This window comes from Barbatula barbatula (genome assembly GCF_947034865.1).
Source record: "Barbatula barbatula genome assembly, chromosome: 6".
NCBI lineage: Eukaryota > Metazoa > Chordata > Actinopteri > Cypriniformes > Nemacheilidae > Barbatula > Barbatula barbatula.
Window position 1 is genome coordinate 18677200 of NC_136765.1, and position 72089 is coordinate 18749288.

Sequence of the window (72089 nt, forward strand, 5' to 3'; positions counted from 1 at the left end):
ACCTTTAAATATGGTTGGCTTTTGTCATTTGGCTTCTTAACTTAGACAAAATGCATTGTGACCTGACCAACCCATAACTTCAAACCTTTCCACAATCTATATATCAGGGGTTGGCAAGTAAGTTTGGCATCTGGCAAAAAAAAAAAGAATTGCCGCTAGATGGTGGGCCAGAGCATAGTCAAAGGATAATTTAAGAAATTAATAGATTAAAAATGCATGTAGAATATATTATATATATACACTCACCTAAAGGATTATTAGGAACACCTGTTCAATTTCTCATTAATGCAATTATCTAATCAACCAATCACAATGAAGTTGCTTCAATGCATTTAGGGGTGTGATCCTGGTCAAGACAATCTCCTGAACTCCAAACTGAATGTCAGTATGGGAAAGAAAGGTGATTTAAGCTATTTTAAGTGTGGCATGGTTGTTGGTGCTAGACGGGCCGGTCTGGGTATTTCACAATCTGCTCAGTTATTGGGATTTTCACAACCATTTCTAGGGTTTACAAAGAATGGTGTGAAAAGGTTAAAACATCCAGTAGGCAGCAGTCCTGTGGGCGAAAATGCCTGTTGATCAAGCTGATAGAAGAGCAACTTTGACTGAAATATCCACTCATTACAACCGAGGTATGCAGCAAAGCATTTGTGAAGCCACAACACGCACAACCTTGAGGCAGATGGGCTACAACAGTAAAAGACCTCACCGGGTACCACTCATCTCCACTACAAATAGGAAAAAGAGGCTACAATTTGCACGAGCTCAACAAAATTGGACAGTTGAAGACTGGAAAAATATGGCCTGGTCTGATGAGTCTCGATTTCTGTTGAGACATTCAGATGGTAGAGTCAGATTCGATTATTTTGAATCTGCTATTATTTTGAACATAACTCTATTCCTAACTCAGATTCTAGTTATAAACATGGCTTTATAGACTACAGTTACATTAAAATTGACAAATGTTAAATGTGCTCTCATTTTTATGTGGCTTTAAAAAAGAATGTTTGCTAAATTACTATATTTAAATATAAAAATTCAAGGCAATATATATTGACGGTAAAAAATATGGGGTTGTGCACCCTCCACATTATCGAAAAATCCATTATGTTTGTGCATTGTAAATACACAGCGTACAGTACCACTAGAGCACTGGGGAACGGCATGATGCTGGAGGTGTGAAAAGTATATAACAGCAGGTGCTAAATGCGTATGAAAAAGACACAAAATGAGTCAGCACTGTTTCTAACAAGGGAGGAAAAATTAAAAGCAACCTCATGTGACCTGCAGGACTGTTGAACACAGATGACAAAAAAATCTGACAAGAAAAGAACAGAGGACCACTCCTGTAACAACTTGAGAACAATGCGAGTCTTGCCTTCTTTCACTGCTGAGAATTATATCTCTTGATAATTCAAAACATGGTTTATGTTTCTAAAATGATAGGAATAGTTCATTTGTTTATTCAGCATTTATTCATTTGAATATAAATTTTATTCCTACATCTAACACAAGAGGACATTTTTTGGGAAAGTTGCTTTTGTCCAAGCAATTGTGAACACTAAGGCTCTAAAGGAACAGTTCATCTTCAAAATGGAAATTCCGTCGTCATTTACACACCCTATTGTCATTTTAAACCTGTATGATCTTCTTCTGCAAAACACACATATTGTGCTAAATTATATTTTGAAAAATGTCGGTAACCAAAAACCATTGTTCCCCATTGACTTCTATTGTATGGACAAAAAACCAATGCAAGTCAATGGGGACCTACGGCTTTCTATTACCAACATTTTTCAAAATATCTCCTTTTGTGTTAAGAAATGACAAGAGGGTGTGTATTAAAATTTTATTTATTCACTTAAAATCTCCTTTTTCTGTTTTACATAAGTAATAGAGGTCACAAACCATTTTGTTCAGTCTTTTCTGGCTGAATTCCCCCCCCTGGCAACATGGCAAGATAACACTTTATCTGAACAGCACAAATATATTATAGTCACTCAGCAGTGCGGGTACAGATTACGCCATCAACCTGGCACAAACAGGGCAAGATGGTGCATGTGACTACGAAGCATTGATTTTCTAACAGCCTAAGCCAATTGCTCGAATTAAAGCGATCAGATACACAAAATGGAAACCTTCATGTCAAAATCCTTTCAATGATATCACTTGTTTGTTTGAAATTTATTAAAAGCACATCTGATGAGGACAGGCAATTATCCTTGCAGGCTCTCAAGTCTCTTACCGCAGGCGACAGCGCTGGCTAAAATAGAGCTGTTTATCATTACAACTGTTGTAGTAATTTTCTGTGCTAAATTATAGGTGCGGATGCCCTTGGATGAGACCGATGCTCGTATTCCTTCCCATTATTGTGGTGTCAAATGCGAACAAAATATAAGACGACTGGATTTTTGTCACAGTGCATCAATTAAGTGATGCAATCTTGCACCCTCAAAAAAGAGCGAACACCCGACAAAATGTAACACAATCAAAATTCATGATGACACCATGTTTGCATTAACTGGGAAGCACATACACATCAAGTCTTCACTGTACACATAGTAACAATAAGAGCACAGGAAGCAAATAAGCACACGTAAACAAATTACAGTGATTTCAGTTTTCAGACCTTGTTTCTAATGATGGCAGTTATGACGTCACAATAATTCAGCCTGCACACGCACAGCTGGACCTGAACACGCATGTTCATAATTTCGCCTCCTCGCACAGCATGTTTTCCCTCCTCCATTTTGTCTTCACCACATTCTCCCACATTTCTGACACCATGAATCATCGTTGCAAACAGCCACCCCATTCACGTCCTGCCATTCAATACTAACAAACAGTAGACATGCTCCTAGCTCCTTACCCTTCCTTTCTCTCCCTCTGAATGCCATTTTAGATAAAGGGCACGACGCCGCTTTCCGTGATGGAAAAATGTAGGTATTTGTTCAGTAATTCAAACGACTCGAACATGGGGTATTTTTAAGCAACCGCTTCACAGTTTTACTGCAGTCTTAATAGATAGTTTTAATACATGTGAGTGACACATACCAATTTGTGACAGACTGATGTGTACAGAAACAAAAGAACTCCGTGAAATAAGTGAATATAAACAATAAAACCAGAAATTAACCAACAATCTTTTACTCTGTGCTATATTTTGTGTGCGCGTCATATCTTTGATAAGAAAGTGGTTAGGGAGCAAAGAAATCTGTGTTTTACATTTATTTGCAGGGTAGCATAACTACAATGTAAACTACAAACCGTGGATTTACAAATTGTCTGTTCAGAAAGTGCAGTAGTAATTTCTATATTTCCATGTTAAGTCTAGCAGCAAAGTGTGTTTTACGTTGTTTCTACTAATTTTACTTTCACACATAAAAAATTCAGTTAAAAGCCTGTTAAATTAGTGTTCATTACAGTTCAAACATAATATATTATTTGACAAACGGCTTATAGAAAAAGTTAGTAAAAATCAAAAGATACTGTATATATAAAATTTTGAAAAAATGTTTGCTAAGAAAAAGAATAAGAAAAATCATAAGGGAGCAAAAACATTTCCTTCTATTTCCCTCTGTGAGGTCATTTACCAGTCCTGGTACGAAGACGTTTCTTGATAAGATTTTCGCTCTCTTTCTCTTCTAGATTTCGGCCAATGATCTACGAAACAGATTAAAGGTCGGCTGTCAAAGGATGGTTAGATGATAATTCTAAGATGTGGAATGTAAAAATATTTCGATTTCAGACTTTATATAAAAACATGCACATCACTAGACCAATGAATTTTCATTTTGACATTCAATAGTATGCAATATTAGTACGTCTATCATTTTACTACCTGATGGGCAGGTATGTCCATTGGCGATGAGATATCAGGTCTGTCGTGTTTTCGTCTAGAACGTTTGATTTTCAAAGAAGACCCTCCCCCCTCAGGGGACTTTCCGCTCATCAATCCCATGATCCTCTTTGCTGGACACACAGATGAATAGAACATGAGTGTCAGATAAATGGGATTTCAGAGTCAGGAAATTAAAAAGAGAAATCGTCAAAGTAATAGGTGACCTCCTTGGGGCCATCCTAACCTTTACTCCCTAGAAAGGTTGGAGAGCCGTGAAGAAAATCTCCAATCTTTTGCAGCGTTTTGTCTTTTTTCCCTTTGTGGCCCGAGTTTGATTCCTGGGAATTTGATGGCTGAGAGGAAAGAGAACAGAGATCATCACTCAGTAATTACAGAGCGGTCACAATCAGGATTGTTTGTGCCATAGTGCCTCTGACCCACTTTCTCTCTCTCTCTCTCTGTTTCTCTGACCCACTTTCTCTCTCTCTCTCTCTGTTTCTCAACTTCTCTATCTGTTCTTACCTCCTCCCTCACATTTCATTACTTCTTATTTACGATAGTGTTTTAGATCATCGTCTTGGCACGTCCACGGCTGTGGGATCGATAAATTTTTTAATTCACCCACTTGTTTCAATATCCAAAATGGGATCGCTCACCTCCTCCTGATGAGGCGTCAGGCGAGGAGTGTTTCTGTTCCTTGTATTCCTGATGTTCTCACTTTCCACCCCATCCTGAGAAAGTTAAAGAGTAAACAGATTTAGCTTTTTATTTCCGATCGGCTAGTTTTGCACTTCCAACATCTGTGGTGCGAGTGAAGCAACAGGTGCGTGAATGCTGTAACTCGTTAATATGGGTTATGTGTAACAGCACTTTGTTGAAGATGAAACCTTGACTGTTATTGGTCAGATAGGATGAGAGGGATGTGTATTGATGATCGATGAAAATTTAATTTTATGAATTACAGGCAATCATAAAATGTTCCACTTAACATAGACATATATCCAAATCACTGATCTGAAACTTTAATAATCATCGGCAGAACTGCTAACTGGTCAGCTGGAAAAAAATGGCGGTTAAATTCTCGACATCATGAAGCACGAAAGAGCCCGAATCTCAGAGGACTTGTTGTCACATCCAGTGCCAAGCCTGCGCAATGCACTAAAGCATCTTCAATAAGACAAGAGAGCATCTGCAGTGTCGCTCCCAATCTCTCTCTACACACACACACACACACACACACACACATTACATAAAAAAATAATAAAATCTCCTGAATAAATAAATGATTAGTCTGAAAGCCTGCTTAGTCTCTCTCTAGTGACTCATCAGTTTTCAATCTCTCCATCCTGTCTGAATTATCTCGCTCTATCGCTCCCTTCCTGTGGCCATGTTTCTCCAACGCGAGACTTCAACTGTGACATCGCGTATGACAGCAAACACCACGCTCGTAACTCTCGCCAGCCTTAACATGAGGGACGGGCGGCTCAGTCACACCTGTCATCTGACCCACACTGACTTGCAAGCCCACATTAAAGCAGACTAATGCCCTGAACCTACCAAATCTTGAATTGCATAAGAACAGAAGCGTGATGGTTCGCCAGTTCTCCCTGACATGATGTTTAATTATTCAAATTAAGTGGCGTCAAAGCTGAGCGTGTCGGAGAATTACAATGATTTGGACCATTTATATGTGAAAAGTTATGATTTTGTGAGTGACTGATGAATTATGGGTAGAAGATGAAGAGGTCCACGGTTAGACCTATGGAGTATTATTTCCAAAGCCTTTATCATTTTCCTAATTAAAGGGGTAGTTCACCCAAAAATTAAAGTTCTGTCATTATTTACTCACCCTCTTGTCATTTCAAACCTGTATGACTTTTCTTCTTCTGCAGAACACATAATGTATTTTGAAGAACGTTGGTAAATGAAAACCGTTGGTCCCCATTGTCTTGTCAATAAGGCCGACAATTTTTGTTTAGCAACATTCTAAAAAAAAAAAATCACCTTTTGTGACAGGTTTTGCAGAAGAAAGTCAAACAGGTTTAAAATGTCAAGAGGGTGTGTGATGATGACAGAAATGTTGTTTTTGGGTGAACTATTCCTTTAAAGGATCTGTGAAGCTAAACTATAGACACAACATTTACTCCGCCACCCATTTAGAAAGGTTATTACCTGTGATAAAACAAAGGCTTTAGGGATAGTGACTCATAAACTATATGTGGACTGCCAGGAGCTCTAACCAAATGGACCGAATAAAACATTCACTGTTCTCAGTTTTTTGTAATAAGCAGAGAGTACTTGAGGTTGCTGCCAGAATTGCTGTCCTTCTTTAACAGGACACACACAAAAAAAATAGTTGACACTGATTTTTGTGTCTCAATATGTCAAAAAAGTCTCACACAAGTTTAGAAAGTAAACAATGACAAAATTGCATCATTTTTGGCTGAACCATCTTTTTCCTTTTCATCTTTGTGTTGACATATTTAATATAACGGAAGTCTGTTCCAGACCATAAGGTTGTGAGTCCCGACAGTTGAGGAGCTGATGTGGTTGCATTAAAAAGAAGCGGTACCTGAGTTGTGTGCTCACAGAAATTTTTCTTTTTCACCATGGTGCTCCTGCCTCCTTTTCTCTTCAAGCGAACAGAAGAGCCATTAAAAACAGTTTGTGTCATACATTTCAATTAGAAAACTCTCCGACATTCAGCAGCTGCGCGCTGTGTTGAAGGGTGTCCCGGTTGCCAAAGGCAACCGCCGCGAGTGCACCCGGTCCTTTGACAATAAGAGAGCCGATATTGAGAGCGGAGAGCATTTCTTCAGTTCTGGAGAGGATGGCATGACCTACCGTGACTGTAGACAGTCTTAAGTGCATAGCTAACCTTATAAATGTGTGGAAATAAAACGTTTGTGCAGTAAAGTCAGCAATTATGGTTGATTCTCAAGTATTCTTAATCCCTTAGTCTTAACAATTCAATAAAAAATTATTTAAATAATAAACATAAAACTCCTACTGTTTACGCTCAGTTATTACTCCCAGAACAAGTGTCCACATCAGTCTGTGGTTTACATCGCCTAGAGTAGCGCGTGACGTGAAGTCAATGCTTTAACAAGGCAACAAGCTCAACCACACACATAACTGTATTTTCACACACAAATATATGTTTAATGGGACTGGCATTTTGCTGACCATGCACAATGAACATCGATTGTTACGTTGAAGTGAGGAAAATTATAGCCTTGTTAATGACTTATTAAAGCAAGTCAAGAGCTGAGCAGGCTGTGCAAACTGGGTCATCAGTGGACGGTGTGCTGAATTTATAAATAAATAAATAAAAGTAATAACAGCCAGAGAGGAGTGAACATTTGAGAGAGAAGCCTTAACAACCATTCCACTCAATTTCCCATGATTCAAAAGGTTGCAGGAAGGCAGAAAATGAAAAGATCATTGTAGAAAATGCAAGACGATTAAAGGACATTTTGGTCAATTTGAGTCAGCCTTTGTAAAATGAGAAACACTGCTTGATAATCAAAGCATTTCAAAGAATAGTCTGTCATTATTTACTCAATGTCATGTCGTTCCAATCCTGGCATGGGTTTGCTGCATCCTTTCATTCTTTCATATAATCGCAGTGAATGAGGACAGGGCTGTTCTGTTCCAAAATGCAGCATGGATTTGTCATTCCACTTTTCTGAAGCCGTGGAGCAATTTTAATTTTGGTCTTTTCATCACACAAAACACGCATGGCATCATAACACGCAAGTTTTAAATCTGGGTGAAGATGCCGACTAGATGGAAGGAAAGATTAACAGTACAACACGATCCATGTCTGTTCCTCAAAGCTGTATCATTAGGTTAAAAAAAACATGGAAATTAACACAACTTTCACTTGCATGTTTTTGAGAAAGTCCTTATATTGAGCTTCATTATACGAATGTCATGCATTCTTTAAAAATGTACCTTTTGTGTTCCACAGAAAAAAGTCCACTAGATTAGGAATGACATGAATGTGAGCAAATGATAACTGATGAAAACGTTCTTTTTAAAATAAACTATTACTTTAAAGGTCCAGTGCATGAAACGTAGTGCCATCTAGTGGTGAGGTTGCTCACACAGAACTAATGTCACTTTTTTTGCTCCGTAGAGAGATTTGTCCGTAGGGCTACTGTAGAAACATGCCAAAATTCCATGCTAGGGGACCCACTGTGTATATACTATATAGATAGAAATAGCTAATTCTAAGGTAATAACGCTTCAAAGGTCTTTATACACCTCTGAAGATACGCTTATGTGTAATAAATTGCATGTCTGTCAATAGATCCTCCAAAAATGACACACTTGAACTTTAGCTCATGAGAGTAAATTTTCTGAAACGTCTCCCACAATGTCACTCATTTCTCACCTTCTCCATCTCTCCGCTCTTCCTCTTGCGTGTGGTTCGAGGGATTTTAACGGTGACAGCCGAGTCTTCACCCTGACGTTTGAGAGCAAAACGATCCGGCTGCAAAGGGCTGAAGGAAATTTCCATCTCTGGCCGCGGAAACCTGGATCGTCGGCCTGTTTCCGTGGAAATCTCAGATGAATCGAGCACCAATGGACAGCTACCAGTCGAACTCTACGATGTAAAGATTTATCATTAACATCAATTTGATTGTCATAATACCAAATGCAGGCCAGTCAAGCTCTCAACTACAAAGAATTACATTGCATAGTTATGCATTAGGATTTGTTTTACTTGCAATTAACCAGTAAGTCTAAAAAGGAAAGGGGTGTTCAAATATTTTTGAGAAAGTTAAATTAAAAGATGGAAGGGTGTATTTTTGCTGTACCTGGCTGGTGACGGATCCTCTGGTCCTGCCAGCATGTTTGAGCGTACTGCTATTCAGAGGCATTATATCACAGAATTCTGCTTCTATTGTCTAACACAGCACCAAAAAAAAATCAATTACTGCCCATCATGTTACATCCAATTAGCAAATTCAATCTTGTAAACAGCTTCGATAATAAGCAATACGCATTGCCTTAGGTTGCCTGGTACATGTTACAAATTTAAAATGAGAGCAGGATAAGAAAATAACAGACCAGGTTGTGTGACAAAATAATTTCATGGAAGACACGACTGACATTACTAAAAAGAATCAGAGACGCACCCTTTAAGGTCTTACAATTATATATATATATATATAACACTATAAAGACTTTATTAAAAAAATGCCAACGTCTGCCAAACCAAGAAAACGTGACCTTGTTTTTGGACAGATTAAAGGACATATGAAATACCCAAGGATATTCAAAACAATTCAAATGAAAAAGGCCACGCTTTAATCTTTATGAGAGTCTCTTCACATTTTTTTTTGACGATGATGCCATTAGTCGTGTGCAGTGAATCAGAGGGGTTGATGGGTAATTACACGTGTGTTTGACTGACCTGTGTGGAAGAGTGCCTTCGCATGCTGCTCTCTGATACATTCACCCTGGGCTCTTCCTTCAGCCTCTGGATCTCTCTATCTTTTGCATCCAGCTCTGCCTGAAGTGCTTCTACTTTGCTGTCCTCTGTGACCTTCTGAAAATTAAAACAACATTTAGATGAAATGCAAAATTGACTTACAGTAGTGAGCAAAAGTGATGAGCAGAGGTCATATTTGCACAAATTTGTTTTTACGACCCCCTCAGGTTCAATTAAAGCATTGAAATAGGAGGTGAACAGTACAAAATGAAGAAAACACTAAACGTGGATTAAAGGTCCAGTGTATAAAATTGAACTACATCTAGTGGTGAGGTTTCGAATTGCAACCAAGGGTTCACTAAAACTTACTTTTTTACAACTTGTTGAATAATTCCAAGTCAAAATTGTCAAATAAAAAAAAATATTTCCACTGTTTTAAAACATCATTTTGACTTCAGCAGTAACACACTACTTACCTCTAATGTCTGGGAGGTGTTAGTGGACTGTAAGATCTGAATCTGTTTGTCTTTCTCAGCGTTTGACATGATGAGCTTCTTTAGCTGGACCTCCAAGGCAGAGACAAGTGCATCTCTTTCCTTTCTCCAACCTTCCATCTCATTCTCACGAGCAGAAAGTTGTGCAGCCACAGACTCCTGACCAACAAACATCATCCACATTTATTTATTCTTGAAGCAGAAGCACATATACAGTTTTTGAAGATGCCTGAAGCACAAACATAGCATCTGTAAGTACAAACAAACCATTTCGGCTTGTTGGCGGACATGCCGTTCCCGATCATCAGCGTATCGCCTCATGTCCTGGTTCCTTCTCTCTTCAGCTTCTTTAGCCTGACCAATCAGAACCAGTTTCTCTTCCATCCACTTCTTGCGCTCTGCCAGGTGCTTCTCATTGGCCAACTATAAACACAGTTTTGACATATGACATGAGGGTAGGTGAATGATGACAGAATCGTCACCTCTGGGTGAACTTTTAACGATTTTTCTTACCCATACCAACTTAAAACAAACGGAGATGACAGACCTGTAAGCTCTCCGTGGCCTGAGCGAGCTCTCGTCTGGCCTGTAGAATGTCATTAGGGGTGCATCTGGAATCTCTACTGTGGTTCTGTTCAGGGATCACTTCTTTCAACGATGTCAGCTCTGGAAAAAAAGTGTATATACAAAACCTACATTTAAGTCTTTCTGACTTAGATTTTGGAATAGAAAGTGCACATCTATCACTGTCATTTTATAAACATGTAGGAAATGGTCAATGTTGTGTTGGACAAGTAGGTTTGAAACCAAATAAGTGTGAGTAAAGAATGACAGAAATCTCCTTCATGATATAATGTTAACTGATGTTTAATAATGTTTAATGGATGCTCTTTGCTGTCTGTAGTCTCGTACCCTCATTGAGCTCAATTATCTGAGCCTCTCTGTTTTCTAACTCCAGATCCAGTTGTGTCTGTGTTTCTTCCTGTTCAGTCAGAGCCAGTCGCATGTCTTCTATAACACGCTCACGCTCCTGCAAATCTACACGCACCATCAACCAACATTAACATCCAGTATATCATATTACCAACACATTTAATTAAATACTTACAGCACACACGCTAATGAGGAAACAAATATGTCTAATGATACACATACCTTTACATGCCTTCTGATGGAGCAGCAGATATTCATCTGACTTGGAATTAGAAGATTGTTCCTATTTGAGATGAATATAAATCAATAACTGAAATGAATAACTCCATAGTGATCTGATTAGTTTATTTATCCATGGATGATGCTTACGGTTCTCAGTTGATGGATGACACGGTCCCGACTCGAGACATCATGCTGTAGCTGCGTTTTAATCTTTTCTAAATCACTGAGCTTCAGTCTTAAAGATTTCTCAGCATCGCGCATTGAGGAGATCTGAATGAGACAACATAAAGGTCAGCACAGCAAGACTCAATACAATGTGACACGTTTCAAGCCGAGCAACTTCTCACCTCTTTCTGCACTTGCTGTATCTGCTTCTTTGAATCGCAGAGTTTCTCCCTAAGATCCGATGAATCATCGTCTTTCCTGCGCAGGTCGACCGTCAGATGTTTCACCTTTTGCTCATTAGTTTTAATCTCTTCTTTTAACCTGGGTGGAGATAAGTGCATAACAATGAGGCCAATCTCAGTCAAAACCAGGCAATATACACAATCTATATAAAAACGTGTTGAAACATTGTAAGTGTCTTTCAGTAGAGTAAACTGCTAATGGTATCTGCAACAGAAAACAAATTAGGTTTTTAAATTACACGAATAAATCAATGTCTTTTTGTGTGGGAAGATCATTAATCTAACAAAACCAGCAATCGAGTGCAATATCTTTGATAAATCAACCGAGAGAGTGCATTTAAAAACAACAGACTTTCTAAAGATATTTGTTGCTTTTCTTATCTTTTAGTGCTTAGAAAAGTTATAAGTGATAACAGAAAGCCAATGGCAAATATAATTTAGCGTCAATTATGTAAACCCAAATACTGCCTGATTACAAGATTGTTTATGCAAATAAACACTCATCATAGAAAATAAAAGAATTATGTAAAATAAAAAGACGTCCCTCAGTGGGGTAAAACAAAAAAAAAAACTTTCAGTGTGCTTAAAAGCAGAATTTAACAGGCTTTGTTCTTCTAAATAAAACATAAATTAATTTAATGAATACATAAAATGAAATGTATACCGACATGAATGTGAGCAAACGATAACAGAATACTCATGTCATCATACCTGTATATCAAATACTTCTAAAACAACGAAATACAACTTTTAATGTTTTTTAACACAGCTCTTTTGTAAACTGGTAACTAATTAGGGTTGCACAAGATGTAATTCACTAATTCTTAAAAGAATAGTTCACCTAAACAAAATTTAAAATTATGTCATTATTTACATGACCTTTTGTCATTTCAAACCTGTATGACTTCTATCCTCTGCAGAACACAAAATATATTTTGAAAAATGTTGGTAACAGAAAACAGTTGGTCCCCATTGACTTGCATTGGTTTTGTGTCCAATAGGAGTCAATGGTTTTTTGGTTACTAATATATTTAAAATGTTCTTCTTTTGTGTTTTGCTGAAGAAAGTAAATCACACAGGTTTATAATGACAACAGGGTGAGTAAATGATAACAGAATTTTCATTTTGAATCTGAACTATTCCTTTAAAGAAATTATATTTAAATGTATTAAAATATATATAATCTAACTATTTAATAACCAAAATGCATATTTCATATTCTGTCCTACAAAGGAAATCGTCATTAACACTTCTGAAAGCGAACAGCCATGCTTTACTGTTACAGTACAGAAAAACTAACCAAAACCGATCGTTACTAAATTATTTTATTTTATCATGCTATGTGCTCTTAAAAAAGCTTGGCTTGTGCAAAACTTGGAACATTCATTGAAACCCAATGCCATGTGTTTTATGAGGAAGCCAACTGACCGGTTGATCTCATTTTGTCTGTTCTGCAGTTCTGCATCTTTCTGAGCAATGGCCTCCTCTGCCACGGCCAGCAGCTCTCTCCTCCTCTCCACCTCCCTCCTGCGAGCCTCCTGCACCGTTTGCGTCTCCTCCTCTTCCAGACGCTCCTGAGCTTCCTTCAGACTTTTCTGCAGTGCTAAAAGCTGAGCCTCCTTTAATGCTAGAGCCTTCTCTTTCTCTACCAGTCCAGCTTCCTTTTCAGACAGTTTGATGTTTATCTTACTATCAAGCTCCTTGTTTTTAGATCCAAACTCTTTAGGGTTTTTCAGCTGGTTTGTTGACCCCACCTCTTTTTGGGACAGCATCACCTCTTTCTCCACGTCTTGCTTGCCTGTTTGAAGCCATATGGGCTTCTCCTCTAGCTCAGCAATGACCCCATGAAGTGCTGTGACATCAGAGATTACCTTTTTGGAGTCATTATAAACAGCTGATGTTTTTTTTGAGCAACATGTGGACAGAAGCTCATTAACCTGGTTTTCCAGTTCCTTTAGCCTCTGATCTTTTCCATCGCTCTCCTGTTGTTTCTCTGCATACTGCTGACGAGCTGCTGTCAACTCCTCGCGACAAAGCTGCAAGTCCTTAGCGAAGGTTTCTACTTCCTGGTTCAGCGATGTCACTTCCTGTTTGAGTGTTTTAATGAGTTTGTTCGTCTCTCCCATTTCATGATCCTGCTTAGCCATTTGGGATTTAGCAGCAGTCAGTTCTTGATGAACACTTTCTAAAAGTTCTGTAGTGTTGCTATGGTGGATCCCCATGGATACAACCTCTGTCTTCAAATTGCTTTGATCAATCACTCTCATCGCAGGTTTGGTCTCCAAGGATGTTAGCTTTGTTTCCCTTTTACAATCCTTCTCTTGTAGAAAGTGCTCCTGTGAACTTTGTTCTTCCAGCTTAGACTTTAACTCCTGAATGCAGACTTTTAAAGAGTGGCATTCCTGCTCCAGATCTGTGATCCGCTTGTCTTTCTGTTCGGATTCAATATGACAACACTCAAGCTGACCTTTAACCTCCAGCAGGGCGGAGTCTTGGCACCCATTATCTGCAATGTCTTCTTGGACTGTCAAGTCCTCCAAGGGACCTATAAGCATTATTAGTATTATTAAGGATGCTCTTGAGGTATATGGGTGATGTTAATATGAAAGACAAAGAGTAAATTATAGAATATTTCTGTGTGGTTAAAATGAATTGTGTTCATTTGCAAATTAGATTGGTTTATTTAGGCATTCCAAACGTATTGCTATTGGCCCGGTGAAAAAGCCAGTAATTTAGTCTACAACACAACTTAAGTGTTTATTGCACATGGGGCTGTAAAAACATTCATTTTTAATTTGATTTTCATTTAAATATGGAATCAATTAAAGCCTTTTGTTTACACTCATATGTATCATTTCTTTCTGGAGGTATCAAAGTGAAGCCTTATTTCCAAGTGCTTCCCCGTTATTTCTCCTGTTCACTGTGCAATGTTTTTCATGAGTAAAATGAATACACTTCTTTATTCAGTTGATCTGATTAAAAACAGTACACTTCATAGAAGTACTATGAAATACAGTGCTTATCATGCACTGATAACTAAAACATTTTAAAACATTTCCCCATTTAATTCTTTATCCCAGAGAGCCGTTTCCGACCATGGAGGTATCGGCGACTTTTGACTCGATTCTCTCGGCCCGCTCTGGTTGTGACAAAAGCAGGGAGGCACTTTTCAGCAGTTGGGGCGGAGTCTGTACCTTTCTTGAGAGGGGGCTGTCCGTCAAGCCCCTCCCCTTCCTGACAACGCTTCCTGGTTAGGGTCCGGGAGCTGGGCCGCTTTTCTGAACACGTGCAATTACTCTTGAGATGGATGATCTCCTTTTTAATGGAGTCGATTTGAGATCTCTGGCAATCCGTAACAAAACAAAAACACACTAAAGATTTATTCACTGCATCAATTTTGTGACCTGAATACTATTAATTGTTACCATTACTAACACACAACCAAATACTTTTTGTTATTTCAAAACTTTAGGTTTACACTCACGTCCTGAGCGGTAGTTTCTACATGTTGGTCCAGAGCTGTTTGGAGTGTGGAGATCATATCATCCTTCTGGCTGCACATTTCAGTCAGCTGCCATTGCCTTTGCCTGTGGCTCTCTGTAGTCTGAAAGAAACAGAACAAACCAAAACTGTTCATTTTGCGAAGAATGCAAGACTGATAACTGCTCAAGCAAAATGCTAAGGAGTGACAAAATAGACTATTAAAATGCAAGGCACTGTCGCTTTAGATAAAAGCTAGACCCATGAATGCAAATCTGCCAAAAATGTAGCATCTGATTGTTAGTAAAGTTTTTATTACCTTCTTCATATCTTCCAGTTCATCTGACAGTCGACTGTGGGTTTCCAGCTCTGTGAGGTTGTATGGCGTGATGTTAGATTATTAGAAAGCCAGGTAAGGTGAAAACAAACTAAAATGACCCTAGCTTTAAACATTAAATAACCAACACAAGGCCTTTACCAAACTGATAATTTCCAGTCACAACTAAACTGGGTTAGGAAAATAAATTTGGACTAAATAGGAAATTAGTATTGTTTTTGCTAGATGAAAGCATAGCATAATTAGCAAAACATATTTAATAAACAATCACAAAAGCTGTGAGGGTTGTGCAGAACTCTGTGAATGACATTTCAATCGTGTTGAAACCTGCTGAGCGTTCTGCAGGTGTCGTTTTCTCATCAGCAGTCGTTCCTCACCCTGTGTTTTGACTGACAGCTGACTCTGAGCTTCACTGAGCTGTTCCGAAAGTTCCATGACCTTTTTCTCAAGGTCATGTAATGACACAGACACTATGGGGTCAGAGGTCACCAGGCAGGACTGGGCAGCCTGAGCATCGTGTCTGATTTCAACCAGGTCATTACTTAAAGAGTCAAGCATGCTGTCCAGAGATACATGGTTCTCCTCCTACACAAATAAACACAAGCCATATGATCACATTTCAGCAGCAACAACAAAAAAAATCTAGGTATTTGGTATTTATATAGTACTTCTGATTTGATCCCTGCTGACTCCATACAGTCTTCTTCCCCGGCTGTTTTTCCCACCAGGTTTTTGAGAATCTCCAATCTTCGTTCACAACGCTCCTCAATTAACTCCCTCTCCCTGGATATGCGCTCGCTAAAAGAAAGATGGACCAGGTCACAGAGTGAATACACCAAGAACTGTAATATATCATAATTACACATAATTAAGTGTAGGGGGTGCATGTGATCTCTGACCTGTAATCCTCCTGCATCTGCGAGATGAGCTCGGAGAATTCTTTTGTCACTTCTTCTCGAACGCTCGCCTCAAGAGCCAAGAGTTTGGCTCTCTCCTTCCTCAACTGCTGCTGAATCTCCTCTATCAACTGCAGCTGGGCCTTACATGTAAAAACAAACCAGTTATTGTAAAGCAGACACCTCACTGTGAACTACAAAAATCTGAACAATCTGTATCCAGTTTGGCAAAAAATATAAATCAAATAAAGATCTCTTCATACATACAATGGGATTCAAAGCCAAAATGTAGCTATTATTAGCAATATACATTAGCTGCAATTACAACTTATAATACCTGCTTAAATATCAAGTCCAAGTTGCCAAACCTCACCTCATAAACCTGCTTATCAAGTAGGACGGTCTCTTTTCCCTCGTCCTCAGCATCCTGTATGGTGTCCTCCATTTCACTTCCCTCTTCATCTTCCTCCTCAGTGTCAGAATCTTCCTGGACATCCTCAAGGCTGGGGTCCCATCGGACCAACGAGCTGCGGCGCAGTTCCCGGCGATCAACATTATTTATGATGAAAGACACTTCTCTGGCACTCCTCTTCACCACTACCGGAACAACTTTGGTGGTGAGGACCACCACCTGATGCATGACATATAGGATTTATTTATAACAAATTCAAGCTCTGCTGCATTTCTAATGTGAACCTAACTGTGGTATATTAACAAAAACAGCAAAGAAATCTATAGGTTACTTGCGTAACCCCGGTTCTCTGAAAGCATTAAGTGAGGAGTCTCACTATGGGAAACACCCCTTCCGCGTATTCCTCAGAAGCTCTATTACATTACACCAGCCCCTATTGGCTGGCAGACATGACGGTCCTGTCTTAGTGGCTACATACGTAGTATAAATAGCATAACACGGCATCATTTCGCCCTTTTTTCGGGACTAGGAAGTATCTTGAGTAAAAGCCACTGTGGCTTTCCTCAGGTGGAACCACTCTGATCGCTCTCTTTTCCAAAAGAGAAGAAATTTCCTCTTGTAGTACACTCTTTAATTCTCCCCGTACCCGACAATGAATTATTCCCTTGAACTGCAGGGGGCATGTGGCGAACTGCAGTCTGTTGCTCTTTATTGTTTTCAATTCCCAACGGGACTGTGCATTCTCGCCAACAGCCTGTTTTCAGTGTATTGGTGCCCCTCTTGTGACTGAATCGGGAACGAGCCCGTAGTCTGTACTGTACATGCGTGAGTCAGCGCTCTGTGCTTGAACGGAGTTAAATCGCTCACCATCCTTCGGGAAGCGGTGACTCCCCGATGTGGTGTTATCATTTGTTCTGATATGTTTTGCAAAATCTTTTGGGGAATTTTGTTTTGCAAAAGAAAAACAGTGAAAACTTTATTAACACACGAGGAAGTAAAGTGCTTGTGACTCGTTGGGTGTGCAACACAGCCGCAGCTCTCTTTCTCTTCACTGCTCTTCGGCCCCGGCCAGAATACGGGGGGCAGTGAGCTCTCGTCCCTCGAAAATCTCAATCAGACTACCTTTTTCCTACGCGCACCTTTAGAGGGTGGATCAGTCTGGGCTGCAGCAGCAGAATGTGCTTCCTGTACCATCCGGGCATTTGTCAGGGAACACCTCTTTGAGCCGTTGTACTCACAGGCGGTGGTCTCTGTCGTCTAGGAATGCGAAAGCTGGGGGCTCGGGGGGGCGAGCTGTAGCTTGTGCGTAGGTTTGATCGAGGTGGTGGCGCACTCTGTGGCTTCCTTGGCAAAGAGAGCTGCAACGCTTCATTGTACCTCTTCTTCCCCTCGCATCTCTTTTGCATCCGTGTCAGTGCAGCGCCAAAAACGCCCTCCGAGACAACTGGTGCATCCAAAATGGTTTCTTTCTACCTGTCGGAAAGAATAGCCAAGTTAAGCCAACTTGGCTTTAAGAACCCAGACTGATAGAGCAACTGCCTTGTAAGTTGACTGGCTTTTGACGGCAATGTGGCGTTTGCGGCCGCCGAGTGCTTCGGGTCTAATGACTCCATTGGAGACATGCAGAGATGAACCTGCTTCTCCATTCCCTCCAGGTCAAGAACAGATCCCCCTGTATGGGCACCTCTCCCGTGAAGGGTTTATCCTTCCAGGTGACCGCCACTTCTTCCAGAAGCTCTTGGAAAATCTGAAGGAGCTGTCTCACTGCCTGTTTCGCTCTCGGCAGTCTTTCCCCCTCATAATGTGACTTTGCAGTCTCCGCTACCACAGTTGGCCATGGAACATCAAGCTCCTGCGCAAAGCATTTGCACACATCCTGCAGATCAACACCAAGAAGCGGAGAGGATGGGTTGCACCCATTGAGGAGGGGGGAGGAAGAAGGAATCTTCGTACTCCTCCTCGTCAGAGAGAAGAAAGTCTGTTTGTCTCTTGTCCTCAAAGTCAAGGAAATCCTCCTCCTCGTCTGTACTCGGCACGTTAGCATCGAGCTGTTCACCCCAGGATAGAGTCGCCTTGGTGGCCAGCCTCCGGCGGTGGCTCTTTAGAGTAAAGCGTGCACAGTGCTCCCAGGAGCATCGATCCTGCTTGGGCATGTTTCAGCCCAAGACATGCAGAGCAGGCCACTGTGTGTGTCTTTCCCTGAGTTCTTGTTCCCGAATACAGCTGTGGAAGTTGCCCCTCGCTAGCCAGAGCTGTCTGCATTGCTGCAGCCATAGTTGGGTGCTAGCAATTCCGCAATATGCTGGAGAACAAACTGGAGGATTTTAGACAAAGAACGGCTTGGTAACCAGCAGATCGTAGACCCAGGCAGATCGTAGTCAAACCAGCAACAGGCGTGGAGGCCGTTGATGGTTCCCGAAGAAAAAAGGCTTCTTGTGTGAAAACGAAAAGAGGTTTTATTAATGACAAAATGATGCCGTGTTATGCTTTTTATACTACGTAGGTAGCCACTCCTCAGACACAAGAGTCATGTCTGCCTATTGGCTATAGGGGCTGGCGTAATGTAATGAAGCTTCTTAGAAACACAGAAGGGGCGTATCCCATAGTGAGACACCGAGACGTATGCTTGAAAGATAACTATTATAAGTCACAATACAGCCCCGTACAAAATTTATAAATGCAGAAATGTTAGCTTTTACATGGAAAATTCTCCCAAGAATGAAAATTCAGTTTTACTGCTTAGCACGGCTGAATTTTTCTTTTTGGATGAACCATACCTTTAATAAATAAGCTGTTAATAAAAAAGCCAATAACAGGTGCATAAACACATCACACACCTTCTGAGCCACTGCAGAGAACTTGAGTACGTTGAGTGTCTCATCATACATGGATGCACACTGGTTAATATTTACGATCATGCAGGCTTTACCTCGGCCCGTGAAATAACCCTGCAGATAGTGAGTGAGTTTACTCTCTCTGAACGGAACGTGCTGTCTGAAAGTGAATATAAATAATGTGATTATTAAAAAAAATGAAAGAACGGATTGAAAGGAAGGCAAAGGAAAAAATAAAAGTCTGTATACCTGGCCTGCTGGTTATTTCTAAGTGCATTGATGCATTTTCCCAGGCTAAGTAGAGAAGTGTTGATGTTTCCAGCTTCTTTCAGACGATCCCCTTTATTCTGGGTCTTAGCACATCGCTCCGATCCAGCCAGATCACACAGTGCCAGCCTGGAACCACAACACGCTTTTAGAAACTCAACACAAACAGCCTGCAGAGAGGCCAGATCAAGATAGACGGACTTACTCGCTGACTGACTCCACTCTGGGTATTCCCACATCCTCCACTTTTAGGATCCGGACTGAGAAAATACTGTGACTTAAAATAAAAGGGAACAAGGTACATTAAATCGGTTTGATTCAATTTGAGCTGAACTAACACTGAATAACAGAATAATTTGTGCATGTTTACCTCCTGCTGGACAGAAGGTTGAGTTTAGTGCTGGAGATGCTCTGATTCCTCTTGCCTAGTTTCATCACTTTGAATGCTTCGTCAGCACTATTCACCTGCACCCACTTCAGATCTGTACAGTAACACAGCAAAACTCAATCTTTACCCGCTTATATATGTTAATTAAAACCTTTATGTTTCTTACTCACGGGTACCAAATTACCTTCAAATTAAAATCACATTTATATTATAGGACATGTACAGCTATGTTATAGCATAGAGAACCAGTCACTATGTTCTTAATTTTTTTTCCTAAATCAGTTTGGGATTGGAACAACATGAGTGTGATAAGAACTTTTTTTTTTAATGTGTGAATGCTTTAATAGCACAGTGTTTTTTGTTGTTGTAGTAGCACCAACAACTGGCCAGTTTTAGTATTGCACATTAAGACGGTACCTTGATTCCACATCTAAAATCAATCAAACATTGCAAAACCATATAACATAGCAATATCATTATACACCAATAATGCAGTTAAAATTCAAATAATTCATTGGATTGGTTAAATGCAGAAATATTGCAGTTTTGAATTAAAGGCAGGGGTGTCCGATTTACGAATTATGCTTGTTTAGACAAAGTCGGGCCGAGTACCAAAACAACCTTGTAGCCAGTCAGCAGTAAGATGCACAGTGCACATGACGGACAATAGTCGAGCCGAGCACTGACGAAAGCAAAAGATGGGGTAGGGGTGTGTCTGTTTTGGTGATTTAAACATCAACAACGGCTAAGAGAAATCGGACACCCCACCTTTAAGGCATACATTATAGCACCGACAGCTGCATTAAGGATATTGTATTTCAAATAAAAATGTTTAAGTCTCCATATCGCTAAATGATCCTGTTTAATTCACTAATTGTGATAATCATAGCAGTTCCAATAACGTTACGATTGAATAAGCATTTAGAAATACAGCAGCAGGTCCTCAATTACCTTTGATGAATGAGTTGCCTTTCACATCCTGACAAAGGCGGAGGTTTGTTCTCCGTGAAGCGTTGCTTGCATTCTGTTCCAACAAATCGTGAATGTTCTCGTTGTAGATCTCGCAGAACGAGACCCAGACAGAAAACTTGGTCTGAATGTCCATATCCAGAGCCAAACTATTCTCATTCGCTGTACTGTTTATATCACACAAAGAGGAACCATCTGGTGGACAAGCACAAAAATATTTGGCACCCAGACAAGCAATCCAACAGATTACTGCCAGTGATCATATTACAAATTACGCAAATTATCTTTTTTATTGTACCTTCAAGATCAGACTTTGAGCTGTGGCAAGATGTACCCTTGTGAGCATCAGTCTAGAAAGAATGAAAGACAAGTGAGATTAACACCCTTAAAGAGTCTCTGAGAAAATTGATGTCTGAATCTGGTACAGTACCTCTTTGAAGAACTTAAGTAGGTTGCGTTTGCTGGCTGCTTCATCATTTTGCTGCTCTTTGGTGAGTTTGATGAAATCTCGGCACCTTTGGGGTTTCAGGCACATCTGGTTAAAGATGCGACCCTCTAAACTGCCAAAGATCATGTTGAGGGAACGGGGCAGGATGCCTGGGTTACCATCTGGACCTGAGGCATTAACCCATAATAACAACATTATTCATAAATTCATTTTCATGCATACATTTTTGCAAATATATAGAGACACAAAACCAAACAGCAACATCAAACGAGACCAAGAAAATTGCTAAATTCAGAACGGATTAAGATTGATGTGGTGTATGTGCCGTCTACAGTATGTAAATGTATATACGTAAATAAACAAAATACACACACCTAAATAAGTAAAAGTTTTCCCTGCACTGGTGACACCGTACGTAAACACCAAAGAATTCTGTCCCTCCAGAACATCTTTGACAAGACTCCTGACTGTGCCGTCAAACATTTCCTTCTGTGTAGTGTCTGGACCATAAACCTGTAAATACAGTCAAACATTCAAACAAACCTCAAAGACTCAAAACAAAGCACAATATCTGATCTTAAACAGTATTTTTTCTCAAGATTCATTTGAAATGTGTGAGACGAAAATGATTCAAGTTGTTCAGGGTTGTCAAACAGGAAAAACTACTAGCTCACATCATCAATCACTACATGAACCAAGTGTGCTGGTGGATCATCTTGCCTGAGAGAACTGAAAACGTTGAGCTGTAACTGGCACTGATTTATCACTCAATCTGGTAGAGAGGGACGATCGTGGGGCTTTCAGAAGCACCGTCTCTGGAAGCTGAATGGCCACACAGTCCTTCAGAAAAGCAAGAGATAAAGAGGAATATCAGAAATCAACTTGTGTATACACATTGCAGGCATTGGCTCAAGAAGGTTGCCAACATATTACAAGCGCCCCAAATAAATAATTCTCTCATTATTTACCTGTGATTCTCCATTCTCAATTTCAGCTGCTGAAAATGGCCTTATTCTAAGATAAACCTTCAAATGTTCCTTCTCCAGATCAACCGGGTCCTTCAAAAGAAACACCAAAACATAAAACCCTTCCATTGATCATATCACAGATTCATGTTTATAAAACCATGGCTGGCTGTCAGCTAACCTGAAAATCTGAACACTCGCTGAACTCCGAGGATAGATTTCTCCTCAGATCTTCCACAACTATCATCTCAGGTCTTGCCGTGTCATCCTTTAGCCCTGACTCCATCATCCTGCTGTAAACAAAAAGAAAAAAAAATCTAAAGAAGAGTTTGTGATCACAGATTTCGAAACACAGATAAATAGTATGGGCTTTGTCCATTTATCACATTTGATTTAAAAGCATTAGATTGTTTGTTGCTACCATTAATGTTTTTATGATAAAGACTTGTGATGTTTAACTATATATATATATATGATGTCGTGTGATCAAATTTGCACAAACGACAGCATTTTCCGGACTTTAATCTGACGCTTTACAATGCGGACACAACACAAGAATTTACTACATAAAGACTACAATTTGGAACAAGACAACAAAACAGCTCGCTAAAACAAGACAATTTAATCGACTTACAGGGCTGTCAATGGAGATGGTGTGTAATATTACGTTAGATTTCGTTGATGGGTTTTATTTGCGTTGTCCCATCTCGCAAACAGTCGCGCGTACTTATTTTCAAATTCCACCAATCGGATGAGGTGGATCTACAGCAAAGGCTGCTGGGAGCGCGCCCTCGTGAACCTCAATATTGCGTAGCAATATGCGCAACCCACTTCGTTGTTGTATATGGTTGTGGTTTTGGAGTTCAGGGTGTGAATTTCGCATTTTTCGATTGTTGCTGGTTCGTATAATGTTTATTAATGTTTTCTTTTTATATTTTGTTAGCAGTAAAACAGACATAGACCCAGTCAAATTTGTGATGCACAAATAGCAAAACACTTTATTTACATACATCAAATTAAAATGGTTCACATTTAAATGTAAGGGAAAATAACATTTTGTACTAACACATTTCACCAAGGTGCATTTTAAAAGGGATCTCCATTTACCCGTTTCCATTTTCTTTCTAAGTTGACTCCAAAATTACAAAACAATTAATGGACAAAAATAAAATCCATCACAAAAACTTTAAATAACTGAACATTCTCAGACCTGCATTCACATTCTGTTCCATTTCTGTCTCTGTCTACAATTGCAGCAGCCTATGAAGTCTCTCAATAGATCTCTCACTTTTTTTACATTTAGCTAGGCCTAGTCAATGAGATCATAAGGGTAATGCAAAATATAGGTAATAAATAAACAGACTGAATAAAGAAACACCCACTGTCACTTACTTGAAGTTTCCATTCTCTCAAAATATTCTGGTGAGAACATTTACAAATAAACTCATAAGTTAAACTATGTATCGTGATGCTCTATTGCCAGCAATTGAGGCATCGATGCAATTATCTTCCACTATTGCAAAGCACTGCTCAGTTTTACAATTTAACAAGAAAGAAAGAAAAAGAGAAAAAAGAAAGAAAAAAAGAAAGAAAGAGAGGAAAAACAAGTCTAGTTAAAAAGTATGAAGGTAGTTGAATCATTTGACTTTGGTTCTGCTTCCTCATTAAAATTATTCAGGATGTTTTTTACTCCTTTCTGCCATGAAAGCAGCGTCTCCATGGGTGTCTTTCCATCCTGTAAACAACACATTTTTAGGATATATTATTAAAATGAATATAAATGTTCATATTAAACTTCTAAGGAATACAGTACAAGTATTATAATTGTATTAATTTCGCTATAAACAAACATTCAAAAACATTATGTTGCATTAAATATCGTGCTTCTTAAATTAGATATTTTTCCGTAGTAAGTATGTAGTCTTGAGCAGAAACTTGTAATAACTCACTCTCCCTCAAGATGGCGCCAAGTTAGTATTTTGTGTTACATTAGGTTGAATGTATTATAATACTGTTTAAATTGTTATTCATTCATTAAAAAGATTAGGATGAATTGAACTTACATTGTTTTTGGTATTAAGACTGGCTCCATACATCATCAGCAGTCTTATCATTTTGAATCTATTTATCCGCACCGCATCATGCATAGGTGTGTCTCCATCCTACAAAACACAGGACATTCGCATTAAACAAAACAGTATAATAAACCTGCATGTGTCAGTGAGTGTTAAAAAGATGCAAAACAAAAGTTTTTTTATATGAAGTTAAAAAAAACTTACCCTGTCTTTAGCGTTTACATCAGCTCCACAGTGAATGAGATGCTCAGCGCACTCGTGATGTCCCGTCCGAACTGCGACATGGAGGGGAGTGCTACATAGCTGCAGATCCACAATAAGAACACTAGTTAGTGCACTTACAGGTATGTGTTAAATATAAATGATGTCCTTTTAGTATGAAAATACATGATCAGTTGTGGACATTATTATCAGTGTCTAAAGACCATCTGGTATTATGCATGGCCTGTACTTTATATCTACCTTGTCTCTAGAGGTAAATTTGGCTCCTTCATTGAGAAGAAACTCCAAAGCAGGCAGGCTTCCACCTCTACAGGCCCAGTGCACAGCTGTGGCATCAAGCTATAGACATTTAATAATAAAGAACCATAAAGAGAAAAGATTACAAATTGGTGTCTATGAATAATAACATGAAGCAATAAGTGAAAGGATTGTTTTTTTGTATACAGCCACATCTGTTCTACCTTATCTTTTTGTTCCAAGGATGCTCCACTTTCCAGGAGTTTCTTCATGATGTCTATGTGACCTTGTGCACTGGCCTTATGCAGAGCTGAGCGCTTAAACTGAGAAAACAGAGAAAGTGTGAGCGAAAGCTTATCTCAATAGATGCATTGCATTGGAGCACTTTTGTTCTTGTTGCTCAATTGGTAAAATGCGCTTGTGTGCCAAGGTTGTGGGTTCATGAATAACGCACACATTCTAAAAAAATCGATAACGATAAAAGCATTTGCCAATGTGTGTATATGGTTGTGTTATACTTACATGATCACAGGCATTGGGATCTCCACCATCCGAGAGATATTTCTCAACCACAGGCATTTTATTTTCTGTTACAGCCTTTAGAAACATGGTCTGGTCAACTGTCTCGGGCTGAAAAATGCAGGGAGATAATCAACATATAAACTGAGGCTCTGAAATCATTTTAATGCGTTATGTACTTAGTTCCCTTACCAGGATTTCTGGTTCTGGCTGTTTCTTTTGCACTTGAATCTTTCTCTCCTTCCTCCTCTTCCTCAGCTGCAGAATGTTAAAGAGGTCCTCAACAGTTTCTAGTTTTAACTGCCCTGACCTGTCAACCTAGCAAAAAGAAAGAAAATATGTTACTATGCAAGATGTTAATTTTACTGTGTTGAGTCATGTTAATTCTTGTAAACTTGTATGGATTCATACATTGAGTTTGAAACTTTGTTCGCATTGTTTGAATTCATTCTGGTTGGTTTCATTCGGGTCCTTTTGTATTGGAAGACCATCCTGTTTCTCCTGAATGATGGTGGTCTCATATTCTCCTGCAAGAAACACCTCTGCACAGGCAGTTCCTGCCTCCTTTCCCTCGCCCCTCTTCTCTGTGATCTGTAATATGACATGACAGCTGTCACGCTAACCGTACATTTATTATTACACGCACTGTTTCTAGAATTAAACAGTCTCCAGAAAAAGAAGTGCTATGTAGTTTAAAGCAGATGTAGTTTTATTTAGTCTGATTGGGTGGGTGAGGCAGAGGGAGTGTTCAGCTGTTTTGTGTATCTAAATAAATAATTAATACACTTGTTAAAATAGAAGGAAAGGCCTGTGCAGCTGGATCCTCTTTATCACTGACAGATACTTAATAACATCAACACCCCAAATCTTTTTCTTTCTTTCTTTCTTGTAACATAGTAGAATGTATTACCCTTTATATTTTCAAATATGAAATAAATTATTCAGTATTAATATAGGAAATTAATATTAAGAAAATTGTGCACATACTCAGATGGAAATGTATAATAGAATGCAATGGAAGTCGCTTTGGATAAAATCGTCTGCCAAATGCATAAATGTAAATGTACTGTACAGTTCTGGGGCACCATGGACTACCATAGTAGTTTTTCTTCCTATACTATATTAGTTAATAGTGCCCAAAAACTGTTTGGTTACAAACATTCTTCCAAATGTCTTATTTTTTTTGTGTTCATCAGAACAAAGAAATGTATACAGGTTGAGAGAAACTCAAGGGTGAGTAAATGATGACAGAGTTTTCATTTTGAGGTAAACTGTCCTTTAAAGAACACAGTCAGAATCATACCTGCACACACAACGTTGCAAACTTACCAGCTCTTCAACACGCAGCAGTCCCATGTCTGTGGTCTTGTGTTTTCAGCTCTCTGTCTTCAGTGTCTGTGTTTTCCTGTAATGCTGTCAGTGGTGAGGGATGTATAGTCCACTCTCAAGCTAATAAGTCCCACAGTGATCAGTGTGCCTGCTCAGCTCCTGCAGTCACTCTCCATCACTGCTCATATATATAGTTCCAGACTCTGACGCTGACCAAAAAAGTTGGATCGTATTGCTTAAGTGATGTCCCATTTTCTCACCGCCCACAAAATTCCAATGGCACGAGACACCTTAATTCATCCTTCCTGATGCTCTGAGCAAGTGATGACTCAACGAGTCAGGAACTCACAGCTTGAATTCTGGTATAGACGGCGCCTACCAGTAGATAGACTCACTCTGACCTGCAACTACTGAACATGCTCGTGGGCAACAGGTGCATGATCATATACTGCATGACGGCATAGCCTATTCTGCGCGTGAGAAAAGTAATAAAAAAGTGTGACACGTGCATATACATTTTTGGGGCAGTAAATATTTGTCAAAATTCCAGAAAATTGTCGCTTCAAGATGCACTAAAATTGTATTAATTCTAACAAGGCTTCAGTTCATTGAAGACCATATTGGTTATTATTTTCCCCCTGATGTCGGTAAGAATTCACAGTGGCCCTTACAATAAAATCTATATAGATTTTAAGATAAATTTATAATACAACAAGGCAATCAAACAATGACGCAATACAACAAAATTCAATATAAACGTGAATTTCATAATATTTAACCAATAGAAAAGGTTTTATATGTGTTACTTACAATACACATGCGCCCAAACATGATGGATTTTATTTGTTCTTCTTTGTTTCCACATGTCATTGGCTTGTTATTAGTGTTATGTCACCTTTCTCGTCCTTTTACATACGGGAAGACAGTCATGTGCTGTTAACACTCACTATTTTTACTGACCGTTCACACGTTGTCCAAGACTGGAATGAGCATGACAGGTATGGAATGATGTCTAGGAGCTTCCTGCATGACAATACACTGTGATGACATAATTTAGGCTTTTAATAGATCCTTGGTAGTCTCAGATACCTCCTCACCTCTTATGGACAGATGTCCATGGATAGATTTGAGTTGATGTCATCTGTCACCAGACGTGTTTTTGCAGGTGTTTTGCAAGGCACTCATTCCCTTAAACCGCGAGATAAGCAGGTGCACAAGCGTGATCACTTATAAGATCAGTCAATGATACAGCTGAGGTTTATTGTTAAGGGTGTGGAGCAGTCCATCAGCCATCAATCAAAATCAAATGCAAGATGATTCGTAAGAGCTTGGGGTTGAAAGTAAGCCTTACAAGGAGACACTTGGCAACTCTATCGATCTGAGAATTACCAAAGGCCTTGGTTCATGCGACAGTGACCAATAAAGTAATAGTGTATTTTTTAAAGTGACTAGCAGTTTCTTTCTTAGATCACTACTTTTAAAGCTCAAACCTGTAACCTTTTGGATATGATCTTGAAACACTCCACCACACAAATTGGGGATGCTGGTGTGAACTGAATGAATGCCCTTACCATGGGGCTGTAAACTATGCATTCAATCCAAGCAGCAACCTTTCCTTTCTTTCTTGTGAAGCAAACAAGGAAGTCACTTAAACTGCAATTCATCGGCCTATAGAGACTGGCTCCAAAAGAGAGAAAAATCTCATTGAGCCCCATGTTAAAATGAGCAACTTTACAGCCGGAACAAAAGCATGTTTAATTATTAAAATTGTGGTCTATATAGCAAATTTTACCCTTCATGACAACTAAGGGGGGAGTTTGTTTAATAACTTACCTGTTAAACCTAAATTAAGCTTCAGCAAATTAGGTGCGTGGCCACTTGTGTGACAGGTGGTTTCAGCAACCAGGCACCCCATGCTCCAACCACGTCCCGCCTCTTTGCCCATTTTTGAATGTCCGGGAGTAAAGTGCTGCCGGCTCTGCCCACTTTAAGCTTCAAAACAGCTCCTCAGAAACCTACGGGTGACATCACACTGTTTGACCCAACGATGGGTTCGAAAATAACCCAGGAAACAAGTGTGTTTCACAACACTTGTGAAACTAGTGTTAAATGACCAACTAAAACACTGTTTGTCAGTCAACCAAAAATGGAAATTCTCTCATCATTTACTCACCCTCTTGTCATTTCAAAACTGTAAGACTTTCTTTCTTCCGCAGAACAGAAGATATGATAAATGAAGATATTTGGAAAAATGTTGGTAACTGGTACCCAATTGCATTGGTTTTGTGTCCATATACATGGAAGCGAATAGGTATCGGAATTGTTCGGTTTCCAACTTTTTAACAATGGTTAGCTAAAGTAATTAAACAGTAAAGTCATGGGCCACCCTTAAATCTGATTTAGACCGCTATAAGTTGTGATCCTTATTCAGAGAGCGCAGCTGTAACCCTGCAGGACAGTAAGCCAGATAGGTGTTGTGAAGTACTACCATATTACAGGGAGGAAACAGTCCCGGAAAAAAGAGTATGTTAATAGTCATATAAATCACATTGTGGTGTTCAGCTTTTTTTATGGGAGAGAGCTGCTTTTAATAACAGCTAGCGGCGTGGATCAATTGCAGGCTTATGCTTTGTACAGGCAGCAGAATAGAATAAAAGCATGGTCACATTTATGTCTCTGAATCATAATCCAGTTTTGAAGTTAATGTACAGTGTATTGTTTATATATTTATTTACTGTATGTGTTTCTAAAATATGTAGCTAATAATATACCTGCTCATGTTTTATCACCAATGTAAACAATTCCCTGCAATGCAGCATTTTTGTTCTTCTAAATTCTGTACTTGGTACTTTGAAAGATAGCAGGGAGGTTCTCTCTGATACTGAGAATGAATAGGGGAATAGTGTTCTAAATAAACATTTTATTTTGAAGTTGACGTCAGCATTCTAACACTCTCCGTGGTGATAAACTGCCACCTGAATGATATCATTAGCAAACTTGCACATATTTAGATGCAAAAACAATAGCTGTAATTGGTTTTTCGTCTGTTTCTAGTTTTCACATTTCACTTGTTTCCACACACATTGCTTGTTCTGCGTTACAAAAATGGGTGTGTGTGTTTGACAGCTGATGAGGTTTAGTTATATTTAGTTGTTGGTTTTGAAGGATTCTCTAATAAGGGTTATTCATAGCGTATTACTATATGGATATCTGTTAATATCACTGAGGGCTTTCACAGATTAAAAACTCTGACCTACTAACCTTGGCAAATGTCTACTCTAGGAAGTGACTGTGATTTTATTTCTGCAGCACGTGTAACAGCTGTCATGGTTAATATTGATGGTGATAGTTTTATTTTTGTGGAACCAAACAGGCAACAGAACAAAATAACTGTCCAGCTCTATAGGGTTTGAATTAGAATGTACACAAAGAGGCAACTTCTTTCTGTCCACACATGCACGCATATGGGTCATTGATGTATAAGGATTTTCGACATAACAACTTTAAAATACAAATAAATAATAATAGCTGTTGCTGATATTCAAACATAACGAATGTGGTGTGCACACAAATGCAGATTAAAATTTTAAATCAAGTGATTTCAGTGTTTTTCATTTATGAATTTGCCAAAGCCATAAAAATGTCACGTGGTGGGACCCTAATTTATTTTTAAATTAATTCATTTCCTTGACATGCTTTTTTATTTTACAAATATTTAGTATTTAAAGTGTTTAAAAGAAAAGTGTTTACTTTTCCTTGAGATTTGGTAATACATTTTTATTTTTGTTATATAATTCCGTATACTTAAATTAACAAAGTAAACAAAAATTTTTTTCGGGACATTCAAACTGATATAAATGTTTTAGAAATACCATTCACTTACTGTATCTAAGATTCATATTTCAATCACAAAACTTATATAGTTAATTTTTTATTTAATACAATTATTGATATTATTGGTCACAACACATAAGTGGTCGTGATATGTCATTGATCCATATATAGACAAAAGCGTTGAGTATTCTTCAAAATACCTCAAACTTGAGAGGTTTTTGGAATTTCTGACCTTGCATTTGTATTTCGTCAGCTGTGGCCCATATCCCATGTGTTCTTGTAAGATAATATCTTCCCTTCCTCTGCATGACAATTGTGTAAAGCTCACATACTGATCACTTGATCCCATCAATGTGTTCACCACAGACATCTATTTCCTCATCACCTGAACATTCTCAGAGCGCTCGGGAACTTTGTATGGCAGAAGTAAGATTAGTTCATGCTCTTTTACTGCCCTTTAACAATTGCAATGGAATACCTCAATGTCTGGGCTTTAGTTAAATCCAGGCACAATTCGGTCACACTTCAGTATGGGGGCAATTCTCGCTATTAACAAACCATTAATTACGACTTTTTCCTCAATAAACTCTTAATTTCTTGCTTATTAATAGTTAGTAAGGTAGTAGTTAGGTTTAGGTATTGGGTAGAATTAGAGATATAGAATATGGTCATGCAGAATATGTGCATTCTAAGTACTAATAAACAGCCAATATGCCAATATAGTCATGTTAATAACTAATAGTGAGAATTGCTCTAATGGACAACAAGATGAAGAGAATAAAACACAATGTTAAGATTAAACAACAATCAGTGCAAGAACTCAAACAGGTCACTTAATATGAGAGGTTCTAGTATAGAATTTGTTCATTAACATATACATTTTCTTTTTCTCTGTGGTAATTTAACAGCATAGTTAGTTCCGGTAGATCAAATAATATCAAGGTTATGGGATACCAGGGAACATACAATGCATGCAAACTATAAATAGTACACATGGAATACTGAAGTTACCTTTGAAAAAAAACATAATTGTAAATAAATCATGAAATTAACCAGCGCCACTTTAATCTTCCGTTACATCACACACATAAGCCATAGCACAGTGGCTCAGATGTGTGAGGTCTCAGTAGACTTCTAAGGTGGATTTAATGAGCAGAGAACAAGAGTTGTATTTCAGTCTGCTTTTATCTGTTTGTGTCTTTTTCCTTCAATCATCACATTGTACTGTTGATACAAACACACTGAAATACAGTATGAACTTGTGGTCTCTTTTTCTGGAAATGTTGGATTTGGAAAGTGTTTTGGTGGTATAATGAGTGTTTAAGTGAATGGTTCCAGGATGGAACTCAAATCCAACAAAACAGAGCAAATTAAACTCTGTCTATCCTTTATGGGAAATAAGTAAAGGAACAGGGAATGTTACACATCGATTTAATTGAGATGTATGGAAGATGAATGGGTTTTGAGGTATCTTTTCACTTGGCTTTGCTTGGTACTTGGTGTGTTTCCAAACCAGCCACAAAAAAGGAGAGTGTAGAGAATATGTCTGCGCCATTGGTATGAACATTTGGTTTTGAGATTTTATTTTTATGACCTCTCTTGCAGCTGTTGAAGTGTGCACCAATTGCACACAGTGACACGTACATGTGTCTGTATTCTGTGTCCTTCTTCAAAGCCAAAGTTGATCACTCTTTCACAATACAGTGAATGAGGGCAGGAAACTGAAAAGTGTTGTCATTGGAAGAAACGTGGTCCCATACAGGTCCTGAGAATTTCATCACGTCACTGCATATAGCTGTCATGCGATAATAATGACATCACCTCATACTGTGGCTCTTGTACAGGACAGGTTCCACAAAGCAGTTAACTTCAGCTAAATTACTTTCTGAAATGCAACTCTGTCTCATGAGTCTTTGTAAGTGCTTGAGAATGTGTTTTCTGAATGTATTTTTTAACTAATATACCTCTATTTCCATTTCTACCTTTCTATTAATTTATTTTCCATAATCACAGTGGGAGGTAAAGAGTTCATTGTTTCTTTCTTTTTATTCAAATCTGTGCTTGCGCAGTCATTGTGTGCAGGATAAGACAGAGAAAGATGTGAGAGGGCAAGATCAGGAGCATGAATGGGAGCAAAAAGGGCGCAGTACAGAAAATCTTTATTCTACAGTGTTATCACTCAATTTAAAATGTGGAAAATTTATGATTTTTCACTATAATTACTCAAGTATTCTCACTTATCATTGCATAAGTCATTCCAATGCTTTATTGGCATGAAAACATTTGCATTTCCAATTTAGTATCAAGTTTATGAGATTTCTCAGATAAAAGAAAAACGTTTTACGCGTTTACATGATTTACACATTATCAGCTTATTAAGCATAACCGGAGTAAGTCTGTGCATGTAAATGCCCTCAATGTCATGCAGTAAACAGATCTGGGTCAAATATGAACAAAGAATCTAGTGATACTACACAGTAACTTAGTATAAATATTTTATCTATTGAAAATGCATGCAAATACATTTGTGATTATTACGACCACCTCCTTGACAACCCAGCTGTCATTGGACATAGCAACTTGAAGCATTATGCATTGCTTGAAACTTGTCCATCTGATGCTTTGTTGTAATATAAATTAACAAAATGTGCATATTAATGACAGCTATTTTTTTGTCGTAAACATTAAATGTGAAAATGACAGGTGTTCCCTTCCTCTTACAGTTTTTATGTTTTTTTTGTCTTTGTCAAGCTGTTCTATAAATAGTGCAGTGTCATGGCAAGTGAAATCTGAAAGATTTGAAAGACAGTCAACTGCTTAAGAGGAAAATCTCTCTAAAACATATTCATACACTGAGGCTTTTAAAAACAACCATGGCAAAATAGCACAGGAACACAACATATAATTTCATTGTGTGATGCACACATCCCCAGAATCAAATTTAAAACTGCATATTCATCAGTGTTTCTATGGATGTCACAAATCAAATCAGAACACAACACTTACAAATGGCCATTGTTTATGTCATTATGTACCGGGGTGAGCAGATATCTCAGAAGTTCCCTCAGGAGCAGAGTCGTTGAAAAACAGAGTTACGACACTCACATAGACATCCGTTGAAAGAAAGGAATGTGGAAGTAACTTGTGTCATGGTGCGACCAATAGTTCCAAACACTGCACTGGAAAACATTTATTTTAATGTCTCCCAAACGCATTTGCTGTACAGTTAGTGAAATAACGGCATGTTTATACATTTTAACCAGTTGGCGGACATATCTTATCATATGAATTATATTCAGATCTTATATTCATATTACTCCCCAGACGAAATGCTGCTATAAATGTGGTCAACGTAGTATGACACTGTGCTACTAACAAAAATTATGTAACTTGCCGTTATCTGTCCTGCTAAAATCCATTTAAATAGATTGACATCACAGATTTGTTTGGAACTGTTGAGGGCTCCATGAACCATGTGACCACACAGCGGCGAGATTAAGGGTGCAAATATGCCTCCTCATTTCCACAATCCTCCATCCTCATCCTATGACCCGGAAACAGATAAAGCGCAGCCATCTTTAAGGACATCTCAATTCTCTAATGGCACCAGGAGGAGGCATGGATCGAGGAGGATTTCTGAGGAGTCATGAGCAAGGATACACAGGTGTTTCCTTTACGGAAGTGTTTTATCGACTAAACCTGACGCGCGTATAAATTCTCCTCCCCCTGCACATCATCCCATCTATAGATCATATTCAAACACGCATAAATGTGATAATTAAGCAGTATATTATTGTAAATGTAGACCCATTTCAGACAGTATAGTTAATATTAATATAGTTCAGATAGTTCATATTTATGCATGCATATATTTGACATACCTTATATACATTTGGATTATATAAATGAAGATATACCATTTCACCTCTTTTAATTCCTCAGTCCTCGCGTCTTTTCCTTGATCCCTTCCCTCTCATCCTGACGGGTGGAGCTTAGACGTGAGGAAGGGAAACGAGGATGCACAAATAAGAATTGAGAAGCACCCCGAGTGTCGTAACTCTCATATTCAACAGCTCTGCTCATGAGTAGGACATTTAGTTCAAAGGGTGATACCTTTATGCTCTGTTGCCATGGCAACATACACTAATGGAGGGTGTTTACTTTATTCAAAGCTGTAGGGCGCAGATGTGTTGCTTAATAAAAGAAAATGTACATACAATACATCACCATTCACACATCAGAGCTCGTGCTATCACCCACACACGTCGAACTAAAGCAATCACCCACACACTGGGAGTCTGAGGGCTTTAGTTGATTTATACTTACCAGTTCATTTGGAAATGTATGAAATGATGTACAGTCAGGGACAAATTATGACGTTTTAAAGGCCCCCTGGCATCACATATTACAGTGTTGCACCTATGCCTAGTTCTCACAGAACGCATCTTTCCATCTAAAAACGCATCCGTTCAAGAATGGTGTGAAAAAGTGCAGTGAAAACCACTAGGGTCTCGTGGCAATCTTTTGATAACAGAAATTGCCATATGACAAATATTTTAAAAAAACGCTTACGACACTTGTCCCGCCTTCTCGGTCTTCTGATTGGTCAACTGCTGTGGAACTGACATTTATATGCTGCGATGTGTGTAAAAATTAATCAAAATGATTTCAACTTGACAGACAGAAAACCATGGCGCGTTTGTGAGAGACTCTGCAAACGGCGTGAGTCGCAGGTAAAACAGTCCGTCTAGAGCAGGGGTCTTCAACTACTTTTCCTCGAGGGCCAGATTCTAAAAGTATAAATGGGATGCGGCCAGTAGGCCTACCATATCCTAATTTCTTCTGTAATTTTGTATTCCTGTTATTTATTGCATTTTGTTCCTTTTATACTGTTTTTGTTACTGTTACTTTTAGATCCTATATTAAAACATGCAGTCAGATATTGCATGTGCCTTAATTTTATTATGTTTAATTAAAAGAGATATTGTCTTTTTAATCGTATTTTATATACCTTGATGCATTAGTTTACCCAAAGATAAAAAAGCTGTTAATTTACTCACCCCCAGTCCATCCAAGATGTGGGTGGCATATTGTTTTTTCAAGAACATATTTATGAATATATTTGGTTGAAGTAATAAAACTCAAATCAATGAAAGTCAAAAACGCGAATATTTTCAGCACAAAAGTAATCGCTGCCCCTTGTGACGTTGAACCGGTGTCTTAAAAAAATAATCAGTTGATCTGTGCAAAAAACTGAACGCTATTATCGCATCTTCAGGTGCATCCCAATCGCACTCATGTGCCCCACGCACTTAAAAGGGCAGATCCTTTGTAGTGCGAGTCCTGGAGGGAGATGTATATGTAGGTGTTTAAATCACACATAGGTAATGAATGCTGCAATAAAAACAACACAGTCTTCCTTTATCTGAGACAACCGTTCACGTGTTGTAGGCTACCCTTCCTGCAGAAACTTTCAAGGGCACACGACGCGTTTTGGAACGCGACCCATCGCGTGCGCCCACTGACTGTCTGTGGATTGCCGATAACGTTGTAAATAAAATACAGACCGATCAATCGCTTTATAAGACGTCAGTATTGGTATGAATATTACGTTTGTATTGAATGTAGCAGCGTTTTGGAGTTCAAAGATGTGTCGTCTCAGGGCGTGCATTTCTTAAAGCACACCGCTCTTAAAAGTCTCTCCACTTATTTGAAATGTGAAGGTGGTCCAGGTAAAGATGAGTGGCGGGCCGCATTTGGCCTAGTGTGTTTACATAGAAAAACAATATAAAAGTAGTTCAGCAGAATAAAAAAACTTCTTCTGTGTAAAATGCACAAAAAACAACACAAATTGGTGTTTCCCAGTAGGCTACTAGACACCTAAAAAGAGCTTCTGACCTCTCCAACACATACACAGTTTTTTTACTCTAGATGTCCTTTTCAACAACAGGACAGTTAAGATTATTTGTTAGATTTATTTCCTACGGTTAATACTTCACAACTGCAAAAATAATCCCTGTATTCCACAGTAGGCCTATTCAGTGCTATGTTTAAAAATATATAAAAATATACACATAAAATATGCCCAATATGCATCGTTTATCCGTCCCTGTGTACAGTATTTACAAAGTATCGGATTAGATGAGCCAGGGAGTTTTCAGAATGAGATAACCTTCAGTAGAGAAGAACGGGGCTAGTTGTCACAAGAGCTTGTCTGGAGATGTATTTTCACTATAACTTTGTATATACTTTTTACAACTTGTTTAACTGTTTTTTAAGGGTGTTATTTAATTAATGTTGCAATTTTTTATAAATATTTTAATTTAATTATTATATATATATAGAATATAATCAGATTAAAAAACTAGCATGATATTATCTATTTATTATTTTTTTCTTGATAATGTCAAGTGTGTTAAGAAACTCTTCGAAACTGTTCGCTAGCATCTAACTGCATTCAGTGTTACATCACGGCGTAAACAGGCTCGCGCGTCCCCCGCCCCTTCCCTGCGCGAGCTCTCCTCTCTGCGCGTGCTACTGCCAGTTCCGTGTCGGCCGCGAGTTTACCAGCCACGCACTGCCTGCACGCGCGCTATATCCACCGCCGGGCTGCAACGTTGTGACTCTTTTAGCTTATTAATAAACGCGTTTCCAGCCTCCAGTACCAACCCAGCACCGAAGCGACGCCAAGGAATTCATAGCGGTAAGTGTATTTCGGATGGCCATGGGGAATCTGCGCTATGTTATCGCGTCGGGGGGCAGCGGAGTGTGTGTGTGTAAAGTTTGGGGAGGGGAGAAATTGTGTCATGTGGTATCGCAGAGGCTATGTGACCGTTACACAGCTCTAGTGGAGTGGACAGATACGTAAATATAGAATATGAACACGTCGTCGCGAGACGAGCTCAACTTACCATGTGTTGAAATTGTCATGGAGATGACGTCACTCAGTTTTTGACGCCTGTGCGCTCGGCTCACGCTGATGAGATAACGGGACTGTAACCGCGTGTGATACGCAGCGCGATTGTGTAAACCTTTTTGCGAATAGGTCGTCGGTTTATGGTCGCATTTGAAACGGATGTTCTGTATCACCTGACGTTAATCGCCTAGCAGCGTGTGAGCTGATGTTTTCCTGTTGTGTACATATATACATTACGTAAATAGGAGATCATCGCGGAGCTTACGTCACCATGAGAAATGTGCTCCGGTCACACTGTAACGCTGCATGTACGCTCCTAATGAAGTTTAAAGGCAGATGGCAGCACCTGTGATTATCTTTATACCTGCATACAGGATTTAGTGCTGACCCACTAAAATATTATTCAATAATCTGGTGTTCTGAGTTGGTTGAGTAAATAAGCACATTGTTCTGTAAAATAGTCAATACCTTGTTGTGCTCCTAAAATGACCTCAGTATCCTGGCTGTATCTATTGGTTATTCTGTGACCACACAACCTTAAAATCAAGCCAAAGAAAACGGGACTTTCCCAGAAGCTGTCAGACTGAAAAAGAACTCTGACACACTTTCTCTTACGATTCAGGGGTACAGCTCATGTCTGCTTTTAAAACCCAATGTGTGGTGTAATGGTTTGCTTGTATAAAGGGTTACATGAAATAGGATGTAAAAAGGTTGAGTTAGAGTGTCTCCTCAAATAAACACAGATCAATGATGTCTTTTTCTTAACTAGGGTCACTGTCTGAACAAACATGCTTTCAGATTTGAGTTTCATCTGCCTTGAAACGAAGGCAAGAATGAAATCGCAGTGGCAACCTCAGGTAGTGCCGTGACTCCAGCTTGTGACTTCCCGACCTCTGTGACCTTCGAGTCGAGATGGCGACCCAGCGAAAGCACCTGGTCCGTGATTTCAACCGGTACATCACCTGCTCAATTTGCCGTGGATATTTGATCAAGCCCACTGCTGTCACAGAATGCCTGCACACCTGTAAGTCATTCATTTCCCACACCCTTTCTCTTTTCCTCCTTTCCCATTCCTCCTTTGCAACTCCTCCTGCTGTTGGTGAATAATACAGCAGCGAGTGTAATAGGTCAGGGTGGACAGGAGTCAGGGTGTTTTGTGTGGTTCATTTCACATATTTCCAATACAACTTCAGGTTATATTGACATTACATCTTGACATTAAATCTATTTTTTTCTCCTTTTCTTACTCCTTTCTCCTCGTGCAGTTTGTAAGAGTTGTATTGTTCAGCATTTTGAAGAGAGCAATGAGTGCCCGGAGTGTGGAATACAGGTCCATGAAACCAACCCCTTAGAGATGCTGAGGTACCCATACATACTCTTTCTTACGTACCGATTAGGTAAATTCCTGTGTTTTTTATATGGTTTCCTGACTTTTCTTTTTGCAGACTAGATAAGACCTTAGAAGAGATTATCTTCAAGCTGGTGCCTGGACTTAGAGACAGTAAGATATACGTACTATATTAGATTAGCTATATTAGACAGTGCTATTGTTCATATTAAGATATGGATATCTAGTATTTAATGACTGAAAAAAAACACAGATTGTCTTCAGAGATGCATGTACTACAGTTGTGTTTTGGTTGGTAAGAGTTCCTAAATTCATAAAGTGATTCTTAATGTGCGGTGTTTAAATGATTGTGTTTATTTACTAGAGGAAGAACAACAGGAAAGTGAGTTTTGGAGAAAAAATAAACTCAAATTAAATGGAGAAGGTAAATTCAACACAATCCCACACAATGAAACATTTATATACACAAAGGATCTATACTTGCAGACAAAGTCACAAACAACATCTTTTTTTGTGTGTGCTTTCTAGATGGCCCTAGGGCTAAGAAACCTTGCTTGAGTGATGAAGAGGAAGATGATGGAAAGGGAGGAGACTACCACAGAAGTGATCCTCAGATCGCTATTTGTCTGGACTGTCTACGAAACAATGGCCAGTCTGGAGAAAGCATAGTAAAGGTGCATAGAGTCGGTGAAGTTAAAAATATTAGCCCTATAAAAGTGCTTGAACGCTTTTGCCGTGTGCAAAAATGTCTTTTGAATACATAATAAACTATCATTTATGAGGCATTAATTGTAATTCAGTACAATACAAACACATTTAAACATTTTACATTTAGTATTTTGCTAAATTAGTTTAAACACTTTCTGGTTATCCGACTTTGCGGAACATGTCCATAGTTTATACGATAAACTTAATTTGTGGTTAGTTTTGTTTTGACACCTGTCAGAGCACCTATAGACCGTTTCATCGGCCACTTGCGTGCGCGCCTGACCCCCAGTTAACTTCCGGTTTGTGTTTGGCTAGTGTCTAGTCTTGTATTAAATAAACGATTTGTTGAATTTGGATTCAATTTGCATTGGCATTTAGCAGTTTAGTTTGGTATCAGAGTCTAAATTCTTTCCTGTAGCTCGGTGGTAAGAGCATGGCGTTAACAACACCAAGGTTGTGGGTTCGATCCCAGGGGATTGCACATACTTAGAATCAAATGTTTAGGATAATGCAATGTAAGTTGGTTTGGGTAAGAGCATCTACCAAATGCGTGAATTGTAAATGTAAATTCAAAATATTTTGTAAACCAAGTAAAAGTTCTTCTTTTGATTGTTATCAGAAATAATCTACAGGCACTCTTATTGTTTGTGAATGTGTACCGGAAGTTCAGTTGGGGTCACAAACATGCACAGTAACGTTTGTTTATGTTTTTAAACCATCTATAGAATGTAATTAACTAATAATAACATAATTGAAGGAAGGGTTAAAAAAGGTTGCTTCACATGGACTGTATATGTTTGGATGCATGTATGTGTGTTTACAACTTGTCTCTTTGCAACAGGGCTTAATGAAGAAATTCATCCGCTGCTCCACTCGTGTTACAGTGGGGACCATTAAGAAGTTCCTCTGTGTAAAATTGAAGCTGCCAAGCTCTTATGAGGTAAAATACTGTTATATTTTACTTCATAACTTGGTCAGCCAGAGTCAATACAGTCTAACTGCAGTTTTGTGAATGCGTGTTCAAAGTTATTGATAGCCGCAGAAAGATTAAGAGACCATTTAAAAAACAGTTTCTTTGACTTTAAAATGTACTCTCTATAGATATGTGTTTAGATAAAATTTCAAATAATATTATTTCTATTTGCTTGTATTTGCAGAAACTGAAAACTGGAGAAACATGTCAAAATAACAGAAAAGATGCTCTGTATTTTTTCATACCTCAAATTATGGAAAGAAAACACGTTGATATTTACTTTAAGGCAATACAACAGTAATATTTCTACATATATTAAAAAAATATTTGTAATGTTATAACCTCGATTTTTATCACAGTTTTTATGTCTTTCACATTGCTGTTGGAAGACTTTGTCACTCCGGAGGTTACATTTTGTTAAATTCAACTAGAGACTGGACTGGAATGGCCACAATACATCGAGAAATGCTGAATAAATAAAAAATTTGAATGGTCTCTTAATTTTTTCCACAGCTATAAATAGGATTCCATAAACATACGTAAATGAAGTATTCACATGTTAATCTATTATTATCTGTTTTTTAGTTACTTACCTCATTTCAATAAATGTGCACGCATTTAAACTGTATTTGCAGCTCGACGTTCTATGTAATGGCGAGATCATGGGCAAAGACCACACCCTGGAATTCATCTACCGCACTCGATGGAGACTGCAGGGTGAAAGCGTAAGTGTATGTGTGTTTACTTAGTTTACTTTGAAAACGTTTTCCTTAGACTCCAAAGTTAAGCAGTTAATTATTGAAAGTTGGTTTGACCCTGAATATGTGGGTGTGTGTGCTCATGAGAAGTGTGAACAGCTGTTGTCAAGTTGGTGGTGATTGTGGGGGGGACAGAAGTAAAGAAAAAAATGCTCACAGCTACTGACAGATATGTGAGTCATATTTCTCCAGTTACACACACACTAGACGATGACAAAAATCAGAGGACACATCGGTGCCCTTAGGCTTGTGTCCTCGACTTACGCTGACAAAGTAAGAGCGACAGCAAGGCGAGATAGATGAATTTGAAACTGCTCTTAAATGAAAAGAAAATTTGAAGTTTTCTTTTCTTTTTCCAGGCTTATCCAATGGTACTCGAATACCGTCCACGGATCGACTTCGGTTGAATAGCACTTAAAGCTTTTTGGAAGTTCCTCCAATCTGTACAGACTGATGTCATGAGATAGACAGTTAAGCAAAATAACAGAATGATTGTGCCTCTGTTGAAAGACAACAACACAAAGCCCCACGACTGACAGGACCGCTCTCTTCTTCCTATGGACTGCTTCAGCCTTATCCGTGTTTCCTCCTTCCTTCGTATTCCTGACTGACAGGTGTGGCTCCTCCCACTGGCATAGCATCAAGTCTAATGACGTTTCTCCAAAGCTTTCCCCGCATGTTGTCTCTATGACGACGCCTTAGCGTAGGGCAGCCTTTTGGGATTATGTGACAGCAATCTAGCACAGACGGTAAGCTAAAACACATCCCAAAAACTGCAACCTGGATAAGAGAGGAGAAAATAAGGACATTTTAGGATGAGGTTGGAACTATTGATAAAATAAGAGGATTTAATTGATTTTAGATTATGGTTTTATTAGACGTTTTGTCTGAAAGTTTGCACTAGAGACAAATCCAAATGTCTCGCCGTATTGTTAATATACTATCTCTGTTTTATTTTCTCCCCTTATCTATTGTTTGGTCTTTTTCCACCTTAAATGTCTTTTTCTTTATAAATTCAGTAACAGTTTTTCGTGTAACCCCCTCTGTCGCTTTCTTTTTCTCAATCTCACATGCACATTAACTCTGGTTTTCTCTGGCTTGTTTCATCTTCCCTCACACACTCAAATTTTTCTCCAATTGTGTTTTTGGCTCTGGTCTGAAGTATTGATGGATCTCATTCAGTTGGAATTGCATGAGAGGTCTATAGATGTCCCAAAATAACTGCACTGAAAGGCACTCTGGGTAAGCGTTTCTCCCTCACACTAATCTAACGCCAAATCGTACATTTACCCAAACTAGATTTTTATCTCATTTGAAATGGCATTACAATAACTAACGCCAGACATGCTTAAAACAGTAAATTACTGAGCAGTGTCATTTTTTTAAAGCATTTTTTCAATGAACGGGAAATGACTGAGGAGCACCAGCTGTATCTTGAGCAGAACAGCTTTGGCTCACAATCTGTTAGCAGTAAACATTCTGTTGTTTCCTGTTTTATTAGAAACTTGCTTATATTTAAATGCTCATAATAAGATATTCCAATTAAATCCTCGTCACCTCAACAGACTTATTTATTTTGAGCGCTGCACCCAGACTGAATGTCAATAATGTCACTTTTCCAGTGTATTTTGAGTGGTTTGCTCTTCAAAATGAACGCTATAGTTTCATGTGTTGATGCTGAAATATTTGGATCAGATTTATTGAGAAAAAAACATATTTTCATTGATAATCCAGAGGGAATATACAGTTATTTTACATTCTAAAAAAATTTGATTTCTATATTTAAAATGATGTAAAATACATAGATATCAGACTTGTTCCTGATTCAGGATGTGATTCAGGAAACAGCTATGCATAGGCCAGTGATTTGATATAGAAAGGGAATTAAAGGGATAATTCACTCAAAACAATTTTTTTACTCACCCATTTGTCATTTCAAACATGTATGACATGTCATCTGCAGAACACAAAAGAAGATATTTGAAAAAAGGTTAGTTACTGAACAGCGCCGTCACCCATTCAGCCTATTGTATGGGCATTAAACCAATGCAAGTGAACGAGTGTCCGATAGCAACATTCTTCAAAATATCTTCCTTTGTGTTCTGCTGAAGAAAAAGTCAGGTTTAAAATGACAATGATGACAGAATTTCAACTTTTAGGTGAACTATCACTTTAAAATCTGACTTTTTTTAAACTGCTGCTTCAGTAAATTGATCAAGTAATTGTCATGTTATATAGAGAGTTTGTAATTCAATCATTATATTGTTTTAAGTATTTTAGTACTTGGTGTTTCATGTCTTAAGGATAAGTTCGGATAGTTTAAAAGGTTATAGGAGGCAATGGGTTAACTCTGAAAAGTCTGTTTACATCATAATGTCAATGGTTAATGTATGTGCAGTAGCCTTTAGTAGAAATTTTACATTTAAGCCTATATTGATAACACCAGGTTAACACGGAATTTGAAAGTTGCCAAACATATTTAGTAACATTTCCAGAATGTTTTTTTCATGAGTGTTTTACCATTTTAAGACATTGAGCTTGGCTAAACCCGATTATAATCCACAAAAATCATATTTGATGGTACAATAGAAAGAGTACATAAAACAATTCCTTTGCTTTCTGTCATCTCGGGTGAAACCAGGGTTTGTTCAATGTTCTCTGGTAGGAAGGCTGTCGTTAACAAATGAGTTTTCGAAAGTTTACGTAAATACAGCAATCAGACAATATCTCAAAAACATGTATAGTACAATCGTGGAAATATCAGATCTTTCAGATGACTCGTTAAAATAAACACTTAATGTCTGATCAGCATCTGTTTTTCATACATGATCTACTGCAATAGATCTTTAAAAAATTGCATCTGCACTCTGTCTGTTCAGCAGTGGAATTCTTCATGTTGTTGTTTAGGACAAAGGCCACTGGCTGCTCTCCAAAATCCAAGTTCCTCTCCACAAAAAAATGCAAATCAACTATAAAGTGTCTTTGAGCTCTGATTATAAATACAATGTATTTTTGTATGTTAAAGCACTTATGTATATTTGATCCTATAATCATAAAATTTTATGTCAATGCTTGTCTTTTTTCCTAATAGATGATGCTGCTTGGGGTAATTTATTTGTTTTTTATACTTCCCGTTGCCTGCAATGTGTTCCCCTTGTAAATGGTCTCATTGTACACAAAGAAGCTTCCTAATGCTGTTCATGACCTATTATTATTATTTAATTACTAAACATGACATTTTAAAAAACATGGGATTTCTTTTTTGGCGGGTTTCATAGATTCATTATACTCTGTATCATGCCGGTACAAGGACATTTCGATGGCGCAATAAAAAATAAAGCTTTAATGTTATGAAAATTAACTCAATGTTTTAAATATAATCTTGTACTATTGGTGGTCTTGTATGTATTTAAAAAATAGATTAAATTTTAGATTTCTAATGAAAGAATTGAATGTGTTGCTTAGTTATTGCTAAGTTAAGTAAGTGTTATTTACCCTACACTTTGAATGATATAATATATATTTTTTTTATGGCCTTGTGGACTGAATGCAGCAAAACCCAGAATAGCAGACTAACAATTCTAAAGGTGTTGAAAGGCATTGTTCAAAAACTTCATTCCATGAGTATGATATCATCGTGTGATCGATGTGTGTAAGAGCTTACACCACAGACAATGAAAAAACAAAGACAGGAATGTACCTTCTTTTAGCACAGTTTCTATGCCCAGCTCTCTGCCTCTCTCTCTCTCACACTAAACTCACACGCTCACCCTTTCTCACTCACTTGTCTCTCAAACACTTACGCAGTAGGAAGTGGAATGTGACATGCATTTCTCTGTTAGTCTGTGCATCTCTTATTCAGCTGTCTGTTTGCCTTCTGTTCATCTTACAAAAATGAAGGTCATATAAGTATACTTCATGTAGGGTAACAGCAACATTTAATCCATCACAAACTATTAATGGTGGTTTAGATGTTTACATGGAAAGTGTTCCTTGATTTTGTAAATTGCCATACTAATCTCATCCTTCAAAATACTCTGTGATATTCACTAAAATGAAAAGGCATTAAATATAAATTTGCTCTTTACTGACAGCTAAAACCATTTGTGCGCATTCTTGTTCATTTACACATATGTAAATAAACAAGGAAAGCTGGCTGGTGTTTCTCTCTTTTAGTATGGCATGTCACAGCTTCTATTTTAAGTCAGGATGAGTTGAAAATTAACAGCTCATTTGATAAACAGAGAAAGTGAGACTGGACACCAAAATTAACACATTACACACCCATGCACTAATGCCGTTTATCCTAATTTGCAATGGTCTAGAACAAATTACAACCTGTCTTGTTTTGTAAACATGCCACATTTTATTTTCTTAATAGATGGTCATAGTTAGCTTTATCGGTGTGACATATCAGTTATTTAACATAAAATATTCAGAAACAGAATAGCAGAAGAAGGGCAGTGGGACACAAACTGGTCTTTGATCTTGTTTTCTTTCCTTTTATTTCTTCAAGTTGCATCATTCATTCACTGTTTGTATTAGCCTCTTAGTATCCAAATGCTGATTGCATCATTCATGCAAATCAAAGTCATAGCCCGTGCAACAATCTTATAGATCTATTACTGGCCAGGTAGCTGGGCTGATCACTGAGTGCATTCTGGTAGCTTTGTGATTCACTTTGACCATGTCAACATAGAATATCTATCAGGGACCTCCCTTGCCCAAGAGCCTCTTGTCAATAATCTTTTGTCCCCAAGTCTCTCTCCTTATCTTCCAGTAAGGTTAATGTGGTTGGTCAAATGGCGTTCCATATTTAGGCACAGAGCATAGACCAATCTTATCGTATTTAGCAGTGACATCACACAGTTTCCTCCTTGGGAATGACATTCCAACACACCTTTTAAAAAAGACATCATAGGATGGCGAGTTAAGTTTAAAGTTAAGGGCTAAAGGAAATGGATGCCTTTTCTCATGGAGCCATTGTTGTGTGTGTGTGTGTGTGTGTGTGTGTTCTTGTATATCTATCTATATAAAGGGTAAACATGCCCAAGATAATAGTGAACCTGAAAAGTACACATTTTGGGGAATTACCTTTGATCTTGTTAACCCTTCAACAGTCTGCAGCAGTACTGCACATTAAATCTATGAATGTCCTTTCTTCATTCAATTATTTGTGACAGTGAAACTGTCCATGTGATACACAAGCACTACATGACTTTCCACATAAATCATGGCTATTTTTATGGATTTGTAACGATACATTAATCCACTGATATACAACTATGTGCAAGTTACAGGCCTGCCCCTTAAGTTGTCCCAAACCTGTATACATTTTGTTGTTCTGCCGAACACAAAGGAAGATATTTGGAAGAATATCAGTAACCAAACAGATCTCATCCCACATTTACTGTCATGGTAGGGAAATAAATACTATTTATTGATTCTTCATTCCCCGCCGATATCAGATTCTCTGGACCCTGTTCTGCTTCACAGCATTTATAATGGATCACCTCCAATCCAACCTCACACCTCGTCATCCAGGCCACTGCACATGAATGCATCTTGCTGACAGGTGAATAACGTCTTTTACTCACATCCTAAGATCTCTTTGTCCTGCCCACTGGTGATAAAATAAGACCACTGAACTGCCCAGTCACCGTCAAACAGCTGGATTTGTTGAAAACAAATAAATGGATCCTATCTTTCACACACTTCACATTAACTTAACACACCATTACAAACTGTTGCTATATAATAAAAGAAATAGCTTATTTCAATGTCAGAGATTTAAGTATGTGTTAATGTGTAGGGCCCCCTGCTGTTTGGAGTAAGTATTTTGTAAACATTAGAAAACTTTGTTAAAATTGCACTAATTAATAAAGCTGGCTTAAATTTTTAGGTTAAATGAAATTGCCTTGAAAAGTCACCTGGATGATAATTTTTAAAGTGATTTAGAACTAATATACTAAATATTCTTATTTTTAAATATTCTTATACTAAAACACCCTTAGCTAGATTACCAGTACGTGCCCTTGTCCATTTATACATTTCTTACCTAGGGGGAGACAAAGTCCAGGCAATTCAAAAATTATTATAAGAGTTTGGTATGATCGATGAATGTTTTGTCCCAACCAATCTGCATGAACCACTGTGTACCTTGACTTAACTAACAATTTATATAGATTTTTACAAAATTCTATAATAAATAATAAACATCCCTTGACACAGCAGCTAGTGAACTGAATTAACATCTATGTTTTTGCATGGTATTGTAATGTGCTCTTTTGTATTTTTGGTGTTGGAGTTTATGCACCAGACATGTTGCAGGCTTTGTGTTCCGTATTCCTGCCCACACTATTTAAAACAAGAAAACGACTAGACATATGTTTTAATAATACTTACAGCATTACATTTATGCAAAGCTATTTACGTAAAACAAAGACCTGAACTATAATGATTAAAACGGCAAAAACTAAACAATCCCATTGTGCCTTTGAAACACGGCCTTTGGATGCAATTGCCCCCGGGTCTCTCCTGGTAGATGGTCTATGAGCGCAAAGCTGGCACTAACCTGTCAAATTTTTAGTGCATTGCCCGTATTGCTGACAGACTTGTGTCACGGCAATAGTAATATGAAACGGAGCTAGTTCCAAAATCATCCACATGAAAATAAACATACAGATGCCAGCTTGACGCTGCATCGTTTATTTGCTGACACAGCTTAATGTAATAAGCACTAAAATAAATCTTCACCATTTATTCCCAAAAGTCACCCTTAGACATCTGTGGTTGTCATTGAGGCGAGTGCTGCTGTATATCTCTGTCTTCAACCACGTGCTTTGTTAATAGATGTAGAATCACAGCTTTGTTGTGGGGTGTTTTAAGATATCATGTCACGATCTAGGAAGGACAGAACCCAAATGCAGGCAGCAGTGATGGAAAAACAAAGGCTTTATTAAACAAACACAAAACAAGACCCACGAGGGGGTAAAATAACACTGATGACTAGACTAGACTAGACTAGACTAGACTAGACTAGACTAGACTAGACTAGACTAGACTAGACTAGACTAGACTAGACTAGACTGCTTCACGAGGCATAATACACAGCCGAGCAATACAAAACAAACAAGCACAGGACAGAAAATACAAGGGCATTATATAAGGAACTAAATAAGCAGGGAACAGGTGAGAGGCATGAAACCATAAATAGATAATTAACTAGTTAACGAGAGGGCGGGGACGGAGAACTTATGTTGTGACCGACAATAATGTGTTTCTCTCCACACAAAACATGTTTAACCTCAGCAGTATGAGCCGGGTACACACAGACACCAAGCCCGGGCCCTATTGCTGGTTAAGGTGCCGGTGCTCCCAATTCGAGGAGGATTACTGAGCTCGGAGCCCTCGCCCTGGGACAGGATGCCAAACACGCATACTATTTGTCCCAGTTCATTAGCTGCAAGGTGAACTTGTGAAAGGGTTTAAATAAACAGCTTTTATTGATTACTAAAAGCCTCTGGTACATTTTATGAGGTTTTACTCATAAAATAAAATGTGGTGATCGATGATCAGCTTAAATTCAGGGATCATGTCGCCAGCACCACCCGGTCCAGTAGATTCATCCTCTATAATATTAGGAAAATTAGACCAGTCCTATCCGAGCATGCTACCCAAGTCCTAGTCCAGGCTCTTGTTCTGTCCAGACTGGACAATTGCATTGGCTACTTGCTCAAATTTCTTGTTAACAAGCCTGCTTCACCTCAATATTGACCTCGAATATCCAGAGATGAGATATTGAGTAACAGAATTCCAACAGTGGCATGACATATCAAAACATGTCATGAAAGATTATCTATAAGGTTACCACCCTCTAAGTATTCCACTTGGCATTCGAACATGTTTTGCTTAAATTAGGATTTAAACACACACACAACTCGCACGCACGGACACAAATAAACACACATGTCCTCTGTCCATGACTGCTGAAATGCTATTTCCTAATGAATGTGAAGATGACAGAAGATTGCCTGCGTGGACATCAAATACACAGACAGACAGAATTCGGGCCGAATGCAAAGATTGGACTAACATTTTGTGGGTCAGGGCCTTCCACTGACAGTATCTATATGTAACTATATGTAAAGACTTATTAATAACAAAAAAAGTTACTTCCTTTAAGCTAAGGTGAAGTGTATTTCTTAAGGACACAATTCAGGATTCAGGGTGGTCTTTACATTAAAGTGCACTGCCATCCCACAGTAAGAAAAATGCTATGTTAAAGCCACGTGTATCCAAAATGACCTGCACATTGAATGCAGATAAAATATGGGTTAAAATCCCTTTGTATGAGTGTATAGTATTTGGCTTGAATAATACATTTTTGTCAGCACCTCATAATAAGTTGTGTGTGCGTGTGTGTAAGACTAGTCAAGCATGGAACCCAATGAGTCTGGTACTGGTGGAGAATTAATTCATGCTTCAGTGGACTATACCGACCTCACTGTTGATGGCCTGGTCTGTCCATGAGACACTATAAATGATGACCCAACACATTTTGTTGGGGTAATCAAGCAATTAATTGATCAAAATTGGCATGTGATAAAATATATCCTGTAAAAACATCTACTCATGCAGATCTAACTTGCATAAATAATTGCCTGGTACACGAGTAAGGATAATAAGGACCGTGCAAAGATTAAGCTGTTTGGTACCTGAGATTCAAATGTATGACCTTGATATTGCTAGCAGGAATGAAATACCAATGGAGGGATTTTTTCATGGATCCAAATAATAAGAAAAGATATAACAGAATTTTGTAACTAACAATTACAATAGAAAAGACACAAAATTAAGCAAAAGAGGGATATTCCTTTTTAAGAAAATGGTGTGAGCAACATCAAGTTCATGGGTTAAATTCAAGAGGAAACACCAACGTTTAAACAAACAGAGCTGCGGCATTAGAGCTGTTTTGTTATAAGAGCAGAGTCCATGTTCATATAAGATCCTTGTAGATAAATGTGTGTGAGGGCACCTGTTTTGTGATTGACAAATGGACTGTGTGTATGTGGGTCCCTTAGCTGAGGACAGGAGCCAAGCAAGCCTTGTACTCCAAAAACAAACAACGATCTCTTCCCCTACTGCGTACAAAACATAAACAATCTCTCTCTCTCTCTCTCTCTCTCTCTCTCTCTCTCTCTCCCTGTCTCTCTCTGATTCTTTATTTCTGGATTTCAAGTTTTGCACAGCGGAGCATCAAGAGGTTTGTTTGTGTTGAAATTAAATACAGTACTGTAACGTTAAGTTTTAGCACAAGCACTACATTTATTGATGTTAAGAAATGGGGTTCGTACTGAATGTGACACAGCAGGCCTGATGTGTTTTACCCAAGTATGCTTTTCTATGAAATTGTTTTCATACTGGCAAACAAGTTGCACCGTGATCTATAGGTCAATCGCTCCGTTTATGTGGATTTTGAGGTGGTGGAAATCGGAAATGAATACCCAAACCTACTTAAGTCACATGGATACATGGAATAAACACAAAGCATTACGATTTATTTAATATCGAATCAATTTAAAGACAAATAAGCAAAAAATGTGGGACCATTCCAAATTTTCATTTATTCAGGATTTCTAGATGTATTTCAAAATGTGGTTGGATGACTTTGTCACTTCTGATGTTTGATTTGATTGAAATTGCACACAAAATCAAACCTCAGAAGTGACAAAGTCATCCAACCACATTCTGAAAGAGTGACAGCATGACAAGACACATGACAGGGTATAGGAATCATGGAGGTAAATGTAATACTTTTTAAGAACTTTTTTAAGACTCTTTCCATACATTTTAAGACCTCATCGGCACTTTTTTAGTTTTAATCGGATACATTGGCGACACTTAAACTTATATTTACTATATAATGATTGTAAGATAAGTCTTTAATTGTGATAACTCCTTATAAATGAAACATAATTTAGAAGGGTGGGAACGAAGCACAAGAGATCGCCCGCTCCAGTCTGAAGTACACAAGTTACCTACCGGTAAAGAGGCTTTCATTCATGTTTGCGGCATTAATAAAGCAGGCGCCTCTCTCTCTCCCTACTTTGGACAAAAACTTATACATAAGTTAATACCTTGGAAAATGTTATTTAAGACTTTACATTTTCTCTAAATTTATTTATCAATTTTAATATGTTGTAAGACCCTGCAGACAGTCTGCATGAAGACACATTGAAACTTAAAAATATATTTGATTTTGATTATCATAAAAAAATAAATGTTCAACTTTTCTAGTACAAATATTAGGCCTGCTATTGTATTGCTTATAAAATGATCATTTTACCTAAACGCATGCCAGTATGTATATCCTACATAATTGCTATCTGTTAGTTTTAAGCAGCCAAACTGCTCCCAACAAAACAACACTGGTTCAACCAATGAGTTTGGGGGTGGGAACTATGTTTTCATATGTTGAGATATATTAGGCCAATATTTGACCAGTCAAAGTTTATTCTATCAAGCTCTATCAACATCTTATATATGTCAATCTCTTCAAAAGTCCAATGTGTAATTTTTTGGAGGATCTATTGACAGAAATGCAATATAACATACATAACAATGTCTTCAGAGATGTATAAACCTTACATAATTTAAGACTTATGTTTTATCACAGTATGAGTTATTTCTTACCTTATGAGCTATTTCTATCTACATACTGTACGGGTCCCCTTGAAGGGATATTCACCATGTTGTTTCTACATTAGCCCTAAATGGACAAACTAGACACGTTTCATTAATACGTTATCTCATTTGGCAAAGGAGCAAAAACGTGACATCTTTTGACATGCGTATGCTCATCAGGGGCTGTCAACTATAGTAGACATTAAAGCTCTAATTTGCATAACATTGTCTAGTGAGATCTGTTTTGGATTTCTGGGATTTTTTTGGGTTCCTCGTGACTGCGTAGGTATTCGTCTTCCACTGGTGCTTACAGCACTTCCTCTGCTGGTCGGGAACGTAAGGAAATAGAACATTAGTTACTGGCGTAACTGTGGTTCTATGACCAAGTTGAAGACCCCCAGAGTCTCTGTGGTTCTATGACTAAGTGGAAGACCGCCAGTCTCTGTAACATTATCAATTCTCACAAAAATATATCACATTTACATTTACGCATCTGGCAGACGCTTTTATCCTATAAGCGACTTATATTATATTCTACTATACATTTGTTTCTAACTATGTGCAATCCCCTGGGATCGAACCCATGGCCTTGCTCTTACCACTGAGCCACAGGAGAGGTAATATTATGTTTCGACTTTTAATACACAATGAAACACTTTTTCATTGCTTTGGTTGCTTCAATCCAAAGCCATGTAAGCGGATATCTGTGCAATATCAAACGCACGTACACACCTATACACACATCTATGGCACAATGCTATTTCTGTCTACATGTGTTCATTATGCAATATTTGGTCACATGAACGAGGCAGCCAGTGAGTTTTACGTGATCACGTATTTGTGTTGTGAAGATAAAGTGGACAGAGATATGCCCTCTTCACGTGAGTGACACTAGGAGTGAAAGGTCTAAGATTACAATTCAGCTTGGTTCTTTGTTCCCTTTGATTTTAAAACGCATGCTTTCCCCTTAAAATGGATAAGTTCACCAGATACAAAAAGTGTTTTTAGAAAAATGTTTTTAGAAAGCATTTTAGAAATAAAATATAGAATATTTTAAATGTGTTTCTTTATAAACTATATACATGTTTATGATAATTGTCTTTATAAATATTGTCTACAAACAATGCCTTATCCTGTGATTTCATTTTTACTAAAATTTACATTTAGTCACAATGCTTTTCCAAAGCGATTTACAAAGAGTTCGGGGACCAATAAACGATATCTCATACAAAGAGCAATGGTACAATAGGTGCTAATAGGTACTAATTTAAATTGTAAAGCTGTATTAAGTGTAGTAAATGGCAGTCTGCTGTGATATTGCATCATGTGTCATGCAACCTTTGCTTATCTTGCAAGAGTGAGGCTGTGTGTGTCTGTCCATAGAGCAACATGAACCTATAACATTATTTTTAAATCACTTTTGATATACTCATCTATTAAATGAAAATAAATTGTAAAGGAAAAAACATGTATGACTTTGTGTGATAGCTTTAGGGATTAGTCAAACAAACTGCATGACCTGAATGCAGCTGCTCCATATGTATCCATATGTCCACGGTCCAACACACTCTCACCATCCAGCTTGGCAATTCCACTATTTGCCACTCCCTCCGAATCAGCCAGGAACCTTGGAGTCATATTTGAAGAACAGCTGTCCTTCAATGATCACATTGCAAAGACAACGTGATCATGCCGATATGCCTTATTTAACATTCGCAAGGTTAGACCCTACCTCACTGAGCATACGGCACAACTCCTTGTCTAGGCCCTGGTCATCTCAAGGTTGGACTACTGCAATGCTCTCCTTGCTGGTCTTCCTGCAAAGGCTATCAAACCACTTCAGCTGGTTCAAAACGCAGCAGCACGCCTCATCTTTCAACAGCACAAAAGGACTCATGTGACACCCCTTTTCATCTCTCTCCACTGGCTACCGGTTGAAGCCCGGATCAAATTCAAGTCACTGATACATGCATACAGGACTATCACTGGATCTGCGCCGGCATACTTTCACACCCTACTACACTCCTACACCCCATCAAGAACCCTACGTTCAGCAAACGAGCAGCGCCTTGTAATTCCTTCTCATAAGGGCACTAAATCCCTTTCTCGCTCATTCTCCTTCACAACTCCTTCCTGGTGGAACATTCTTCCCAACTCGGTCTGGTCAACCAGATCTCTCACAACCTTCAAAAAACTACTTAAAACACACCTCTTCGGCGAATACTTGACAGACAAATGAGAAAAAAAAGAAAAAAAGGTACACTATGCCTCTTCTCTCAACGGGTGGTCTAACTTTTGTTGAAACTATAACGTTGTATTAGCACCTATTGTACTATTGCTCTTTGTATGACATATCGCGTATTGCTTCCCGAACTCTATGCAAGTCGCTTTGGATAAAAGCATCTGCTAAATGACTAAATCTAAATGTATGTGTATATGCTTTAGCAGACTATCGTCTGTATGCCAGGTTCACTGGGTTCAAATATATGACTACAAAATAGTAAATAGTGGGAGAGATTGTGTAGCTCTAACGGTCTTTTCATTGGAGTGAAATTAAACCAATGAGCTGTATGGTATACTTTGCCACTATTTCTTGCCTCACTACATCACAGAGCAAACGTTAATTCTCTGCTGTTGAATTGATTTCAGGTCTCAAAAGGACATTCAGCCTTAAAAACTTACCGAAATATTGGCATTATTTGTTTCTACTCATCACAAAGTGCTTTTTGTTTTATATTCCACATGCTTTTCCCATGCCTTAAATCAGGACTGGTTTGAGCTGAAAATGTTTATAAAGTGAAAACTAAAAGTCTTCATTCCATTTATGCTGTTTGGTGACTTCATTTCAAACTCACACAAAGACTCATTGAGCATGGACTGGCAAACACAACCTGTAAACAGTTTTTTTTATGCACTGGGGAAATAAAGAAAGCTTTGTTGCACAGTACAAATCTAGAAATATATATTAAATTTGCAGTGTCAGTAGTGGAGGAACCTCATCCAACAACAGGGACTGTGAATAAACTCCAGTGGTTGGTTAACTCCTTTTAGTAAAAAGATGCTTTACAAAAAGTTGAAATCAAATGGCAAACCACTACAGTGTGACATAATGGCAGGAAGTGTGATAATAAAAATGATAAAACAGCTGGTCTCTCTTCAAAAATTCAAACAAGTTTAGCCTGTTATTGTTATTGAAGTGATATTAAAGGGACTGTTTTACAAAGCTTTCTGCTTTTTCATAAAGTTGATGGAGCATGCAAACTTGAATCTACCTGTGGCACACTAAAAGCCTTATATTGCTTATACAGTAAATTGGATAGTATGTACTACATAAACCCATTGACATTGTTATTTAATAAAATAATGTTTTATACCAGTAAATTAGCTTTTTAAGGGCCAGTATATGAAATTTAGCGAGATGAAGTGGTGCGGTTACAAATTGCAACACTCCACCATTTCAAAGCACTACAGCAGCTGACACAGGATTAAGATGTTGTCACGTTTTCACTTCTTTGCCGAAGGAGATAGGTTTGTCCGTTTAGGTCTACAAATTCCATGCAAGAGGACCCGTAATGTATGTGCCATGTGGATAGACATAAGGTATTAAAGATATAACGATTTATTATGTAAGGTTTTTACACACCTCTAATGACATAGTTATGTATATTATATTGCATTTCTGTAAGTAGATTCTCCAAAATATTACACATTGGACCATTAAAGTAGTGAGGACCACTCATTCTAACAAGATATTTTCCTAAATTCAGTCAAACCTGCATAGACAAACCAGCACACATCCATAAAACTTTATCCAATCATCAGAAAACACATGTTTGCAATTCGTGCACAGAAATTAAAAAGGCAAATAAAATCTTTGCTAAAAGACTGCAACCGGAGACAGGAAAAACACACTCTCTGTGCCCTTTATAGATGGAAAGGTCTTTTCAGAGCAGAAAATTAGCTGTGTGGAAACATCCACTCCCTGCTCTGCTTTGGTTTCTTTCTCACTTAGTAAGAGTGTCTCTTGTTCTTTACTGATTTATAATGCTCGACTGTTCTCCTGCCATCTCTGAGGCTGCTTCTTGCTCCCACCCAGAGCAAGTCTCTCTCACACCACTCCTCTAATGTTTGCAAAACCTCTATTTTGGAATCAGGAAAGATGGGCACTAAGGCAAAATCCCTGTACTGTAGACTAAAAAGGATTGCAGGGGCAGGATGAGGTCAATAGTGGTCATGTTCTATTCTAAATTATTATATTCTAAATGCAATGTGTAAATAAACATTCTTGGGAGAAAGTTTTGCATAATGATCCAATAGTCTCGTGAAAACAGTTTGGAGAAACAAATGTCACAGTACAAATATGAAGTTTTATCAATTGTGTCTTCAAAACGTGATTTTTTTAATTCAGCCTGTGATTCTGTAGCATGAGCGTGTTGATACTATGCATTAACAAAAAAACTGTCACTTTTATAGTGCTCATAGATATATTCAGTTAAAATGTATTTTTTGAATGCTTTCCTATTTTTGCATTGTTGCAAAGCAGCTTAAAGTTAACGTATATAATAAAATTCAGGAAATAGAAAACAAAAGAAATTAGATAAAGCAGGAAAATTATGAAACATGTAATATAATGTATGATAGTCTTTTGTGTAAAATGTATAGTTGACAAATAGTTAATTTCTGATACATTATAACATTTGACATATTTCCTATATTCTAAATGGAGTAACAATTTTCCAATGCTGTGTGACAACGCATTGCAAGATTTACGCATGTTTTGTTTCTAACGTAGGGCTTCTTATGTGTTTTAATTTAGACAATACTATTAAGGAACTAAAATATACTATTTAAAACAGGTGATTTACAATTAAAATTACACGCCCTGTACAGTTATCTTGATATTGGAATAACCTGCAATTACCTCTTCTATCAACATGACTTACCACTGGGCAGTAGTTTCATTATTGATCACCAGCTAAAATAGTCTTGGCATGAGAGTAGATTTTTTTTGTACTACGTGTTCCGTACATGCAAGCAGACGGTGTTGATGTCCTAGGTTATCAGAGGTCTTAGCAAGAGTTTGGGTGACAACCTATGTCTCAGTGTAGGGACATAAAGTTTTATAATAGACAAAAATGAGAAACATAGACATATAATAATAATAAAACATTTTATTTAAGGCGCCTTTCAAACCACTCAAGGTCACATTACATCAGAAGTAATAGATGAAACAACAACAACTATAAACATCAATAAAACATAAAGAAGAAAAACATGAACAAATCATGTTGGATAAACTATTCTAAATAAGTGGTTTTTGAGATTAAATTAAGATATCGAGTCTAAATTACGGATGTTAGCTGGGAGAGAAAGCCCATGGTGGTTAAACGAGCCGCTGGTGTATGAAGGAGACCCATTGAAGAAGAACACAGAGTTCGAGTAGGAATGTAGGACTGAATGAGATCTGAGAGATAAAGCAGAGCGAGGCTATGGAGACTTTTATACGTGAGAAGAAGAATTTTAAATTCAATGTGAGATTTGCAAGTAAAATCTAACGCAAGAAAACTATGGATTACCTCTGGGATCGGTTTTAGGACCCTTGCTATTCTCCACATGCTGCCCCTTGGAAACATTATAAGGAAACTTGGAATTAGCTTCCACTGTATGCAAATGATACTCAGCTATACATCTCATCAAGACCAGATAATTCCTTTCAGCTATCCAAATTGGCAGAGTGCATCGACGATATAAAACATTGTATGATTTGTAATTTCCTTCTTTTAAATTAGAATAAAACAGAAGGAAAATTTGGAAAATAATATAACCAAGTGGGAGAAGATAGACATGCTGCCGCTCGGTCCTCAACCACCCGGGGTACTCTCCTTCATAGTGCCTTGCGGTGGCCTTGAGCGCTAGACCCTGGTAGGGAGACAGTAGTGGGCCCCCCGCCCCCTGGTCCTCCCCCTTGGGCAGACGGACGCAGGCTCCAGGCGAGAGGAATACCAGAGATAAAAAATTTCTGTAAAAATTACAGTATTTCTGGCAGCAGTTTGCATTTATGTCATTTACTGGCAAGAGTTTGTTTAAAGATAAATGATAATTAAACATAAAAAATCATTTAAAGTCTTTATCCTTACAGAAAAAAATATTAAATATCAGCCACATGCAAAGCATTCTGGGAGCCAAAATTAGGAGAAAAACAAAAAAGGTTTATATGGATTTCTGGTTCACGTTATTTTATAGTTTTTTTTCTATTAAGATAAAGACTTAATGTTTAATGTTAATTTATCTTTGAACAAACTGTTGCCACTAAATTAGATAAATACAAATCTACAGTAAGTTACTGGCAACAAGCTGCATAACTACAGCAAAAATGTGTACAGTGTAGATAAACAGTTCAGCTAAATAGAGTATCGAATGGTCTCAAAGGCTGCACTCAATTCAAGCAAAACAAGAATATAAACACCCATCATCAGAAGCCATTAACAGATCATTAGTTACTCTCACCAAGGCGGTTTCTGTATTCTTGGACTGAAAACAAGTTTTTATTACTAAGGTGAGCTTGAACTGGTGATGCAACTGCTTTTTCAAGAATTTTAGAAATGAAAGGAGATTTGAAATGGGATGGAAATTATCGAAATTGTTAGGGTCTGCACCAGATTTCTTAAGAATTTGGGTTATAGCAGCTCTTTTAAAAGATTATGGAACAATGCATAGTTAAAACACTATGAATTACAATATGAGTTATCCGAAGAGGCCATTTTTGTCTATCACATATGAGACTATTGAAACAAAATTGTGGGAAGTCGTTACTAATTTTGTCTCAAAGAAATTGATCAAAAATGCTTGACGTGCACAATTTAAGACGTTAGTGACTTTTGAATTTTTAAGTTAGACTATTCTAAATTTGATTATTACTGTTTGGAGAAAAATTTGCAAGTATGTTTCCCCAAAACATTTTAAAGCAATCTCATTTGTCTTCTTTTTAAAATTAGGCAGACCGGATAGATAACCTTTGGTATTACAGTAAACTCTCGTGTACACTCAAACAGGCCTCAACGGAACTGCACTCTTAAAAATATGGGTGTTTTAAAGGTTCTTCACAGTGATGCCGTAGATGCTATTTTTTATTCTGTTTAATTTTTGGTTCCACAAAGAACCATTCAGTCAAGGGTTCTTTAAGGAACCCACTCTTTCTTACAGTTCTATTATCTTCAGATGTTAAAGGTTTTTTATGGAACCAAATGGTTATTTTATGGCATCAAAGAGACTTTTGAAGCACCCTTATTAAGAATTATTAAAAGAATGACAGTGAATTTGACAATGTGATTTATTTATTTTACAAATATCAGACCACTTGTAGCCATACATCCACTCGTTCCTTAATAAGAAACAATAAAGCCATTCAGTCATTCTTATCTTTACAACTGAATCTAGATATCACAAACCAGTCTTCTCAGTCTTTCTGAATTGCACTTAGTTACTTTGTTAAACATTGTACACATCACATATTAATTTGCAACAGAATCCAAAGACACAGGATCCTTTTCATTTCAGAATTGACATCTACATATGCCACACAAACATAAACAAAAAAGGCACATTGAAGCACATATGCATTGATAATCTGATAAGCAAAAACCAATCTAAACTGATTTTGGTACATTTTCACAGAGAAATTAATAATATGTAAAACAATAAATATGTATTTTCTTTCTTTTTCATTTTTTCCCTTCTACAATTTGAAACCAAGTAAAGTTTACCCCTTCAATATGTAGGCCATCTTCCTGGTTGCTCCCAAACTGTTCCTCTCTTCTATAGTGAAAATATTAAGACTTTTCACTTAGATTTCTATTTTTCTTTTTTAAGTGAACAGGCTTTACATGTGGCACACAAGGGCATGTAAGACAAAGGCACATTTTATTCAATGAACCTTTTAATGAAATTCATTTTATTGTGCTATTTATATACTCCCGAGTGGTCTGGTTTACAGTATTGAAGGGATCATCAAGTTTTACATTAGCAAAAAATAAAACATTTATATTGTATTGCAACTAATGTATTTCCTTTTTACTTGTCTTTGAAAATGTGTGTAAAACAGCAAATAAATTATTATAAGAGCTTTAAAGAAACAGGTAATCTGCTTTTGCTGTTATATTCTAATACTGATAAAGTTAGAAAAACAGTGAAAAACATTTGGGATAATCTGGTTTTGGGTTATTTGTGACAGTATAAATTACCAGTAGGGGTTACAAGTGTCAAAGTCCTCCCAACACTGCCATTTCGGAATAATGTTTTTGGGGTGAAGGGTACTATCAAATTTGTTTACCCCTTTGTCTGTTTTCCTTCCTATCTTCCTGGATTCCGAATTCTTCGACTGCGTCAATGAATTCCATTTGTTTTGTTGCAAAGATGTTGAAACCAGTCCGTAATTTCTGCCGTCATTGTTATCCCAGTATGTCTGGTTTCCAGTTCTATAGTTTATGCAAAATTCTACCCTATTCTGAGGGTGCACATAGCTAGGCAATTCAATGGCAAAAGAGAATGTGTCTGTATCCTGGCAACCATAGACATTATTCATATATGTACATTCCACGTCCTGGTAGCTCTTCCACATGTCGAATGTGATTCGCACTTGCACAGACTTTTCGTATGCCACGTTACGTACTTCAATCGTGCCAGTGAGTGCTCGTTCCTGCAGGGTACAGTTCTCCAAGCAAACCAAGTTTTTCAACAGCCTGCTGCGGAAATCCAGATAGTCTGCAGCCGGCTGTGGAAAATCAAGAATTTGGCTCTGAAATGAGTTTATGTGAAGAGTTGCTGTGACATCTTCCAGATCTTCCAGGTCAAACTGCAGGTGTGGTTTAGCGGGTTCTCGGTTGTCAAAGGTGGAAAAGACATGCACCGCTGTTAGTGACATGCCCTTGGTGTCTGCAAACACAACCTTTTTCTTGATCTTGGATTTTGGTGTTTTCCAGCCCAGTAAGGGGGACTCCAGGTGGGCTTTGGAGCTCAGGCAGGGCCTCAGGGGTTTGTAGGAGCTGTTGACCAGGTTGCGTGACCTGAACTCTTCATAGGAGCTCAGAAAGCTGCGGAGGGGTGGAGAATTGGTGATGTAGAGCTGCACAGCAACGTCAACGGACATAACTGGACCCAGCATTGGGGGGCCGAGTATATGAAGAACTCTAAATCAACACAAAAGAAAACAAAGGAATTGAATTGAATGTCCTTAGGATATTTACCTAAATACATTTACTTATAAGGATTTGTAACACATTTGACACGAATTTTAAAGAATTACATGAGCATTGAACTAAATTGTTTTACATTAATACATAGGTTTTGATAAGATATATGCAAGTCTTCTAATCGTTGTCTGATCACCTTTTAATAGTTATCCGTTTGTCACATCTGACATGGATTGATTCTAATTAATCGATACTTTAACATTAGGAAAACGAACCATGGTTTTATCCTAGTAAAAGTGCAGTAAGAATTTTTTTCATAACATTAAGATTAGCATTAGTATCATTTAAGTACAAACATCATAGTTAAGCTGTGCTTACTATAATGAAAACGCAGATGCGTCAGATCAAACGCTTTCCAGAAACTTTCTTACCTTGCCGAACTCATGAAAAGCGCTTTAATTTAACGTGGCTTTAAAAGTCTCGAGAAAAGCACATTGCAGGCGATTGTCAGTCCTGAGGGCTTTAAATGCAGATGTTTCAAGTTGCGATGTTTCAAGCCTACGGTCCGGTTCCGTCGCCTGCTGTGCTCCGCTGACACACCCACTCCGTGCTGCGCAGCGGTTGAGCTCCAACTTCCACCGCGGCTCCTTTAATAAAGCTCGTTCCTGCTCATTTACATATTCATCAGATCACGCAACAGCTAGCCAATAACAGAAGATGTGGCAGCATGGTAATCTTTCATATATTGACAGTGGTTGTTTGCACTCTGTGTGTATGTAGGTTTAGTCAATCTTTATTTTGGAAGTCTTCAAGTTTATCTTAGATAACTATTAAGCTAAACTCAATACATAGCTATGGCATGAAGATCCAACAGTCTGGGCGTGTTTATGGTCCAAAGGTCCAGTGGGCCGCATCTTGTTGTCCAGTCCAATATTTGACCCCGGTGCATGATAGGGATTTAACGGGGTCAGTTGTTAGAGAGTTGGGCTTGTGATCAGAAGGTTGCCGGTTCGAATCTCAGTGCCAGCAGGTCATGACTGAAGTGCCCTTGAGCAAGGCATCTTACCCCTGATTGCTCTACAGTAATGTGCCACTGTAAAAAAACTACTTGTAAGTCGCTTTGGATAAAAGCGTCTGCCAAATGAATAAATGTAAATGTAGCTAGCCACTTTGCTGCAGGTCATTGGGGTGCATGTCAAAGTCCTAATTTTGTTTGTAAACATTGATTAAAACAGCTGTCTGTGTTGATTTCGCGTGATTTCATCAACAACCTCAATGATGATGAGTATCTGATTAATGATTAACTGATGAAACACTTTGATTGATTAATGACCTGATGTCCACCTCAACGATCATTACTAACTTGCAAATGCTGGGCTGTTTAGCCCAGTGACAATGTGTTATGGGTTGTCGTCTCACTGGAGCAACTGGACCTGACGTGGGTTTAGTTTATGTAAGTATAACACCTACAACAATACAATATTTTCTCATTGTCTCCCTCACATAACCAATCGCATACAGACACATTCCTTGAAGAACTTTGACTCAATAATCGAACTCTTAGTCTGCTTATAATTTTCGTATTGCATGTATACTGCTTGTAGAACTAGTGTTGGGGTCTCTTGTGCCCATAGTCCTCTACAAAATGGGGATTTTTATTGCATTTATCTGAAAAATTAAACAGACTTAATTTTACAAATAGTCTAAAAGTCTATATTACATTTTAAACATTACATTTTTATTTTATACATAACAATATTAACTAATGTTTATAGCTAAATATTCAATACTGTGGGAGGGACACTGAAAAACTAGCTAATATATATGTTAATCTAGGGTTAACTTACTGCATTTTTGTTAATAATTGACAATAAATAATTGAAGAATGTCTAATAACAATTGACAGTCCCGCTGCAGTACCATCAGAGACCCCCGGGGATCATAAGACCCCTGTTTGAAAATAACCAAATAATTACTTTATTTGCATCAATCCTTGCAGAGTATCGGCTTGCATCTGATCAGCTTCTGTGGATATGATAACATTACAATTGCCCTGTGTTGTGGTGACAAACCCCACTTGGCACACAAGTCTGGAATGAAATGAGTTACAAAACTGCAATATCACATATTGTTCATGCTGCCAAATCAAATATGCAATTCCCTTGTGGTGAAAAGAGACAGCTGGTGGATAGATACTTCGGTGACACAATCCATTCTTCCATTCTTCCATTTTCCGCAATCAATCAATCATCTGGTTTCACATAATTTATCTTGGTCGACCTGTAGAAACAAAACAACTTGTGTCTTTGTCTTTTAATATGACTTTAAATAGTAATATAGGCCTGTTTCTTTGGAACATGTCAACCCAGCACTTTGTGTGCAGGGTCGATGATGACACAATCAACATTGTAGATTGATTTATATCTATATCATCACCCTAGAACACACTGTCTCGTGACTGAACAATCGGCAGAAACACATGAGCTTGGTCCAGGTCAGTGGTCTATAATGTGTAATTTAAACTAATTCAATGACAAATACAAATTATGTTTAGAACTTAAACAGCAATTAGATGTTAGAGTTACCTATTTGAAAATGCCTATTAAAAAGTCACTAGATATTTTTCAGAAAAGAAACTTGAATGTGACCCATCAATACCCATTACGACAGCAGACCATTCCCCAGGATAATTGTTTTATTTGGTTTATATGATTTTTGTGGTATATCCCATGGCTGTTTTCCATTAAGTCCACTTTATTTTTGTTGATAGCACTGTGAAAAGATGTACATTTGTGTATTTATGGCTGTATAATTATCAATTATAGTAATTTATACGATTTATTCTAATTTACTTTAATTTGAAATAGGATTTTTTTCTTTGAAAAGGCTGGACATTTAAAGCCACTCCTTACTCACAAAAGATAACTTCTTGTATAGTTTGGAAGTACTGCGGTGATTAAGTTGTTCTCAGAAATGTATCTGCAATACCATTTCTCTGCCAGCAGGGAGCACTGTTGTCCCCTGTCAGAGTTGTAAAATCATTGCCATCTCACAAAAACAATTATAATTCTGATGTGGTTCATTATTTATGTTTTCTTTGCTCCTTTTATATGCATATTTATCATATACTTTTGAGTGCTGTGTTTTATCTGCTCTGAAACTGTTTCCATAAATCATCTTCAAAGTTTGCTTCTTTCTTCACTAATGATCTCAAGATTATTAATCAAACTAATAATGGGGTCTTGGCTGACATTTTCATTTGCAGGCTGACTCAAGATGCCTAGCACGCTAAAAATGTAGTTGTTGCTTAAGGCTTTGAAATTGAACTCGCAGAAATTGATGCATGGGAGCAAATGCATGCTTTTCACACAGCCACTGGTGTCTTGTTACTTTCTTATTAGGCAATTTGCCACTGAGACCTGTTTCCACATTATGCATGGGTTTTAACCTTTATATGTTAGAACTAATTTTCAGTGTTCTGTGTTACTCTCTGCAGGCTTCTGCAGTTCGTCTGAACTTGAGTCAATCTGACACCTAAGAGGGTAAATATGGCTCAATGCCCAGTTAGAGTATAAAATGTTGCAAGTGTGTCCGGATGGGTCACTTCTCCACTACATGCAAAACTGCTCCAATGTGGGAAACGTCTTGAGATCTTTTGTGTGATTCTCATGGGGGCCCAATTGGGTATGGGGAGTCTGGTGCTGCTCCCATAGATCGGGATGGGAAAGGGGGCCTTAAAAGGGTTGTCTGGCTAGATGCCTGTTCTACTTGATTTATGTGCACTGATCAAGAGCCAGTCTTGAGAGAAAGTGAAAGAGAGAGAGAGAGAGAGAGAGAGACTGAGAGAGAGACTGAGAGAGAACGAGAAAGTATGCGCATGTGCATTTCCTTTAGAAGATGCGCCTCATTGGGATTCTCTCTCCAAACACAGTATAATAGACAATAAACAAAAGAAGGGTGTTGATTGTTCAATTAAGAGAACATTTCTGTCCTGTAACAGACAATTTTTCAGTTGTTCTGTAAGGGGGCAGAAAGGTTTCTGTTTATAGGAAATGTAAAAATAACAAATACCACAAAAATGATTTTGTAAAACAGTGCAGACAAATACATAGACTACCTAACTTGTTTGCTTGTGTTATTATGATCCACGCTCTTGGTCAATAACAAACTAGTTTAAATTAAAATCCAGTTCTCTTTGGAGAGATCTTAATGGCTATCAACCTGAAGTAATATTATTCTTGGCATACAGAAATTCAACAGAACAAAGTCTAATACAGCGACTAAAGCAAAGAGAGAGCTCTTTGAAGCTAAATTGAGGATTAAAACCTCCCTCTCCTAATGCTCTTTCTGAGCTTATACCTGGGTAATCGGAGCTAATACTTAGAAATGTACATTTATTTACCAAAATGACGTATTTAGCAGATGAAGCAAGACACGTTGGTGTATACTAATGGTCATCTTTCTGATGGTCATTTGAGACATAGATGTACAAATACAAATTGTGTTGATGTATTAACAGAGCCCTTTGCAGAAAGCCTCCATGGTTTGCTTCTTTGGATTATGTTATGTTAATGGTTTATCTTAGTTTGTGTCGGAAACAAAATATTCTAAATATTTCTCCTCTTTGCTTGAGAACAAATGCAAGCCTGCTCAGATATCACCAATATTACTACAATATTCAATGTGTTATATTATTACTTTTGAAATTATGCATGTCCAAAATGTATGTGATTTTTATAGTATAAATACTGTTTTGATAAGCCTCATAATTTAATAATCATATAGTTTTTTTCTCATTGACTCATGGAATATAGAAAATGTTCAATTAGTTCTCATTGAATACATCAAAGATGCTATATTTTTAGATATCTAATATCTTGAGTTTTCCCCTAACACCGAGGTAAAATAAATGAAATCTGAAGGTATTCGGCTGCATTAACCCTGACAGTGAACACATTGAGTCTATTGACAAAATCGATCTGTCTCTGACCATAATATTGTAAAATCCATTATGCTGGACTGGTTTAGATTGTTCCACGTAGAGAGCAAAGCCTTCAATAAATGACTCTAAATGGTTTCACCAACAATTTGACTGCACAGCTTGCTTATTAAATGTGCCGCTGCAGGCAATTCTGAAAGGACAAAAAGATGTTGTCCCCAATAATATTTCCCCCTTTTTCTCAAATTGTCCGTCTCATCAGAAAGAAGGTGAAGGTGGCAGACTTCATCGATTTGAACAGTTGTGTGGGTGCTCCTCCATTTTCTCTGGGTGTCATTTCAGGGCAGCAATACGGCGAGGCAGCAATTGACTTTGAGTTCACAACTGAGAAAGCTATTATTGCAGTCTTATAGAACTGATATGAATAGACCTTATGTACAAACATATATATACACGCAATATAGGTAGAGTATGAGGGCTTATATCAGTCTTGTGTTCACATAAAATAAAAAAGGGTTGAAGGACGTTTTGAGCACTGCAATTTAAGTGATGTGTGATGGAATGCCAAACCCTTTTGAGAATCTGGCAAAATGTATTTGCCTTATGATTTGTACAATGTCCTTTTAGTCTTTCAAGAATATTACAAAAAAATTGACAGCTTAGCCAAGGACACCCTTGAAGATACACTTAAGACTTAGGAGGATATGATTTGACCTGGATAAAACGAATATGAATATTATCGTTTGTTTTAGATGTAAAGGAATGTGTATACTCGATTTAAGGTTAAAAAACGCTCCGTCTCTCTGAAACAAGTCGATTTTTTACAAAGCTCATCTCTCTGAAAATGTGAGGTGAGCAATGATTGGCCAGTTAACCAGTGCGTAGGGATTAGTCGAATTACAACATTCAGAACATCATGTTCCCAAGCAATTGTCTGACAGGTGATAAAATATTATCTGTCCTTTTTTTATATCAATTCAAGCCCGAATCTGATCCGGAAAATGAAGATGATCAAGCCGATACATCAACTTTGCCAGCGCAACTTGAGCAGGATGTCAAGGACTGGTAAGGTTTTATTAAACAAAGAGGCTTTCTTTTTTTCGCAAAGAAACACTCAGATTCTCTACGACATGGCTGCGGCGGTGACGATACAATGAGGTTTACAAGTACGCTCACACTACTTGCGTATACATTTGGGCAGTCTTTTAGTCAAGTCATACTACGAAATGACATACATTCGTGGGGGTGTGGTTACACGAGGCATTTCAGGCAGGTCTGGGTGACCATTTTCTTTTAGATAGAATGCACATTTTGTTCCGACACTTACATTTTTGCAATTGTACGTGTCAAATACATGCATGGGAACACACAAAAGACACAGAAAAACACGTATTCGTGCCATATGACCCCTTTAAAATTCTCACAGCTGAACATACTGTAACAAAAAGTGCATTTTATCATTTTATCAATCAGTTTTATTGTTTGAGTATTTTTGTGTTTGCAAAAATGATATACAACAGTTTTGATAATGATAAAGAAATGTGATATTGTGTAAAATAAAAATGTGTACGTTTATATCTACAAAAACATAAATCATACTTTGTGACAATATAGCCTACAATAAACACATCTTGTAAGTAATTAATATGATTAAGGTGTTTTTTATATTACAAAAGAAACTATATTTAATCCATCTTGTCAACTGGGCTGTTTTATCCATTCTGCTGACAGGCCACAGACTAAACTGAAAAAAGCATTTCTGATGCTTCACATTGTTGACATCCCTCTATTTTATATGCGTCAACATCCTTCTCTTTTATCCACACCTGTGTCCATCCAAACATCTCTGATAATCCCTTTTAATACTTAATACTTTTTTAACCTTCAAAAAACTTGACAAAGAAGCTGCAGATGGAACTCCATCCCTCTGCGCAGTAGCTCACGTCAGGCTCTGTGTTTTGGTATCCATCGTTGACGACTTCTCCAATCCCATCCTGCTCCTTTTTCTCTGCCTTTTCCTTCATTACTACCCCTTTGCTTTTTCTTGCAAGTCCCTCTGTTTTGCGTTTTCTCTCGTCCCTCACCCCCTTGCTCACAGGTGTGGTTGTTTCATCTTCGCTTCTTTCCGTGAGTTTCATGTGGGAAGCGTTCGGGGCTTTCTTACACAAGCGGGTTTTCAATACTTTCTCGCCCTGACAAGCGTCGTTCCTCTTCTTAAATTTGCTCATCACCTGCTTCCAGTACTGGGAGGGCTGGCTGCTGTATGCTGAACATTCCCACGGTTTCCCGGCAAACTGGCATGTGTACGGAGGTCTATGCCCCTCCTCCCCAGGGATGGAGCAGCTTATTGTTAGTAGGAGGTTGGTGCCTCTCTCCAGCGCCTCCCAGGTACAGTGATGCCCATCTTTAGTGCTCAGCTGGCCTGATGGCAGTGAGGCTTTCCCTGTTATGCTATCTGACCCATTCACTGCATCTGACGGCTCCTTGGACTTCTTTTTTGCCTCAGATAAAGACAGGAGGAAAAGGAGGGAAAGGGTGAAGAGCAGACAGCGCCCTTGCATGGCTGTTGGGATGAAGTTTGACAGAGAGAAATCCCTGGTTTAGGTAGTTCACAGCACCCTGAGAATTAAGAGGATACACCTTCCTGCTAAGAAACGAAAAACACATGCATGAGGTGTATTAAAATGAGGAGAGAAATTGTGGATATTCGTTCTCATTTAATGTTGAATAAATTTACAGCAGAAGTAAGAATTCAGTAGAGGAATTACATCAGAGCCCACACGCAACATGTCTACGTTCTTTGACAAGCAAATCGTTAACAGTGTGTGCAAATTCAGTTTATGCATATTTGTGAGGACAGAGGCCTAAAAATACACCACTATCAAATCTCTCCCCTGTCACCTGCCTACACAACGGTTATATAAAAAACTAGCACAGATAGTATGCATGCTCCTCTTCTAATTTACCGCTTCAAGGCATCTGTATTCAACAGAGCTTCATATTCAAATGAATATTGATCATTTCTCTCAGTGTTGTTACTTACCATGCGCAGCGTTCCCACTGGACTGTGAGGGAGAGAGGTTTGTGAAGAAGAATTAGAAAGAAGGGGTAGAACTAACGGATGAAATTGAGGGATGAAGGGTAAGGGGGAGGGGGATACTGGACGCTTTTGGGGGTTATCAAAAGAATCTGGCCCCTCCCACCTTGTGAGAAGACAAATGGGTACCCCTCACCCCATCCCTTCCCTGCACTGCTTTGTCTTCTCACAGAAGGCTGAGACTTTCTTCAGCTTTCTTCCTTTTCCAAAAACGATAAAGCGAAACTGCTTAATATGATCACTTGGGGAAAAAATAACAGATGCAGAAAACAAATAATTGGATGACGTTGAACATAAAAAAAGAGTTTCTGTTATTTACTACAAGTCTGAAGACATCAAACAACATTTAGTCTCTTTGTTCTTGTTTATTTTTGTGATTCCATCTCCCACTTATTTTCTGGGATGAATTAGCATCCAGAGGTTCCAAGAGCGTACGCTTTAGTCTTTCATCGAATTCTGAAAAAAATACACTGCAAATACATTACTGGGAGAAGATTGTGTGCCTGTGATGTTATAATTTGTGTTTAAAAAATATAATTATAACAAAATTATAATATAAAAAATAATAAATTGATGTCTTGGGCAAAAAAAACATAGGACAGAACAACTAGATTGTCGAATATCACGTGCACAACAAAAGCTCCCCATCTTTCCAAGCATTTAAGTTCTCCTGCCCAACTCCTGACCCACCATTGCAATGGTAACCCATACATAGTCGTTGTCTTGCGAAATTATCTCGTCATGGTCACTCCTAAATTATCTCAAACCTTGAATGAACAGAAAACTTGAAAAAGTGCTCAAAATAGGGTTAAGACCAAACTAAAGTATTTCTGCATGAAAAACATTTGATAACCAAAATCTGGTGTTTTTCTTTCTTAGCAAAAAAGACCTAAGGCATGCTCTGTGGAAGAATAATGCTAAAGTGTTAAATTATGTAAAATAAACAATTTATTCACTTTCTCGCCTCTCACTAATTTCTAGAGGGAATTGTCAGTAATCTGAGTAGTAGGAGCAACATCTCCCTCTGGTGGTAGGTGAACTGAGGCAAATAGGGCCACATTTTGACATTGAGATGATGACCCATTTTGTGCTGAATGCACCATGTGTGTGTTTACCCAACTAGCTTTAATCTCAAATGTTACCCAGAAGTAAAATTTCACACGTTTATGTCTTCAAAAATATTTTCGGAGGATCTATTGACAGAAATGCAATAAAATATACATAACTGTCTTCAGAGGTGTATAAAGATCTCACATACTGAAGCGTTATGTTTTTAGTACTTTAGAATGAGCTATTTCTATTTACATAGAACATGGAATTTACCATGTTGTTTCTACAGTAGCCCTAAACTGACAAACTGCTCTACAGAGCATGTTTTGTATAAACATTATTTCCTTCGGCAAAGAAACAAAACTGTGACAACATCTTAGTGCTGTGTCAGCCTCCATGGTGCTTTAAAAGAGAGGGGGGATAGGTGGAATGAGCCATTGGTTGCAATTCGCAACCTCACCGCTAGATGCTGCTACATGTCATGCACTGGACCTCACAATGCAACAAAAATAATTGATCATTATTTCAGGGATGAAGTGTCAGACATTTTGTAAATAAAGTCATTGCAATCATAGTGTTTAATATTCTAAAAGTATTTGCTTTATTAAGAAAAAAAATAATGAAAAGGTAAAATAAACCAACAAAACAAATTAAGTTTCAATTCAGGGGCACTACATGCACGTGTCGATATCCAGCATGTTGTGGGAGGTTAAGGACCACCCTTGATATGTACTTATATCATGTATCACTGCTATTATTGGCAAATAATTGCCAATGCCAGTGACTGAGTGTGTGAAATGAGCAACATAATTACAGTATGTGTTTGATGTGTTAATAATAGAAAAAGCTGAATTCGTGTAATGCATTCGTTGAGAGATCAGCTTGCTGGACATAAGATGAGTGAAGTGTCCCCAGCGCCTGTCAAAAGACGCATGATGAAAAAAGTCGCTTTGTCTTTTCCATATTAATGGCAGTCAGACACTTTTCTCCTCTCTTGTGTAATGCAGAAGTCCTTGCTTCTGATATTTTCCCCTAGTATGTGAGCAAATCTTCTTCAGCGAGCGCTTGATGACACTACATGAGTCCTTGATGAGGAACAGCCCCAGCCCCAGTTTATCTGCTGAAGATTTGTGCAATCAGCGGGCACAGTGGCCATTCAGACCCATTGACGGTGATTACCGAGCAGGCGAGATGCACCCTGTGTCGACCTTGCGGGCCGCTAATGACGGGGGAGAATCTAATTGTGAATCAGACGGAGGCTGAGACACTTTGGTCAGCCGCGTGCCCATCAAACAGAATCTGAATGCATGGAATTCAGATGTCTATGTAAATGAAAAACCCATCGCCCTGTGAATGTGTGGTCACCATGACAACCCCCCACTTACAGCACTTCACTTGGGAGTGAAAGTCGGACATGTGTAGGGTCAGGTAAGGTCTTGAAGGCCATAGCCCAGTCGAGATGCAATGTGAATTTTAGGTTTATTTCTGGAGCAGGCTGCGTTCACCTTTTTCATCCCAGAGAGAGGTTCAGCAACTCGGCTGGTGCTGTCACGCGCCTCCTTTTGACCACTGGTGGATCTGAAATTTATTTCGTTGTTGACCGACTGTGTGGGATTCTTGGAGTATATGTTAGATGCTTGAAATAGCTTACTTCAGTTAAAGGTCAGGTTATGTGCATATTAAAATTAGGTTTTCATTTTAGTTGTTTTGGGTGACCTTATTTTAGATTTTCATTTGATTATTTTATGGCTTAAATCGTATTTACAATTTAAATTCAAATGCCACATTTTCTTTGTCATTTCTTGTCAAATCTGAACTTCACATTACTGTTGTCTCGTTCTGTTGACCATCTTTTTTTGTCATTTCAGCCAAAC

General features: G+C 38.1%; 5 protein-coding genes across 12 annotated transcripts; 1 reads left to right on the top strand and 4 right to left on the bottom strand.

Annotated features, from left to right (window-relative positions):
* Positions 1-2976: 2976 nt before the first annotated feature.
* On the bottom strand, positions 2977-23061 carry kif20ba (kinesin family member 20Ba). The gene is made up of 35 exons (XM_079457928.1): positions 22971-23061; positions 22518-22629; positions 22340-22429; positions 22092-22211; positions 21746-21884; positions 21354-21538; positions 21222-21273; positions 20906-21118; positions 19937-20048; positions 19772-19843; positions 19549-19695; positions 19303-19459; positions 16427-16684; positions 16057-16196; positions 15826-15955; positions 15535-15742; positions 15140-15189; positions 14825-14944; positions 14535-14682; positions 12769-13885; positions 11281-11419; positions 11081-11203; positions 10934-10994; positions 10691-10816; positions 10326-10444; positions 10046-10201; positions 9761-9937; positions 9267-9401; positions 8668-8757; positions 8241-8453; positions 6414-6473; positions 4498-4572; positions 4086-4194; positions 3842-3972; positions 2977-3663 (listed from the first exon to the last, which is right to left on the bottom strand). The coding sequence occupies exons 2-35, from the start codon at positions 22623-22625 to the stop codon at positions 3586-3588; spliced, it is 5358 nt and encodes a 1785-aa protein (XP_079314054.1). The 5' UTR covers positions 22626-22629; positions 22971-23061; the 3' UTR covers positions 2977-3585.
* A 243-nt stretch (positions 23062-23304) lies between these two features.
* On the bottom strand, positions 23305-26879 carry ankrd1a (ankyrin repeat domain 1a (cardiac muscle)). The gene is made up of 9 exons (XM_079458955.1): positions 26719-26879; positions 25801-25980; positions 25582-25707; positions 25393-25500; positions 25095-25193; positions 24874-24972; positions 24616-24714; positions 24400-24498; positions 23305-24071 (listed from the first exon to the last, which is right to left on the bottom strand). Exons 1-9 carry the CDS (start codon positions 26743-26745, stop codon positions 23946-23948), a joined length of 963 nt encoding a protein of 320 aa, XP_079315081.1. The 5' UTR covers positions 26746-26879; the 3' UTR covers positions 23305-23945.
* A 10179-nt stretch (positions 26880-37058) lies between these two features.
* Positions 37059-44608, top strand: pcgf5a (polycomb group ring finger 5a). Of its 8 annotated transcripts, none has more exons than XR_013786765.1 (9): positions 37059-37255; positions 38238-38492; positions 38734-38830; positions 38914-38969; positions 39181-39240; positions 39345-39490; positions 40366-40464; positions 41133-41528; positions 41615-42282. XR_013786765.1 is itself a non-coding variant. In XM_079458309.1 (9 exons), the coding sequence occupies exons 2-9, from the start codon at positions 38381-38383 to the stop codon at positions 41660-41662; spliced, it is 714 nt and encodes a 237-aa protein (XP_079314435.1). In that variant the 5' UTR covers positions 37059-37255; positions 38238-38380; the 3' UTR covers positions 41663-44608. The 8 variants fall into 8 exon arrangements, 6 of the variants coding, with proteins under 6 accessions (XP_079314435.1, XP_079314437.1, XP_079314439.1 ...); XM_079458309.1 differs by having other exon boundaries at positions 41133-41228; positions 41615-44608; XM_079458311.1 differs by having other exon boundaries at positions 41133-41222; positions 41615-44608.
* Positions 44609-59209: 14601 nt separating this feature from the next.
* ppp1r3ca (protein phosphatase 1, regulatory subunit 3Ca) lies at positions 59210-61774 on the bottom strand. Its single transcript, XM_079458137.1, has 2 exons — positions 61561-61774; positions 59210-61126 (listed from the first exon to the last, which is right to left on the bottom strand). Exons 1-2 carry the CDS (start codon positions 61572-61574, stop codon positions 60178-60180), a joined length of 963 nt encoding a protein of 320 aa, XP_079314263.1. The 5' UTR covers positions 61575-61774; the 3' UTR covers positions 59210-60177.
* A 6171-nt stretch (positions 61775-67945) lies between these two features.
* Positions 67946-68629, bottom strand: fgfbp3 (fibroblast growth factor binding protein 3; the record flags this gene model as incomplete). The annotated part of the gene is made up of 1 exon (XM_079458647.1): positions 67946-68629. One exon carries the CDS (start codon positions 68627-68629, stop codon positions 67946-67948), a length of 684 nt encoding a protein of 227 aa, XP_079314773.1.
* Positions 68630-72089: the final 3460 nt, after the last annotated feature.

Coding starts and splice junctions, on each gene's coding strand:
- kif20ba (XM_079457928.1), bottom strand. CDS start 22,625: ATGATGGAGTCAGGGCTAAAGGATGACACGGCAAGACCTGAGATGATA. Junction 21,885..22,091: donor AACGTTTTCAGTTCTCTCAG/GCAAGATGATCC, acceptor CTGTATTTACAG/GTTTATGGTCCAGACACTAC. Junction 4,573..6,413: donor TCTGTGAGCACACAACTCAG/GTACCGCTTCTT, acceptor TAACTTTCTCAG/GATGGGGTGGAAAGTGAGAA.
- ankrd1a (XM_079458955.1), bottom strand. CDS start 26,745: ATGGGACTGCTGCGTGTTGAAGAGCTG. Junction 25,981..26,718: donor TGCTGCGTGTTGAAGAGCTG/GTAAGTTTGCAA, acceptor GTCATATTACAG/ATCACAGAGAAGAGGGGCGA. Junction 24,072..24,399: donor GTCTTAATACCAAAAACAAT/GTAAGTTCAATT, acceptor TGTTGTTTACAG/GATGGAAAGACACCCATGGA.
- pcgf5a (XM_079458309.1), top strand. CDS start 38,381: ATGGCGACCCAGCGAAAGCACCTGGTCCGTGATTTCAACCGGTACATC. Junction 38,970..39,180: donor GGTGCCTGGACTTAGAGACA/GTAAGATATACG, acceptor TTTATTTACTAG/AGGAAGAACAACAGGAAAGT. Junction 40,465..41,132: donor AGCTGCCAAGCTCTTATGAG/GTAAAATACTGT, acceptor CTGTATTTGCAG/CTCGACGTTCTATGTAATGG.